Source organism: Carassius auratus, unplaced genomic scaffold (genome assembly GCF_003368295.1).
Source record: "Carassius auratus strain Wakin unplaced genomic scaffold, ASM336829v1 scaf_tig00027474, whole genome shotgun sequence".
Lineage (NCBI taxonomy): Eukaryota > Metazoa > Chordata > Actinopteri > Cypriniformes > Cyprinidae > Carassius > Carassius auratus.
This window is the reverse complement of record NW_020525598.1, coordinates 35,350-107,438: the sequence shown is the minus strand read 5'-3', so window position 1 is coordinate 107,438 and position 72,089 is coordinate 35,350. Positions and strand designations below refer to the sequence as shown.

Below are 72,089 nucleotides of genomic sequence, written 5' to 3'. Positions count from 1 at the left end.
AAGGGGTCAGCATCATCTCTTCTCAGGTGTTCTGGATCCAGACTGGAGATTGTGTAAATCCTAGTTACCACAGAATGTAAATATGCCGTGTTTCCACCGCAGGAACTTTACCCAGGAACTAGGGACTTTGGGCTGGTACTCGGTGTGTTTCCACCGCAGGAACCAGGAACTAAATAAAGTTCTGGGTAAAAAAAATGCTCCTCAGAAAGTCCCTGCTGGCGAGGTAGTAATCTTTCAAAGTTCATGAACTTTCGGGGGCGGGACTTTGGCGCTAAACATCCTGATTGGTTGAGTTCACGCAGCATTGGTTGAGTTCAACCACCATTTATTCGAATCATTTTAAAAATATTACTGTTATTGTGTCATGAAATGTAATTTTAAAAGTATTTCAGGCAAGAATGTAGTTTGTTTAAAACTCAAATCTGTTGTTTATTTATAAAGACAGCGCCTATTTAAAAATGTGTTTTGCGATCTCAGATACGGTGAGCTCCACGCGATCAGTGGGAGTTCCGAGCTCATGTACCCACCGAGAGCAGCCTCACCTCGGCTAGACCTTCTGATGTGTGCCGCTGGCTCTGATGTCTCTTAAGTGGTTAAACATAAAATATAATTAGTTTTGGGTAAATGTAACAGGTTATCTTTGATCTGTATTCGATTTATCTATATGTTAAAATGAAAAAAAAGGCAAATTTATATAATATTTCATTTCATAGAAATGACTGTTAGGGATGGGTACCGAGACCCGGTATTAAACTGGCCCCTGGGCTTAATTATGAAAGACCGTAGTATCAGTAAGATCTGACGGTATCGGTTCTGCTTTCGGTACTGGAGGGGAAAAAATTTATGTACTTTGTTTCTTTGCTTAATAATGTTATCGTGCACATTTTATCTCCCCAAATATTTCTAATGTGCGATCATATTGAGACGTTTGTTTGTGAGATCTGCGAGATCTCTCATGCACACCGCGGAGGCTGTCTGTCACACACACACCACAACAAGCGCGGCACACGCACACGACGCGTATAACAGTACGAAAACTTCTGCTTAATAATAAAAAGTGACGATGGCGAAGAGATTTGCTTAATAATGTTATCGTGCACATTTTATCTTACCAAACATTTCTAATTTGCAATATTATTAAGACGTCTGTCTGTGAGATCTGCGAGATCTCTCATGCCGCTGTGGAGGCTGTCTGTCAGTCACACACACACACAACAAGACCGAGTGCGGCGCACGCATAACAGTACGAAAACTCCCGCTTAATACAAAGAGTGACGATGGCGGAGAAAGCAAAACATTCCAAAGTGTGGTTATACTTCACTAGAGTTGATGCAGACAACGCTGGTTGTCATAAGTGCAACAAAATTTTTGCATGTAAGGGCGGAAACACATTCATTTGTTTTTTTTTTATAATAGCTATTTGTTCAAACATGGCTGTTTCTTGCGCTACAAATAATTGTTTTTTTAATTTTACATAAAAAAAAGAAATTTTAATTCTGTTCTCAACTTGTTCTTAAAAAAAAAACACACACACACAACACAAAGTACCGATAAGAATACCGTTAAAGTACTGGACCGTTAAGCAGTATCGATAAGAGTAGTAATACCGTTAAAACCTTAACTATACCCATCCCTAATGACTGTATATATACACATATCCCTGAACTAAATACATTTCTGCAGCTGTTATTATGTTTAAATGAAAATGAATGGAGGCAGTGGTATTTGATATCATATTTCGTTTTATTGCAAATATACAGAGAGGAAAATTGCAGTCGCCATGGTCAGCTGACTGAAGTTATCAAGTACGCTGCTGTTTGCAGATTTACCAGATTTGCGTCGTCGCAGACATCACACTCCCGAGTCAAATGCACAAAGTTGGAACTACCGAGGATGCAAGTCCAAAATCAGCGTACTTTGTATTGAGAAATGCGCGCAGACCTACGTCACCAGTCTATTTGCCTAATCTTCCCGGTACTTTACACCGTGGTGGAAACGCGGAAAGCAACAGGTCTGGGGGGGGGGGGAATTTTCCGGGGGAAAAAAGTTCCTGGTACAAATGTTCCGGGTAATTTCGGTGGAAACGCGGCAATAGAGACATAATTATTATAGCCGCTGTTCCAGCCAAGAAAAATTAATTAGTTCAACCCAATTATGCGCATTTACATTTGCATTTATCATCTTTGCGAGGGCATTCGTTCTCTCCAGCTCCCTTGAGGGGGAAACCCTTAGGATGCTGTTCCAGATCGGGATGATTTACCATTGCCCCACAGAGCTCCCACACACCACCAATCCAGAACCCTTTAGCTAGCAGTTCCCGAGTCATGTCAACTGCTGTCCATGGCTCACCCAAATTCACCGGCCGTTAATGGAACCTAGTGATGGGAAGTTCGATTCTTTTCTGTGAACCGGTTCTTTCGGACAGTTGGAGTCAATAAACCAGTTGAAAAAAACGGTTCAGCGGTCCTTTTACGCTCAACGTAATGACGTCATTGGCCTACATCACCAGTCTATTTGTGTAATCTTCCCAGTACTTTACACCGTGGTGGAAATGCAGAAAGCAACAGGTCTGGGGGGAAAAATGTTCCTGGGGATAAAAGTTCCTGATACAAATGTTCCGGATAATTTCGGTGGAAACGCGGCAATAGAGACATAATTAGCATAGCTGCTGTTCCAACCAAGAAAAATTAATTAGTTCAACCCAATAATGCGCATATACATTTGCATTTATCATCTTTGTGAGGGCTTTCGTGCCGCTCACTCTCGCCAGATCCCTAGAGGGGGAAACCCTTAGGATTCTGTTCCGGATCGGGATGATTTACCATCGCCCTACGGAGCATCCAGACACCACCAACCTCGGCTGGAAGGATGCAGTCATCCGGTGTCTGGAGAGTCCCTGATCCCGATCCAGAACCCCTTAGCTAGCAGTTCCTGAGTCATGTCAACTACTGTCCATGGCTCACCCAAGTTCACCGGCCGTTAATCTGGCAAGCCGAACGAACATTAATCTGGCAAGTCCACGGACATTAATGTGGCAAGCTTGCCAGTCCCAAAGCTCACTCCAGTGCCTGCTCCTTATCAGCGTCTTCCAGAGTTCACTCCACTGTCGGCCCAGGCCCCAGAGTTTGCTACAGTATTGGTCCAGACCACGCCTTTTCCCCCATCCAGAAGAGGAAACTAGGGCTGAGGAGAAGGGTGTTGGCCCAGTCCCCAGAGTTCGCTCCAATGTCAGCCCATGCCCTGAGCAAAGCCCAGGATGGGCTCCTGTTCCCAAGCAAAGCCTAAGAGGGAATCCTGTTCCCATATACCCGTGGCCGTGGTGACCAAGCCGGCTAAAGACACGGAGTATCCGCTATGGACTCCAGGGGCCCCAGATCTGCCATGGTATCCCGAACTGCTTGCTCCACCATGACTCCCTGATCCGCCCTCCCTGATGGTATTGTTACAGCACGGGACGCATTGTCCAGGAGGGTGCATTGAATCAGTGCGAAAAAAAGCGGAGCTGTTAGAGTGAGCCATTTTATCAGAGCAATATTGTCAACGTCAGCGAGTATTGGCATTAGATTATTATTATTATTATCATTATTATTATTATCTTATGGCATCAATAAAGCTTCAATAAAGCCGCAATGAGGTGTTGGGACTTCTATTCGTGGACACTGATTCTGAAGGGGAATATCTGCATTCAGAAGGTGACGGTGATACTGAAAGTGAAAGTATAGCCCTACACCAAGCACAAACGGTGAATCCTTTGCCCAATGGTCCTTTGCCAAATGTCAGAAGTGTGAACAATGTTTGCCGGGGTCTGAGTGTTCATCGCAAAATTAGCAGGCGTGTTATTGTTGCGGGGACGAGGTGGAGACTTTGTCTAATGCCACTGGGTATGTTAGACGAGGTCGAAGTATTCATAGGACAGTTAGGAGGCAAGGTGGAGAGTAGCAATGACACTGACAGTAGTCCGAGCTGTGCACACTCGGCGCGTGCGCGAGGCAGATCTGGCCGCGCTGCTCGTAGCAGAAGTAGAAGCGATGTGACACAGGGATATAGCTTTTGAACTAAACAGGTCTTGTCTACTTGTGTTTGTATGTCATATGAATAATATATATGGAATCAGAGTGCCTGCTGTATTAAAAATCCCAACTGCTACATGCATTCGTTTGTTTCTACCATTTATTAGTAATGATTTACACAGTTTGTTTACTACTTACTATTTACCTGAGCATTCAGTATTGTGCAATATAGCACACAGAAGGTGAGGGACATTTTTTGGGGGAAAGAAGTGCTGCATTTTATTATTTAAACATGTGACTTTTCATGAAAATTCTATAATTCAAGATGACCACCCCATATGACGTCATAATATGCAAATTAGATGGGAAAATAAAATCCCTACATAAACATTGGGTCATCCTTAATATTTTTATAATTGACAGAAAGTATCTATCTTTTATGAATTTTAAGATATAGCCTTTTGAAATTAAGATGTCAAAATCAAACGTTTTAGGAAAAAACCTCTGGCGCCTAAAGGGTTAAAGTGTTCCCAAGTGTGTTCCATAGTTCTTTATCTGCTGTTAAATGTCATCCTGTGTTTGTATGTGTATTCTCCAGCATTTTCTCATCTGTCCCTCAAGCAGCATGACATGCATGATAGATGGAAACATTGTGCAGTACACGTATATTTAATTGTTTGATCAAAATTATTGCTATAGGGACAATTTGTTAGTCACTGAATTTTGATTTATGGACATGTCCATAGCGTCCCTACTAAGTTTTACACCTACTAAATGTTCTTACACTCAAAGACACATCTATGAGAGTGCTTAGTTCAATTTACAGTTTTTTTATAGCATAAATAAACTTAAGTGATTTTTAAAGTGATTCTTAAGGATAATTTTTTTTTTAACAGAATAATTCAGAGCATTAACTTACAACTCTTTTTGCTATAGTTCAGTTCATCCGATGAGATCAGAGCCCAGCTGTGTGTCTATGAAGAGTAACTGGTCTATGGATCACCCGGCGCATTTTAATAGTGGTGATACACCGACTGATCTCAGGTGTAACATTTCTACATAAATGTTATTCATAATAGCCATTTTTATTGTTGTCTTAAATTGTAACATTTTTTCTCACACAGAGTGACACATCTATAAGAGCACTTAATTGAATTTATAGTTTTTATATCAGCATAGTGTAAAAAAATAAATAAAATAAAGTGCTCTTTAAAGCTAATTTATTTTACTTTATTAATATTTTTTAATACAGTAATTCACTCTTGTTAACTTAAATCCTTCTTTGTTATAGTTCACTTCAGCAGAAGAGATCAGAACTAGAGCCCAGCTTTGTTTTTAGAAAGAGTGACGGGTCTAAGGATCATCATTTTAAGAGTGGAGATATGCAGAGTGATCTCAGGTATAGCATTTCTGTAAAATATATGATTTGATGATGATACAGAATACAAATAAGGAATTGTGTTTATTAAGTAATTTTATAATGATGCATTTTAATTTAACAGTCATGAAGTCATCAACACATTTAGAATAAATCTGATGAAGAAGTTTGTGTGTCTGTATGAGGGAACAGCAACGCATGGAAACCCAACACTCCTGAATGAGATCTACACAGAGCTCTACATCACAGAGAGTGAGAGTGGAGAGATCAGTAATGAACACGAGGTGAGACAGATTGAGACACAATCCAGGAGAGCAGCGACAGAAGATACACAGATCAAATGTAGAGACATCTTTAGACCTTTACCTGGACAAGACAAACCCATCAGAACTGTGCTGACAAAGGGAGTCGCTGGCATTGGAAAAACAGTCTCTGTGCAGAAGTTCATCCTGGACTGGGCTGAAGGGAAAGAGAATCAGGACGTCCAGCTCATATTTCCTCTTCCTTTCAGAGAGCTCAATCTGATGAAGGACAAAACACTCAGTCTTTCAGATCTTCTTGAGGTCTTTTTCCCTGAAACAAAAGAAATGGAAATATCCAGTGAAAAATATAAAATGTTGTTCATTTTTGATGGACTAGACGAGTGTCGTCTTCCCTTACATTTTAAAAGGAATGAGACTCTACGGTATGCGAACAAAAAGAAACCGGTGGACGTGCTGTTGACGAACCTCATTGTGGGGAATCTGCTTCCCTCTGCTCTCATCTGGATCACCTCCAGACCAGCAGCAGCTGATCTCGTCCCCTCTAAGTGTGTCCATCGAGTGACAGAGGTACGAGGCTTCAATGATCCTCAGAAGGAGGAATACTTCAGGAAGAGAATCAGTGATCAGAGTCTGGCCAAAAGAATCATCTCACACCTGAAGTCATCAAGGAGCCTCTTCATCATGTGCCACATCCCAGTGTTCTGCTGGATCTCAGCCGCTGTTCTAGAGAAGATGTTGAGTCGAGCAGAGAGTGGAGAGATTCCCAAGACTCTCACTCAGATGTACACACACTTCCTGATCCTTCAGACCAACATCAAACATGAGAAGGACTATGAGAAGAAGGTGACAGATGAAGATATGATCCTCAAACTGGGGAAAGTGGCTTTTCAGCAGCTTGTGAAAGGCAACCTGATCTTCTATGAGGAAGACCTGAGAGAGTGTGGCATTGATGAGACAGAAGCATCAGTGTACTCAGGATTGTGCACTCAGATCTTCAGAGAGGAGTTTGGCTGGTATCAGGGGAAAGTCTTCTGTTTCGTTCATCTGAGCATTCAGGAACATCTAGCAGCTCTATCTGTGCACCTCTCCTGTATAAATCACAACAGAAATGCGTTTGAAGCAATCACCGAACAGAGTTTATGGTCAAAAATTAAGGACTGGTTTCAACTCAATTCATCAGAACATTTTTCTTTATCTGACCTGCACAAGAAAGCTGTGGATGAGGCTCTACAGAGTAAAAACGGACATCTGGATCTTTTCCTGCGGTTTCTTCTGGGTCTATCAGTGGAGTCTCATCAGGTTCTTCTACAAGGACTAATGAAACAGACAAAAATCAGCTCTGAAAGCAATGAGGAAACAATTGAGTACATCAAGATGAAGATCAGGACCATTAACTCTACAGAGAAATTCATCAATCTGTTCCACTGTCTGAATGAAGTGGGAGATCATTCACTAGTGGAGGAAATACAACAATATGTGAAATCTGGAACAATAAATAAAGCCAAACTGTCTTCATCTCAGTGGTCAGCTGTAGTGTTTGTGTTGTTGACATTAGAGAATAAACTGGATGAGTTTGATCTTAATAAATTTGTTGGAGGAAACAATAATGCTGAAAATATGAAAGTTTTTCAGAAGCTGCTGCCTGTGATTAAAGAAGCCAGATCAGTTCAGTAAGTATCACTGAGAACATTCACTTCACTGTTAAAACATTAAGAAATATTTCTTAAATGAGATTTGTATCTGGATTTGTAGTGGATTCTTTGTTAAATTGATCTGATCTGAACTAAGAGAGTGAAGAGTGTCATTGTTCTCTACAGGTTGAGAAATTGTGGTCTCACAGTTAAAGGTTGTGCTGCTCTGGCTTCAGCTCTGAGATCAAACCCCTCACACCTGAGAGAACTGGATATTTCTAGGAATAAAGTTGGACATTTTGGAGTCAGTTTGCTCTCTAAAGTACTGGGGGATCCTCAATGTTACCTGAAGAAACTAGAGTAAGATCATATTTGACTTCGACATGAACCTCAATGTAAAGTATATTTGAAGTGTTCAGACTCTTTCTGCTGCTGTGAGTTCAGCTGATTGAGCTGTAAATGATTGAACACATGAGCTGCTCCTCAGTAATATGATACTGCAGGACTGAGATTCACACTGAAACACACACTTTCACACATAATCATCATTTAAATCTCTTGATCTTAAACTCAGTAAAATCTGAGAAGTTTGTTCATGTTTCTTTGTGAAAATGTCACGCTGTCTAGTCTCTGTTTCCCTGGGTGTCCACTAGTGGGCTCATTTCCCCTTAGGCACTAGAATTCCTCTAGTCTTGTCCTGTCATCACAGTAATTGCACTCCTGTTAATTGCACCAGGTGCAGTTACTTTATTGTCATTAGCCTCCCTATAAATACCTGTCTTTTCCTGTTGTTTGTATGGAGTCCTTACCCTTTGTATATCCAGCCTATATCTTCCTGGTCTGCTTGTCCTCCGAGTCTCTCTCATTTTCCGAGTTCCCTTTCCTGTCCCTTTCCTTTGTTTGTTTTGTTTTGGACTGATTGTTGGTTTTGACCTTGGATTGTTTTTGACCACGATTTGGATTATTCCTAATAAAGACATCTGCGATTGGATCTCTCTCTCTCTCCCTGTGTCTCTCTGGGTCACAATCGTCACAGAAGGACTCCATCACTCAGATCCAGCGGTATGTCTGTTCATGTTTCCTCCCCAGCCACCGAGCGGGATAGGAATGGTTTCGAGGGTACCCGCCTGGTCGTGTTTCGTGGGACCAGGGGAGGTCGCTCGGGAATGAGTCAAGAGGAGGTCCGGCATCACTCTCCACTATGGTCCCACCTTCGACCCTGGGTTCAGGAAGAACAGATGGGAGACGCCGTATCACCATTGTGGACGGAGAGGGGAGAGGAGGCGCAAGTCTGCCGAGCCAGCGCCGCTGCACAAGGTGGCCGCCAGCCCAGAGCCACTGCGCAGAATGGCCGCCCGGCCCAGCACCACTGCCCATGAGGGCCGCTGAAACATTTTGGGATTATTTCTCCATGCTGTCAAAAATCCTAGAGATTCCCAGGAGTGTTCACGTCACGTCTTCTGATCCAGAGACTGTTCATGTCACGTCTGCTGAGCCAGCACCACAGTACAAGATGGCCACCAACCCAGCGCCACTGCACAAGGTGGCCGCCAGCTACAGTGGGCTTTCTAGAGTCCAGTCAGGTTCCAGTTGACCATCCAGAGTCGAGTCAGGTTCCAGTTGACCATCCAGAGTCGAGTCAGGTTCCCGTGGACCCTCCAGAGTCAAGTCAGATTCCTGTCGACCTTCCAGAGTCGAGTCAGATTCCTGTCGACCTTCCAGAGTTGAGTCAGTTTCCCGTTGACCCTCCAGAGTGGAGTCAGGTTCCAGTTGACCCTCCAGAGTCGAGTCAGGTTCCCGTGGACCCTCCAGAGTCAAGTCAGATTCCTGTTGACCCTCCAGAGTCGAGTCAGGTTCCGGTTAACCCTCCAGAGTCGAGTCAGGTGCTCGTGGACCCTCCAGAGTCGAGTCAGGTGCTCGTGGACCCTCCAGAGTCAGGGTTAGTCACCGTCGACCTTCCAGAGTCAGGGTTAGTCACCGTCAACCTTCCAGAGTCAGGGTTAGTCACCGTCAACTAGGGCTGCACGATGTGTTGTTTAAGCATCGATATCGAGATGTACAAATCCACGATAGTCACATCGCAGGATGTGCGATGTAGGCTGTCATAGTTGATCCGTTATTCATTAACTGTATGGGCCAAAGAGATGCGCACTAGATGCGTGGCGCAAGCGTCTCAGCTGCGTGGCGTGTCCGTTTTTAATTCGGCTCCCATGTTAACAGGTTAGAGCTTGCAGACTGCCTGCATAAGACGCGCGTCTAAAGCCGCGCGGAAAACACGTGCATGCTAGAAATAGACCCGACGCCTATTTATATTGCACCTGTCACCGGCCTGAGAGAGAGCGCGCGCGCAAAGCGAGCCCCGGCCGCATGCTCAATGTCTTCAAACAACACGAGCGCTGTCTTGCTCTCTTTCCTCGCGCATATTAATCAATTAACACGATGGTGTCGATGTTTAAATCATTTAAAATGAGAATGTAAGTTTGCTCACCCCATTTTTATTTTTAATAATATTTTTTATTTCATATCGCAATATATATCGCAGAAAAATAAAATATCGCAATGTAAATTGTTCCCAATATCGTGCAGCCCTACCGTCAACCTTCCTGAGTCAGGGCTAGTTCCTGTTGACCCTCCAGAGTCAATTCAGGTGCTCGTGGACCCTCCAGAGTCTAGTCAGGTGCTCGTGGACCTTCCAGAGTCAGGGTTGGTCACCGTCGACCTTCCAGAGTCAGGGTTAGTCACCGTTGACTTTCCAGAGTCAGGGTTAGTCACCGTCAAACTTCCAGAGTCAGGGCTAGTCACCGTGGATCGTCCAGAGTCAAGTCAACTCACTGGTGATCTTCAGGGACCGAGTTAAGTCACCAGTGATCTTCAGGGACAGAGTCAAGTCACCAGTGATCTTCAAGGACAGAGTCAAGTCAACGGGGTTCTTCATGGGAGTATTCAAGTCACCAGTGATCTTCATGAACAAAGGCAAGTCACCATTGATCTTCATGAACAAATGCAAGTCACCAATAATCTTCATGAGCAGAGTCAAGTCAGCATTGATCTTCTGGAACCCAGTAGAAACACCATGGGAGTACCAGAGTCTCATCATTTCCCTGTTGAACTATCGGAGCCTCTCCATGTCTCTGATGAACTACCAGAGCCTCTCCACGTCTCTGATGAACTACCAGAGCCTCGCCACGTCTCTGCTGAACAACCAGAGCCGTTCCCCGTCTCTGCTGAACTACTAGAGTCTCCCCTCGGCTCGACTGATCTACCAAAGTCTCTCCTCACCTCTGCGGAACTTCCAGAGTATCGTCACGTCTCAGTCAAACTCTCTGAGCACCCAACTGATCCTGTTGTGGCCACGTAGGCTACTCTTAACTTGGTCATGTTCTTTGTTTCAGACTTGCCCAACCAGACTTGTCCTCCTGTCCATTCAACCACACGGATGTGGTGGTCTTCTGCTCCACCCTGGGGGGTGTCTGTTTTGACCGCATGTATGTGGTGGTCTTCTGCTCCGCCCTGGGAGACGTCTGCTTTGACCACACGGATGTGGTGGTCTTCTGCTCCACCCTGGGGGACGTCTGCTTTGACCGCACGGATGTGGTGGTCTTCTGCTCCACCCTGGTGGGCATCACGCTCTGTCCTTCTTGGACTTGTGTTTTTGTGTTTGGTTTTTTTTGTTCTTCTGTCTGTTTTCCTCCAATGGACCTGGCCCTCCATCACTCCCCCTGATCCTCCGCCGGTCCACCTCCCTCCTGGGTTTCTTGTCTGTTTCTTTCTTTCTGTTTCCCTCTAAGGACCTGGCCCTCCGTCCCTCCCCCTGATCCTCCGCCGGTCCACCTTCCTCCTGGACTCCTTGTTTTGTGTTGTACTTCTCTTGTCTCTGTTTCCCCATTTTACCTGGCCCTCTGTCAATCCCCCTGGTCCTCAGCCGCTCCACCTCCCTCCTGGTCTCTTTGTGTCTTTGGTCTTCCCTTGGGTTCGGGTGGAGCATCTGGCAGCTGCTTCGTGGAGGAGGGGGTAATGTCACGCTGTCTAGTCTCTGTTTCCCTGGGTGTCCACTAGTGGGCTCACTTCCCCTTCGGCACTTCACCGTAGGCACTAGAATTCCTCTAGTCTTGTCCTGTCATCACAGTAATTGCACTCCTGTTAATTGCACCAGGTGCAGTAACTTTATTGTCATTAGCCTCCCTATAAATACTCTTTATTTTTCCGATTGTTTGTATGGAGTCCTTACCCTTTGTGTATCCAGCCTTCTCATCCCCCGAGATTCTTCCTGGTCTGCTCGTCCTCCGAATCCTCTCGTTTTCCGAGTTCCCTTTCCTGTCCCTTTCCTTTGTTTGTTCTGGACTGATTGTTGGTTTTGACCTTGGATTGTTTTTGACCATGATTTGGATTATTCCTTATAAAGACATCTGCGATTGGATCTCTCTCTCCCTGTGTCTCTCTGGGTCACAATCGTCACAGAAAATATTTATTAATTGTGGAAAATCACACACAAATCACTACTGCATACATATAAGTACAGATTTAAATAACAGTTAAAATCAGCTATAAAGTGAATAGTGTTAACAAATCTTGCATAAATAAATAAAAAATGCAGATTATTTGGACAATTAAGAAATATGTGTATTTTTGAATGAGAAGTTAGAAATGTTATTATCATGTTTTGTGCTCTGTGGCATTTTAGATCAGACTGTTATGATCTGATCATAGAGTGTGAATAGTATGTGATTGTTCTCTGCAGGTTGAGGTATTGTGGTGTCACGGATAAAGGGTGTGCTGCTCTGGCTTCAGCTCTGAAATCAAACCCCTCACACCTGAGACAACTGGATCTGTCTGGAAATAAACTAGGAGATTCAGTGATGCTGCTCTCTGATGCACTACAGAATCCCCACTGTAAACTGGAGAAACTTTGGTAAAATCATATATGCCACAATGTATAGAAAGTATAAACCTGCCTTTTCCTGATTTCATTCTTCTCCTTTTTCACATATTAGCTCAGAAAGGTGTTTGTTCATAAGGAAAAAATAAGAAAATATTCACAAAATGTTAATAAAATATCTAATAGACATTTAATAGGGCATTAATTGAAATTGATTGGATGTGATCTCCTTGCATTGATCAGAAGGGCTGGTACGTCGACCTGGTGCAGCTCATGTTGTTACCACTCAAAACTGTGACAATCTTCCTGCACTTTCACTCAGCTTTGCTGTTTAGCAGGTTCAGTGTGTTTAGGGTTGGAAGTAGGGTTGGGCTTTGGGGACAGTGACAAGTAAGGACACAATAAGGCAGAATCTGTTTATGATTTGATGAATGAATATGGTCATATGCATGTTATGTGTTTTGAACACATAAATATTAGTACATATCTTCTATGTAATGAATAGTGTTATTAATAAAAGAGATTTAGCATAAGACAGACATTTTGCATGCAGTAAAGAAATATTTATATTTTTTTGACAGACTATACATGTTTCACGATCATGTTTTGTGCTCTATGACATTTTAGATCTCAGTCTAATGGTCCATCAAACATATTTATTTATGCTTCAAGTTTGTACTTTCTTTTTAATAATGGATTCAGTGCTAAACTGGTCTGATCTGAACCGAGGGAATAAAAAGTGTGTCATTGTTTTCCAAAGGTTGTTAGATTGTGGTCTCACAAATGAAGGTTGTGCTGATCTGGCTTCAGCTCTGAGGTCAAACCCTGGACACCTGAGACAACTGGATCTGTCTCAGAATAAACTACAAAATTTGGATGTGAAGCTCCTCTGTGCTGCACTTGAAGATCCCCAATGTAAACTGGAGATACTGGAGTAAGGTCATTTCCTGATTCTCTCATGTCTTTGTTCTCTATAAGATGTTTCCTTTAATATAAATTCTAAAACTAAAATTATATTATATGAAAAAAATGTACAGTGAACACACTAAATCTTAGCACAAATGAATCAGATGACTGTAGATGCAGAGCAGGAGGGGCGTGAGGACTGCAATTGAGAACCGCTACTCTGCACTGCTCAAAACTCACATTTAAATCATCACTGGAAAATCTTTTACATATGTAAACGTACTTACAGACTATGAGTCAGAATAGCCGGCATTGTATTCTTCTCTCCCAGAATCAGGAAACATCTTCCATAAAATGTGTTGAACAAATCTAAAAATGTGGGTTGAACTGTTCTGGAACAGTGTTGTACATACAACTTAACCACTGATTGTAGTTGTGTCCTCTTTTTGGAAGGCCAAACAAACTTTTTGCTTTCACAAGAAAACAGTGTCTCCACGTCATGGCACCGGCAGCAAAAGTAGGAATCAAAGGATAGACCTTCTTTCTTTGCTTGAACATTTGGGCGGCGTTATGCAAATCTTCCCACACAGTGACGTAGCTATGTGGGGGCATGTTTAGGCATTTTAGGAGGGCGGGACAAGTCTTAACTTTTATAAAGAATATCTCTTTGGGTTTGACACTTTAGTCTTTGCAACTTTACAGATCTTATCTATTATCTAACACTCATTAACATACAATATAATATTCACAACTAACTAGGGAATAAGTACAGCATAACACGTTACATTGAGGATACTAAAAGAAGTGTCCGTAACCAGTTAAATAGTCTTGATAACGGGTTGGGACCTCTTCCTGAATTAGTCATTATTCTGTAGGCTAGGCAATTGCTGCACCACAGGTGACCGGTGCTTCACTCGAAGGTGGCAACACTGCAGATGAGAGAGGGGCTGTAGAATGTAGAGCTGGTGAAAGGGCCTATAATCTTCCTCTTCACCTTCATGTCGGTGGTATTAGAAGTCCATCCTCAACCAAAAATTATTATCTCGTGACAAAGAATGGGTCAGAGATCATGTGAAAGCTCTTTGAAAGAGCTTGGCCAGCCATGCATTATCATGTTAACAAGACTTTGGCATGTGGAATCAGATTCTGTCCATTGCGACAAAAGACCTCGAAGTGTCATTACCTCTATAAAGTCATCCAAAAGAAGAGGCTCAGTGGAAGGGAGATGGGCATTTGATAGGGCATCAGTGACAAAGATTTCCTTGCCCCATTTGTAGATTACATCGTGATTGTAATGTTGGAGCTTGAGCATTATGCTTTGAAGATGTGTTGAGGCAGTGTGTAATGGCTTTTTAATATTGTGACGGGAGGTTGGTGATCTATTTCCTCAGTCATAAAACTTCTGTGTTGCAAATACTAAGGCTAGCATTTCCTTTTCAATTTGGGCGTACCAAGCACATTAAGCAAAAGCAACAGGAGCACCCTGCTGAATACATATGGGGCTCAGGTTTAGTACTATCAAAGTTTTGCAGAACTGGGGGACTTTTGGAAAGCAGCATCCTGCAGGTCATGCCATTACCATTCCGCATCTTGCTTTAATATTTTTTTTTTTTGTATATTATGTGTATTTGTAGTGTGTAGCTTTACACATTACACAAAATAATGCCCAATTTGGCCTAAATATCTGCCATTCTTTTTTCTTTTTTATATTTTGTAAGGCTTTGTTTCTTAAATGGGGAAATTAGTTGCCTGTACTGCTCAGACAACTTGCAAAATAATAAAACCAACATGACAAAGAATTGTGATATAATCATGAATAGTGATTTTCCTTAAAAAAAAAAAAAAAAAAATTATTATGATATTTTTGCCATGTTGTCCACCCCTACTTAAAGAGGGTCATATGGGTTTTTGAAAAACATCTATTTTCCAGTTTATAACGTAGCTGTCCTTAAATGAAAACAATCTGCAAAGTTGTTAATCAGAAAAGTAAATGTATATTCTCTCAAAAGAGAGAGTCGACTAAGAATTGCCTTTACGAGTCGTCATATTTTCAAGTCTTTTGCCTGTTACCAGTATACGTCACTGAGTAACACAATTGCATAATCCCTACCTACCTGTGAAATATGAACAGAGTCTTATCTTCCCACAAACACTTCTGCTATTAGTGTGTTTAAATCATATTGAGAAGACGCTGTGAACCCACTATTTCCTAATAATGTGTTGATTATTGTAGACTGATGTTGTTCTAATTACTTTGTTTAATAATAAAGAATGTAGTGCAGCACACAGAATTTATAATTATTGTGAAATTGCTGTTTATTGTGCTGCACCTGCAGTTATGGGGTTAATGCATTAATTCATATTGTGTGATTGTTCTCTACAGGTTGAGTTATTGTGGTCTTACAGATAAAGGTTGTGCTGATCTGGCTTCAGCTCTGAGATCAAACCCCTCACACCTGAGACATCTGAATCTGATTGGGAATAAACAACAGAAATTAGGAGAGCTGTTTCTTTCTGATTGGAAGGAAGATGAATCCTGTTATAAACTGAAGACATTATACTACTATTAGTATATTTTAAATATGTTTTAGTTAAAGTAAAGCATTTTAAATTTGTCAGTAAATTAAAGTTCAGTAACATGACTCATATGTGTGTAACTATAGAATATAAGATAATTTACCTACATTTGAGCTTCTGTATATAAAACCGTTTAATAAAAGTTTAATTCTGTCATGTTTCTGGTCTATCCATATATATTTTCATCTCTTACAGTGTCGCTGTAAGTGATTAAGAGAGAGTTATTGATCATTCACTGTTATGAATCTATGACTAGTTTTCCATTCATGTCTCTGCTGTAATATGAATATCCTAATATCTGGTTGTGTGTTTTTTTCTTAAATGGATCTGCTGATGTGATATCAGTTTCCTCAGGATCAGCTGATGGTGAATAAAGACAGAGACACACAGTCAAACAATCAACAGAGACTGAAGACAAAGAGACATTCAGAGATTTTTATTTACATGCATATTAATTAAAACATTGTACAATCATTTGCATATTTCCAGACCAACAGCAGCTCATCTTTAAATCGGTTGAAACAAGCCCCCCAAAAATATAACAAATGAAAATTAAGCCTTACACTAGCTCAAACAATAAATAGGATACAAATAGCTAAACATTTTCACACAGAAATGCTGCTTTAAGCTCCACTACACAAAACCTTACACGTGCCTCAATTGGTGAAAAAAAAACAAATTAACAAAATATTAACAATTTTAAAAAATCAGCTGTGATGTGGCAAATTTAGACCCTCATCATATATCAACACCTCATGCAGTTAAGAGGCTGTGTTTTTCTCAAAAATAGTTTTTATTTATTTATTTGAAGACACAAGATTAGGTATATTTGTTTATTTTCCTACAAACAATAATAGCCTTCTTCTATAAAGTATTACACATTTGAATAAAGACATGAGTTTGGACCCAATAGCCAATAGTATGTTCCTGCACAACCGGGGATAAAATCATTTGAATGGATGCTGGACGAAAATCCAACGAACTGGATCAAACCTAAGTGTGCCGCATTTTATACTTGATCTGATATATATAGGAATGCCTTAATCATTTGTCCATTGAAAAAAAATGTCCAAAATGTACCGCCATGCGTGGCTTCAGAAATCAAAAGTAAAAGTAAATGTAGCTCTTAAGAGTTGATGTTTCGTCATTTAAACGGTCAGAATCGGTTATTCGGATGATAGTGTTTCATAGAAACAGTGAATTAACCTGTCGATACTTCTAGAAAAAAAAAATAAAATGCGGAGCTGTTCATATGCAACGTCAGCTAATTAAAACTGGTTCAAGGTGAGAAAACAAGACTCGAGACACTGAACACGTGACTTCTAGAAAACAAGAAAAACCGGATTTAAGAATCTTGAGACATGATCATTCTGTTTCTTCGACTCTCAAGATCTGTTCAGCCGAATTATTGTGTTTGTTTGCCATTTCTATCCAGAGTCAGTGGTGAAGCTCAGATTCTGTTTCATCATGGATGAGACACAAACACCCAGAGATGAAGATCTTTCTCCTGAATCCAGGTACTTTCAATAACATTATATTTATTTTCTTTTTAAATAACTGAAGATGGTATATTTAATGATAAATGCTTTAAGGACCTAAAATTGCCCTAATAAAGGATTACCTTTTCTGTTATACTGTAGTTCAGTTCATCAGAAGAGATCCGAACCAGAGCCCAGCTGTGTGTCTGTGAGAAGTGACTGGTCTATTGATAATATCATAGATTTTAAGAGAGGAGGAACACAGACTAAACTTAGGTAAACATTTTTATATAAAAATATGATTATAGTATTGTATTTTATTTTCTCAGAATAGTATCAACATTCAATAATATTTTTTACAAGATGAGAAATTCTCGTTGTACAATGTTTATAGTTTATTCTTATCTGATATTTTGACAAATATAGTGTTAAACATATATATACATCTGTGAAAACACTCAGTTCATTTTTTTTGTATGAACATTGTGTAAAAAAATTTAATTGGCTTGAAAAAGCCCCTAACAAGATGCTAGTAACATGCTAATCATGTTACAAACATGCAAGTAACTTCTTAATCATGTTAAAAAAGGCTAACACCTTGCTAGTAATGTGTTAATCATGCTATAATCATGCTAGTCACATGCTAATAATGAGAGAATCATACTAGCTACAGGCTAATAACTTGCTTGTCATGCTAGTAACTTGCAAATCATGTTAACATGCTAATCATGCTTGGAAATTCTAGTAACCTTTTAAACATGTCAGAAACATGTTATTCATGCTAGAATCATGCTAGCAACATGTCTTAGCAACATGATAGCAACAATCTTTAAAATCTTTTTTTGTTTATCTTTAAAACTATTTTAACTTTCAAACTACTTCAAATTGAAAACTTTCAGACTGCAAGCTTTTAAAACTATTTCAAACTTTATAGCTACTCTTTTTCAAGCCAACTTCAATCAACTTAATTCAAATTCAAATAACTTAATCTAGTCTTTTTCTGTTATAGTTCAGTTTATCAGAAGAGATCAGAACCAGAGCCCAGCTGTGTGTCTATGAAGAGTGACTGGTCTATAGATAATATAATAGATTTTAAGACTGAAAATACAGAGACTGATCTCAGGTATGAAATTTCTATAAATATATGAATATATATGGCATTTTCTTTTTGTATAATATTTATAGTTATTTTTTAATCTTTATATTGTATGTTAATGTATAAAGTGTTGCTCACATCTGTGAAAGCACACAGTTCAATTTACTTTTTTGTGTAAACATGCTAAACATGCTAGAAACATGCTAGCATCATGCCAGTAACATGCTAATCATGTTATAATCATGCTACTAACATGCTAATTATGCTAGAAGCATGCTAGCAACATGCTATTAACTTGCTAATCTTGTCAACATGTTAATAATTTGTTAATCATTCTAACGAAATGCTAGTAACTTGTTAAAATGCTAGAATCATGCTAACAAAATGCTAGTAACGTGCAAATCATGCTAGAATCATGTTAACAACATGCTAGTAGTAGCTAACTTGCCAATCATGTTAGAAACATGCTAGCAGACATGCTAGTAACTTGCTAATCATGTTAGCAAAATGTGAGTAACTTGCTATGATAACCACAACGCTATTAACTTGTTAATCATGCTAACAAAATGTTAGCACCATGCTAGTAACATGTTAATCATGTTAAAATAATGCTAGCTACATGTTAATAACTTGTTAATTATGATAATACCATGTTATTAACATGCTAATCATGCTAGAAACATGCTAGTAACATGCTAATCATGCTAGCAGCATGCAAGTAGCATGCTTAATCTTGCTAACACATGCTAGCAACATGCTAGTCATATTTGAAATATACTAAGACACCCCTCCGGGTACCCCAGAAATATTTTTATACTTAACTGTTTTTTGTTTTGTTTTTCTGATAGACTGTTTTACCTTGAAAACATTCAAACTATAATCTTAAAAATCTTTACAACTATTTTAATTTTCAAACTACTTCAAACCGAAAACTTTCAGACTGCAATCTTTTCAAACTTTATCAAACTTTCTAGCTAGGCTTTTTCAAGCCAACTTAAAGTTTGTCTAATGCCTTAATCTAGTCTTTTTCTGTTATAGTTCAGTTCATCAGAAGAAATCAGAACCAGAGCCCAGCTGTGTGTCTATGAAGAGTGACTGGTCTATTGATAATATAATAGATTTTAAGACTGAAAATACACAGACTGATCTCAGGTATAACGTTTCTATAAATATATGAATATATAATGCATTTTTAGTTACAGAATATCAGTAAGATGTGGTTCTTGTTGTTTAATATTTATAGTTACTTTTAATCTTTATATTGTATATTAATGTATAAACTGTTGCTCACATCTGTGAAAGCACCCAGTTTAAATGACTTTTTTTGTAGTAGTATAGTGCAAATGAAATTATCATGAATGGTCTTTAAAGTTTTTTTATTTATAAATGAATATATAAATTGTGAATACAGTAATTCAAAGGATTTACTTTAGTCTCTCTCTGTTATAGTTTAGTCCATCAGAAAAGAGCAGATCGTGAGCCCAGCTGTGTATCTATGAGGAGTGACGTGTCTATGAATCATCCAGTACATTTTAAGAGTAGGGATAAACAAACTGATCTCAGGTATAACAGTTCTGTAAAATATAAGATTTAATTATAATACAGAATACAAGAAAAGACATTGTGCTTCGTAACTCATGTAATAATGTGTTATTTTAATTTTACAGCCATGAAGTCCTCAACACGTTTAGATCAAATCTGATGAAGAAGTTTGAGTGTCTGTATGAGGAAACAGCGATGCAGGGAAACCCAACACTCCTAAATGAGATCTACACAGAGCTGTACATCACAGAGAGTGAGAGTGGAGAGATCAGTAATGAACACGAGGTGAGACAGATTGAGACACAATCCAGGAGAGCAGCGACAGAGGACACACCGATCAAATGTAGTGACATCTTTAGAGCTTTACCTGGACAAGACAAACCCATCAGAACTGTGCTGACAAAGGGAGTCGCTGGCATTGGAAAAACAGTCTCTGTGCAGAAGTTCATCCTGGACTGGGCTGAAGGGAAAGAGAATCAGGACGTCCAGCTCATATTTCCTCTTCCTTTCAGAGAGCTCAATCTGATGAAGGAAAAAACACTCAGTCTTTCAGATCTTCTTGAGGTCTTTTTCCCTGAAACAAAAGAAATGGAAATATCCGGTGGCAAATATAAAGTGTTGTTCATCTTTGATGGTCTTGATGAGTGTCGTTTGTCTCTAGATTTTCAGAGCGATGTGAGGTTGTGTGATGTAAGTGAATCAGTCTCAGTGGACGTGCTGCTGACGAACCTCATTGTGGGGAATCTGCTTCCCTCTGCTCTCATCTGGATCACCTCCAGACCAGCAGCAGCTGATCTCGTCCCCTCTGAGTGTGTCCATCGAGTGTCAGAGGTACGAGGCTTCAATGACCCACAGAAGGAGGAATACTTCAGGAAGAGAGTCAGTGATCAGAGTCTGGCCGAGAGGATCATCTCACACCTGAAGTCATCAAGGAGCCTCTTCATCATGTGCCACATCCCAGTCTTCTGCTGGATCTCAGCCGCTGTTCTGGAGAAGATGTTGAGTCGAGCAGAGAGTGGAGAGATTCCAAAGACTCTCACGCAGATGTACACACACTTCCTGATCCTTCAGACCAACATCAAACATGAGAAGGACTATGAGAAGAAGGTGACAGATGAAGATATGATCCTCAAACTGGGGAAAGTGGCTTTTCAGCAGCTTGTGAAAGGCAACCTGATCTTCTATGAGGAAGATCTGAGAGAGTGTGGCATTGATGAGACAGAAGCATCAGTGTACTCAGGATTGTGCTCTCAGATCTTCAGAGAGGAGTTTGGCTTGTATCAGGGGAAAGTCTTCAGCTTTGTTCATCTGAGCATTCAGGAACATCTAGCGGCTCTATATGTGCACCTCTCTTGTGTAAACAACAATATAAATGTGTTTGACCAAATCAACAAACAGAGTTTGTGGTCTAAAGTTAAGGCCAGGTTTCTGCTAAATTCATCCGATTATGTTTCTTTATCTGACCTGCACAAGAGAGCTGTGGATGAGGCTCTACAGAGTACAAATGGACATCTGGATATTTTCCTGCGGTTTATTCTAGGTCTGTCACTGAAGACTAATCAGAGTCTTTTGCAAAGATTAATGAAACAGCCAAGAAGCAGCTCTGACAGCAATGAGAAAACAGTTGAGTACATCAAGATGAAGATCAGGACCATTGACTCCACAGAGAAATCCATCAGTATGTTCCACTGTCTGAATGAACTGGGTGATCATTCACTAGTGGAGGAAATACAACAGTATCTGAGATCTGGAACAATAAATGAAGCCAATCTCTCTTCATCTCAGTGGTCAGCTGTAGTTTTTGTGTTGCTGACATCAGAGAAGAAGCTGGATGAGTTTGATATTAATAAATTTGCTAGTGGAAACAATAAACTGAAAGTTTTTCAGAAGCTGCTGCCTGTGATTAAAGAATCCATATCAGTTCAGTAAGTATCACTGAGAACTATCACTTCACTGTTAAAACATTAAGAAAAAAGTCAGATGTTGTCCAGAGTTTAGTGATCAGTATTTTTATGTTTTTTTTCTTCTTCTAATTGGTAACACTAAAAGATAAAAAATTCAGGGAAGTTGACTATGAATAAATAATTCAAATTTGTAAGTTATTAAAATGTTTTTGTAAATATTGGACAGATTTGTAATTTTGGTTGTTATGAGGCTGTCCAGAACAAAGCAGTGACTTATTAAAACAAAACAACAAAATGAAATCCATGTCAGAAACAGGATATTCCAAACATGAGATACATAGAACTGAACAGAATGCACATAACATTCAAGTAGGAAAACACAAAAACAAAAAACAAGAGAAACACTGGGTTATTTATACACAAGATCACAAGGGGCTGATAAGGGACAGCTGCGGGTGAATAGTTGCTAATGAAAACAAACAGGTTTAGCCATGGGAGCAAACAAGTGAGCTACAGTAATGCAACAAGGGAAACAGGATCTAAACACTGGAAGGGAACACGGAAATGTTGGGCCAGCCCAAATACTCACACTTGTGGTCTTTGCACTTGACCACTTATCTACTTAGATTACATATTTCCTGTATTTGGCCATTTGGCATTACCTGATGGGACACACTTTTTGTGTTTAATAGTGTTTACAGAACACTTTTTTTTTATATATACTTTGCATTTTAAAATAAACTTCTAAATATCTTTTCAACCGTCCCTATAACAGATGACACAGTTTAATAATCGTGGTGCTTCTAATTAAGTGATAAAAAGCGGTTGCAAATGTTTTACAAAATACACATATTCATCTTGGTACCAATAAAATGTGTAACCATTTATGTTTTACAACAAAATTACATGTAACAACTAATTATTAATATTATAGTAGATTTCCACGATATGTCTTGAGATCCCTGAACAAAGTTTCACAATTTATTTCCAGGATTTAGTGTGCATTAAGGACACTGTACTTTGGTGTTTTTATGACTAGGGACAGTATTGCATGCTTATTTCCTGATGCGTGCATGCACTCTCAAGTGGTCAAGAATGCAAGTGTTGGGATTTGGACTGGCCCAATAGAAACAGAAAGATACTTCAAAATATGAGTCCAACACAAGATATGGGAACACAGGCCAGGAACATGACACTACATTGTCCAACAAAGAAATATTAATAAGCTTCTTAGGTTTTATGCTTGTGACATTTTAGACATCAATCCAATGATACATCAAACATGCTGATTTTGCTTTGAGTTTGTACTTTCTATTTAATAATTGATTCACTGCTAAACTGGTCTGATCTGAGAGAGTGAAGATTGTGTCATTGTTCTCTACAGGTTGAGTGATTGCGGTCTCACAGATGAAGGTTTTGCTGCTCTGGCTTCAGCTCTGAGATCAAACCCTGAACACCTGAGAGTGCTGGATCTGTCTGGGAATAAACTAAGAGATTCAAGCATGAAGCATGAAGGAGATTTGGGAGTCATGCTGTCTGGTGTATTACAGAATCCTCTCTGTAAACTGGAGAAACTAGTGTAAGATAAAATATGACTCTCACTCCTGAAGCACAATTTACAGTTTTTTTCAATTGCTAACAAGCGCTTAACCACACTTCACATACTTTTTCTAAACTCTTAACACAGACTAACACCTACAAAACACAATTGGCCAAATGGATCATTTTCTTCTCAAAAACACATTTTGTTAAATGTATAGTAAATCTTATTTTCAAAATAGAACACATCTTTCTCTGCACACACCAACTTTACCAAAACACTGGAAATCTGACTCAAAATTAAATTATTCTGTCAAAGAATAACACTTGTTTTCACCTCAAAAGGTACATGCAGTCAATCAAAGTACACAAGGTTTCAAAATACTGGCTATTGTTGACATTACACAAACTGCATAGACTTGGATGTTTCAGTTTTACAGGTATTTGCATGCAAAACATGCAATTCACTGTTTTACACTAAATTTCTTGGTTAGGAACTGTATGTCCAAATGTACAGTAATGTTCACATTCAAAAGCATTCCAGTAAAAAACATTTTTTTTCCTTTACTGTTTACTGCAGGAGGTACAACAATCTCTCACTGCTCCTCTCACTGCTCCTGCTCCCCTCACTGCATCTCTCACTGCTCCTGCACCTCTCACTGCTCCTGCTCCCCTCACTGCTCCTGCTCCCCTCACTGCTCCTCTCATTGCTCCTCTCACTGCATCTCTCACTGCTCCTGCACCCCTCACTGCATTTCTCACTGCTCCTCTCACTGCTCCTGCACCCCTCACTGCTCCTGCTCCTCTCACTGCTCCTGCATCTCTCACTACTCCTGCTTCTCTCACTGCTCCTGCACCCCTCACTGCTCCTGCTCCTCTCACTGCTCCTGCATCTCTCACTACTCCTGCTTCTCTCACTGCTCCTGCTCCCCTCACTGCTCCTGCTCCCCTCACTGCTCCTCTCATTGCTCCTCTCACTGCATCTCTCACTGCTCCTGCACCCCTCACTGCATTTCTCACTGCTCCTCTCACTGCTCCTGCACCCCTCACTGCTCCTGCTCCTCTCACTGCTCCTGCATCTCTCACTACTCCTGCTTCTCTCACTGCTCCTGCACCCCTCACTGCTCCTGCTCCTCTCACTGCTCCTGCATCTCTCACTACTCCTGCTTCTCTCACTGCTCCTGCACCTCTCACTGCTCCCCTCACTGCATCTCTCACTGCACCCCTCACTGCTCCTGCACCTCTCACTGCTCCTCTCACTGCTCCTGCACCCCTCACTGCTCCTGCTCCCCTCACTGCTCCCCTCACTGCATCTCTCACTGCTCTCACTGCTCCCCTCACTGCTCCTGCTCCCCTCACTGCATCTCTCACTGCTCCTGCACCTCTCACTGCTCCTGCTCCCCTCACTGCTCCTGCTCCCCTCACTGCTCCTCTCATTGCTCCTCTCACTGCATCTCTCACTGCTCCTCTCACTGCTCCTGCACCCCTCACTGCTCCTGCTCCTCTCACTGCTCCTGCTCCTCTCACTGGGCCTGCTCTTCTCCCTGGGCCCCTTGCTCATACTCTTCCTCGTCCATACATTACAGTGTTTGTCTTTTTCTGTTTCTGTTTCCAAAAAATATCACTCTTCAAAGTCCTCCTTTTATTGTATAAGTGTCAATGTAATAGAAACAAATAACCCCTGCCATTGAGTCTAACCCAGATTGGAATCAGCTGTAGTTGGCTCAATTTACACAACATAAATCAGCTAAGATATATTGTTTTTGAACTGATATAATCGCAGAAGCAGAGGTTTTTATACTGTATCTAAGGTTTGGAACATTGTTTTTGCTATTGTGGGATGTTGTGTGTTAACATTTGTAAATACTGCAAAAACGATCTATAATTTTGTTGGGAGGTATAGCTTGTCTGTTCAGAAAATGTAAGCATTGTGGAAATGTGTTCAATGACTCCATATTGTGTGAAAACGACATGAAATGTGTGAATGGTATGGCCACAATAGATAGATGCTGTGCTAATTGTGTTTAGAGTTTTTGAAAATGTGACAACTGCTTGGACAAATGCTTGTTAGCGACTGAAAAAAACTGTAAAGTATATGTGAAGTGTTCAGCCTCTTTCTGCTGCTGTGAGTTCAGCTGATTGAGCTGACTTTCACACACACTTTCACACACAATCAAAAATTTCACTCTCTTGAATTTAAACAGACTTGAGCTCAACTCAGTCAGAACTGAGATGAAGAACATGCTGAGTTCATTCTTACATTTCATCTCATTTATGTTTCAGTAGTGACTCTTTTTAAAATATTGTTTTAACTGTGTAAAATCACACACATCACTACTCCATATACTATATTCTAAATAACCCTAAAAATCAGCTATGTAGTGAATTGTGTCACTTATTTAAAATAGTTTTTGCATTAGATACATTTTGTAAATAGAAAATACAGGTATGGTGCAATATTATTTATCGTGCTTGACTATACTGAGGCCTAAATGTTTTATGGTCATGTTTTGTTCTCTACAGTTTGAGTAAGTGTGGTCTCACAGATGAAGGTTGTGCTGCTCTGACTTCAGCTCTGAGATCAAACCCTGAACACCTGAGAGTGCTGGATCTGTCTGGAAATAAACTAGGAGATTCAAGCATGAAGCTTCTTTCTGTTGTACTGGCGAATCCTCAATGTAAACTGGAGAAGCTGGGGTAAGATAATCTATATAACACAGTGTGAAGTATATGTGAAGTGCAAGTCCAAATACAAAAACAAAATTATTATTTTATTTTATTTTAAATCCAAAAACAAAAAGCAGCAAATAAGCACAATGGTAAATCTAAAACCAAAATTAAACCTACCTGAAATTGTGGGTATCGTTGGCAAATGGAATAACTGCCCATTAATGGACAAGACATCAGTCAATCAAGATGTAAAGAAAGTCTAATAATTTTGACCAGCTTTGTTTCTTTTGTTAACATTAAAACAGTTTATCAATAGCAAAACCATCAAGCACATTATCTGTGTACAGTACAAATAGCCTGCCTTTTTGGAAGAGGTTTGACTTTTACCGGATAGAATTTCAAAAGAAATCAAAGTGACAAACTTGATTAAGAATCTTTTTCTAAGCAATATGACATCATATTGACAAGGTAAAAAGGGTGTTTTCATGAATATTGAGGAATTTTATCCAATGTTTGTTGGAGACATTCCATGGAGACCCTAAAGGATAATATCAACTTTTGGAAATGGGCATTCGATGTCCCCTTTTAAGACTTGAAAAAAAGCTTGAGATAAACACTTTCCATATTAGGATATTTTGGCTTATTAAAGAGCCTACAAGACTTAATGTCAGAGATGTAGCTTTGTGTGTGTGTGTGTGTGTGTGTGCGTGCGTGCATGTGTGAGTGATTGAATGAGTGTGTGTGTGTGTGTGTGTGTGTGTGTGTGTGTGTGAGTGTTTGTGTGAGTGAGAGTGCATGTGTGAGTGAAGAGCTCCATGTCCTCAGACACAGAGAGCAATAATGTAATATAACCAGTAAAACTCTGTAACTCTGTAAAAAAGCTGTAATTAATAGTGTCATTAAAGGGGGGGTGAAATGCTATTTCATGCATACTGAGTTTTTTACACTGTTAAAGAGTTGGATTCCCATGCTAAACATGGACAAAGTTTCAAAAATTAAGTTGTACGTTTGAAGGAGTATTTCTGTTCCAAAAATACTCCTTCCGGTTTGTCACAAGTTTCGGAAAGTTTTTTTCGAGTATGGCTCTGTGTGACGTTAGATGGAGCGGAATTTCCTTATATGGGTCCTAAGGGCACTTCTGCTGGAAGAGCGCACGCTCCCTTATTTTTGCACAGCCCTAGATGTATTGAAACAGTATATATTTGCTTAGCGGTTTTGGAAAATGACTAAGTTCCACTTTATGTCGTCTTTTTTTAATTTTTTTTTTAAGCTGTACATGTGGAAAGTGCAGTTTGATGACAACATCGCATGTTGTTTACTTGATGTGCTTATGCGCCGATAGTTAAGTTAACAACACAGAGATATTTGAAGCAGTTTTACTCACCGCCTGCGGTTCCAACACACGATCGTGACCCTTTTTCGTTGGGATTGCATCATCCTTAAGAAATAAACGATGTGCAAATCCGGCGTCAAACTGGGCCTTGTTTGTAAAAAAAAAAGCATCTTCGAAATGCAGGGAACAAACACAAACACTTGCACAACTCCGTTGATGCTCTGTAAAAATAAACTCCATCCACTGGTCCCTTAATGCTGTTTTTTTTTGGTCATCTGTGCAGGGTTGTCTTGCCCTGGCAACCAAAAACACACTCCTTTTGTGACAATTCGCTCTCGCTCTGATCAGTGAATGTCTCTGCTCTGCTATACGGGAGCGCGCGCTCTTCCGGCAGAAGTGCCCTCAGGACACATATAAGGAAATTCCGCTCCATCTAACGTCACACAGAGCCATACTCGAAAAAAACTTTCCGAAACTTGTGACAAACCGGAAGAGGTATTTTTGGAGCAAAAATACTCCTTCAAACGTACAACTTAATTTTTGAAACTTTGTCCATGTTTAGCATGGGAATCCAACTCTTTAACAGTGTAAAAAACTCAGTATGCATGAAATAACATTTCACCCCCACCTTTAAGATCTATGTAATGATCCATCAAACATTGATTTGTGCTTTAAGTTTGTACTTTCTCTTTAGTAATGGATTCAGAGCTAAACTGATCTGATGTGATCTGAGAGAGTGAAGATTGTGTCATTGTTCTCTACAGGTTGAGTAAGTGTGGTCTAGCAGATGGAGGTTGTGCTGCTCTGACTTCAGCTCTGAGATCAAACCCTGAACACCTGAGAGAACTGGATCTGTCTGGGAATAAACTAAGAGATTCAGGAGTAATGCTGTCTGATGTAATACAGAATCCTCTCTGTAAACTGGAGATACTGCAGTAAGATCATATGTCTCTCACACATGAAGCACAATGTAAAGTATATCTGAAGTGTTCAGCCTCTTTCTGCTGCTGTGAGTTCAGCTGATTGAGCTGGAAATGACTGAACACATGAGCTGCTCCTCAGTAACATTAAACTATAGGACTGAGGGTCACACTGAAATACACACTTCCCTTTCGAACATTCACTTCACGTTGTGTATGGGGACAACTCATGTTTACCCTGGTACTGAAGCCTGATTTGTTAACATTTTTGTTGCTGCACAAATCAATGGCTCTATAATGGGTGGAGCTGACCCTGCAATCAAGAAGTCAGAGAAGAGGAAGGGAAGAAGCTCAGCTCTGTTCACCACCGTCGAAAAGCCCCAACAGAGGAGGACGACTTGCATGCGGCCATCCGGCCTTCAAAATAGCAAATTTCTGAGCAAAATTCCTAGCGACGCTGTTGCAAATGTCACTCTGTGAGTGTGGCCCAAGCAGGGGACCCATGCACGATGCAGAAGGGCAAACCCATGCAAGGACTGCTAGCTCACTGAGATGAATCCTTTCACAGAGAACATGAGTCTTGCTCTTCTCCACTCATGAATTGTCTTCTTCAATGAAGGCAGCCTCGCTCTCGTTTCTCCTCTCTCAGCAAGCTCAGAGAAAGAAACCGTGGAATGGCTTGAATGATCTCACACAGCACTTTGATCTACTGTGTGTTTTACATGAGATGATTAGTGGCCCTCAACTGCAATGAGCAGTTTTATCTTTTTAGGAGGATTTAAAGAGAATGCTGTCACTGACAGTATCAGATTTAGACGCGTCTGGGCCATGCCCACGATGAGGCTGCGCTCCTGGGGGCTGGCTGCTCTCACTGAAAGAGTATTGAGTCTAGCAAAGCATTTTGAGAGGAACATGAAAGGATCAGTTTTCGCTGAGGCTGAAACTCCCTCTAAAAACATCTTGTGCTCGCTCACCATCTCTCAGTTCAACACCAAGTAGTGGAAGTTCCTTTAAAGTTGGACATGTCCTTCTCATTCAGCGTGCACCCAAGAAAACTACCACTGTGATAGTGGCCCAACAAGAGCAATTCTCCTCTCCTCTCCTCCTCAGTGTCCCACCCCATGTTGGTGAACTACCATTCATAAAATTGAACCATTTGCCACCCAGGTCCATTTTAGACCTCAGTCCAATGATTCATCAAACATACTGATTTGTCCTAAAAGTTTGCACTTTATCTTTAATAATGAATTCAGTGCTAAACTTATCTGATCTGAGAGAGTGAGGAGTTTGTCATTGTTCTCTACAGGTTGAGTGATTGCGGTCTCACAGGTGAAGGTTGTGCTGCTCTGACTTCAGCTCTGAGATCAAACCCTGAACACCTGAGAGAACTGGATCTGTCTGAGAATAAACCAGGAGATTCAAGCATGAAGTTTCTTTCTGCTGTACTGGCGAATCCTCACTGTAAACTGGAGAAGCTGGGGTAAGATAATCTTTATAACACAGTGTGAAGTATATGTGAAGTGCAGAACAAATCAAATCACAAAAACAAAATAAATCCAAAAACAAAAATCATAAATTATCAGCAAACCATAAGAAAAATGGCAAATCTAAAACAAAATTAAACCTATCTGAAAATGTATTGTTAGCAAATGAAATACTTGCAATTGATCAGATAAGAAGACATCTGCCTTTTAAAATGTACGGAAAATCAAAGAATTGTGACCAGCCTGGTTTCTTGTTCATGGTGGACTTCACTGTTCACTTTAAACCAGTTTTCAATAGTAAAACCTTTTGACTCAAAAGAAACCAGTCAGACACTGTACATGGGAGAGAATGAACAGTGGGCTTATTCTTTTGATGCAACAGAGTTGAGTAAGAATCTGCCTGTTCCTGAACCCATTTTTCTCCCTTTTATCCATTGCATGTTAGCTCAGACTGGCATTTATTTTAAAGAAAAATCAAGAAAATATTGCAGTTTTTTTTTGCTAAACGACAGTGAGCACAACTGAAGCTACATGTGCAAAACTCTAACTACAGTGTGCACTAGCAACAGTCACCTGAGCTAAACAGTTCACATCACCTGCAAAACTCATTCAAAGCAACACAACTCTTAACACACGGCTCAAAACAGGCTCATTGCAGCCAAACACTACACACAACCCTCACTGAGATAACACATACTGTCACTCAGAACACACTGAAAGGAGAAACACTAGCATTAAACACCAATACAGAAATTCTCACTTATCATCTTTACAGTTTGAACAATTTCAGTGACTTCATACAAAGTAATATTTTCTTCAAAGAAAGGAGTGACATTCTTTCACATGATTTATTTAATTTTTTAGAACATAACAGTTATTTTAGCAGTTTGTTTCAATAGTCTGTAGTAATTTACGGAATTACAGTAATGAGAAAAAAAGCTAGAAACTAAAAGTACATACTGTAATTCAAACAAATAATTTTCAGGGCTAATCCTGAAATTGCAGTCAGCAGTGTTTGAAATCTCTTCTGTTCTGAATGTGTGGTTCACAGTTTTGACAACAGTGTGTTAGCATTTGAACAAAGTGCTGTAAATCCACAGTGTTGTGCAGGTTGTGGTTTAAGTCATGGGATAAGTGTGTAGAGTTTTGAAAACTGTGTTCAAGCAATGAAAAACGAACTAGAGTTTGGTCCACATGAACTCCTGCTGTGCAGACTGTAGTTAGAGTTTTGCACATGTGACTCCAGTTGTGCCCACCATCATTTAGCAATCGAAAAAAACTGTAATAAAATGGAAATACGGTGTTTAATGGGAATATAATTGTGGGAATAAAATGTCAAAAGAGTCTATTAAATAAGCACAACAAATATTACATTTTATAGTTAACATTTTAATAGGCTTTTTTAAAGTGGACATTGGATGTAATGTTTGCATATAAATGTGTCTTAGCAGTGTGTGGACACAATGACCACAATGATAAATTATCCTTTTTTAATCCCCGAAAAACCTAAACAATCTCAAATGTCAAGCCATTTTGATTTTATAAACAATATCACATCATATTGTCATGTTTATAAGGTAAAAAGTGTGTTGAGGATTTTTATCCAATGTTTGTTGGAGACATTCCATGTAGACCCTAAAGGATAATACCAACTTTTGGAAAATGGGCATTCGATGTCCCCTTTAAAGACTTGAAAAAAGCTTGAGAAAAACACTTTCCATATTAGGATATTTTGGCTTATTACAGTTTTTTTACAGACGCTAGGACACATTTCTCAATACTTAAGTCACTTTTTCAAAACTCTTCCCACAGTTCTCCAAACCAACTTTCAGCTTGGCAAAGCAGTTCATTTCACATTCAAAATGCATTACAACTACCAAAACACTTTATTCAGGTCTCAAATCAACTCTTTCTTTCAGAACACTAGCAAAGGTTGACACCCACAAAACAATGAGCTAAAAAACACTAACAACATGTAGCATTATACAATGTTTTCTTTTGTAAAACAAGGACATATCTCTGTTTATAATTCACTGCAATATATGTTACTGGAATGAATCAGACATGATGCAGAATTCATCAATATTTTATGTAGTTTATTTATTTTTATTTTTATGCACCGAGTAATTCCAAAATACAAGAATTTGTATACACACCATCCACTGATAGTGATACAATAGTAATGCTAATCTAATAATTGTCCAATCGTTTTTATAGCATTTCATTCAAATATTACTGTAGAAATGTAGCAAATTGCGGTCTTATCCAGTTTTGTATTATGTTATTGTTTTGAACATAAGTTTAACAGTTTTGAAAACAGTATGTAAGCTTGTGCAAATTGACCTGTTTATACAAAGAGTTTTGGCAGTTGTTGTGTCTGAGTGAGAAAAGAATTCATGAAATTTGAGAGATGTAGTCATTGAATGTATTTTGTGCCAAAGCAATGATAATTGATCCTCAGTTTAGCCCACATAGACTTCTGTTGTGCTCACTGTGTGAAGAGTTTTGCAAAAGTGACCTAAGTATTGAGAAATGTGTCTTATCGTCTGTAAAAAACTGTAAAGAGCCTACAAGACTTAATGTCAAAGATGTAGCTGTGTGTGTGTGTGTGTGTGCGTGCGTGCACGTGTGAGTGATTGAATGAGTGTTTGTGTGTGTGAGTGTGTGTGTGTGTGTGAGTGTGTGTGCACGTGCGAGTGAGTGTTTGTGTGTGTGAGAGTGCGTGTGTGAGTGCAGAGCTCCATGTCCTCCTCAGACACAGAGAGCAATAATATAATATAACCAGTTAAACTCAGCTGTAATGAATAATGTCATTCAGTGTCAATAGTGTCAGTCAAAAACTGATTTTGCTTTAGAGACCAAAAATTGTTGCAGATGTTTCATGAAGAACCAAGAGGATCATACCAACTTGAGGAAAATGGGCATGTCCCTCTTAAGGACAGAGCTTGAGAAAAACACTATCCATATTATTTAGGATACTTTAGCTTATTAAAGAGCCTACAAGACTTAATGTCAAACTGAACATAATTGCCAGCCATAAGTTGACAGGCTGTCAGTCAGTGCAGTTACAAGGGACTGTTTTTTATGAGTTCTGTCAACGAATATGCTTAAAAACACTGATTCATTCATGAATGAAACAAGTTGTTGAAATTAATTTAACTTTGAGCACCACTTCAGTCGAGGGTAACACGCCACCTGGTTTACAATGAAGATGTTTCCCTTCATAGAGATAAATGGCATTGATTCAGTGCTGACGCCAATCGTGGGAAATCATCTTAAACTTTTAACTACTTCAAAAAATATTGCTCTCATCTTCTGACAACTGATGGCAAACTGATATTTTTTTCCACAAATATTTACCTTGACTTGAAGAGGGACAGATACAGATAACTGCACATGATTCAGTTTCCCTGTAGTTGTGTGTGTGTGTCACGTACGGTGATACAGGAAACGAGAAGAGATCAGATTCAGAATTAGATTTATTCAGACATTTAAACATTTAACAAATAATTACAAAAAATCAACAAAAAGTCTGAAATGGAATAGGCAGAAGCAAAAGCTTATTGCGCCTATCCCAATGCATTTACAAAACGTAATCAGTAAAGCTGCCAATGTCTTATACATGGAGAAAAACTAAAGAAAAAAAACATCATCAACATCCCCAGCATCCATTTACATCTTTAGCATCCATTCTCAATGTATTTTTTTATAATTGATTTCTTCAAAAGAATTTTAAATTGAATTAAGGTTTTACAGTCTTTTAGCTCTTGGTCCAACTTACTCCATACATTAATCCCAACAAAAGAAACACAATGCTGCTTTGCACTCGTTCTCACATATGTTTTTGAAACATTTCTTCCTTTCGGAAATTATAAACACAATCTCGTTTTTGGAACAATCCCTGGATATGCACTGGTGACCTATTATGGCTTATATTATACATAAATTGTGCTGTTTTAAACTTGACCAAATCCTTCAATTTTAGTGCTTTTAGTTTAATGAAGAGCTCATTTGTATGGGCCCTGTAATCCACTTTATTCACAATGCAGATAGCTCTTTTTTGAATGATACTTATTGGATTAAGATTGGTTTTATAAGTGTTTCCCCAAACTTCTAGGCCATAGGTCATGTACGGGAGAACCAGGGAACAGTATAAAATATATAATTTTTTTTCATTTAAAAGTTCTTTAACTTTGGATATTATTGCAAGAGATTTACATAACTTTGCCTTGATGTAGTTTATATGGGGCTTCCAGCTAAGCTTATTTTGTAAAAGTACTCCAATAAATTTTTTTTCATTCACTCGTTCTATCTCAGTATTACTTATTCTTAAATTTATACCCACATCAATAGCACGATTTCCAAAAAACTATAAATTTGGTTTTATATAAATAAAGGGTTAACTTATTAGAATCAAACCACTTCTTTAACAACGATAATTGTTTTTCTACTATATCTATCAATGCTTCTAAATTTTTACCAAAACTAAGCATGCTGGTGTCATCAGCAAATAAAATAAGGTTTGATGTTTTTGAAACTAAACAAAGATCATTTATATACATAAGTGCATTTATATACATTTAGATCCAAGTGCAGGTATGAGTCTTTATTAAAGGGCAAATCCAAAAGGGTAAACAGTCCAGGCAGGGTCAAAACCAGAATATACAATAACATAACGAACACACGGCAAGAGCAGACTCAGGAAAGTATCACACATAAGACAAGGACTCCGTGACACAGACTCAGACAGACCGGGTATAAATACACAGAAGGATAATGGGGGAATTGGAGACAGGTGAGGAACAATCAATTAACTAAAACAAGGAGGAAAGTGACCAAATAAGGGAACAGGAAGTGATAAGGTGACAGACACCGAGGGAACAGAGGACACCTAGTGGAAACCCAGGGAACACAAACCAGACACTGTGACAGTGTGTGTATGTGTGTGTGTGTGTGTGTGTGCCAAGAAAGACAAGCCACCCTCCTTTTCCATCATGGGCAATGAAATTAAAGTGTATGCGCGCCATGAAACTTACTGCTATCTCGGACACCGGTTTAACATCGCGGGTGAATGGGAAGAGCAAATACACGAACTTAGCAGTGAATACTGCACAAGACTGGACATGGTGGACTCATCCCCCCTCCCTGTTGCAATGAAGCTACAGGCCATAAGAGAGATTGCCCTTTCCAAAATACAGCATCTCTTCGCAAACATACATATTCCTAAATGCATCTTAAACGAGCTGAATAATAAGACTGTAAGCTTGGTAAGACGCTGGATAGGACTAAATACACACTCGACAAGAGACGTGCTGTTCCACAGGTCCAGAGAGGGAGGGCTGGGCGTCCCTCACATAGAGTGGGTGTATACTGCCGCCAGAATAAGCAACCTGTTAAGGATGCTAAATAATGATGACGCAGCCGTGCGTGAGCTTGCCCGAGCCTCACTTTTACTACATCTAGGGAAACGCAAGGTCCCTCTTTGTATATTAGATGACGCCAGCTTCCTTGGGTTCAGAAGAAAACCCAGTGGAAAATTGGACACCAATACACCAGGCTTCGGTGTGCGCTCGGACTGGCTGGACCTGAATGACCTCTGTAACCATGCAAACATCCAACTGCGCTGGAGGAACACAGCAGGACAGTGGAAGCCAATGAGAACATCTGCACGGATCCAACCATCACGGCAGAGGCAACCATTACAACTGATGACAACATTCAACTTCTTGATACTCAAAACATCAGAAGGACAATAATCGACCACTTTCACTTGCGTATGATACAACACTGGACAGGCCTACGCCTACAAGGACAACTGGCCTGCCTGCCCTGTGCTGACCAGAACCTATCACACACAGTTTTGAAAAACACAGCTCTACAAGATGACATCTACAGATTCACAATTAAAGCTCGTCTTCAGGTACTACCAACAAAGTCCAACTTAGCAACCTGGTTTCCATCTGCACATGAGCCGTTCTGCCTGCAACATCACAGCCGGCAAAGAGAGACGATCGCGCACATCCTTAACGGCTGCTCTGCCTATAAAGGACTGTACATCGCGCGCCACGACCGTATCGTTGCACTCTCAGCGAAGGAGCTCAGAGACAATGTCAGCCATACCACAATCCACTGTAACGAAAAGATCAAGACAGACTGGTTCCCCCTCCCACATGAACAGTGCGTTACATTGGAAACCGCCATAAATCACTTACCAAATACACCTGATATAGTTGTAATTAATGAACACACCAAAGCTGTTACAATAATAGAAATCGGTTGCTCTTTTGATGCCTACATGGACACCTGCTATGCTTCAAAACTGCTGAAATACCAACCATGGTACAATGTTTTTAATAACTCTGGCTACTCTTGTAAAGTTATTGCCCTCATTTTTGGTAGTTTAGGCAATGTGCACAAGTTGTGTGTAAGAGGCCTGCAGATCTGTGGACTACATAAGAACAAGGCCAAAAAACTGACGAGATATTGCTCTGTATCAGCAGTAATCGGTAGCCTCTACATATGGAGGCGCAGGTGCCACCTTTACCCTTAATGTGCAAAATGGACTGAGATATTGGTTGCTGTTGTACATCTTTCTGTCAAATTTGGATTAAGCCATGATATATGCTTATCTTTTAATCCAAATAAAGAATTTAAATGTGTGTGTGTGTGTGTGTGTGCGCGTGAGTGTGTGTGTGTGTGTGTGTGTGTGCTTGTGTGCGTGTGCGTGTGCGTGTGTGTGTGTGTGTGTGTGTGTGTGTGTGTGTGTGTGTGTGTGTGTGTGTGTGTGTGTGTGTGTGCGTGAGTGTGCAAGTAAGTGTCTTAGTGGAGAGATCTGTGTCCACCTCAGAAACAGAGAGCAATAATATAAAACCAGTAAAACTCAGCTACAGTGAATAGTGGCATTAATAAAAACAGATTTTGCTTTAGAGAAATTTAAAATAAAATAGAAGGATGATGCAGTGAAGAAATAATATTTTTTCTACAGACTTGAGCTCAACACAGTCAGAACTGAGAGATGAAGAACACATCACTACTCCATACATATTAGCTCAGATCTAAATAACAATAGTGAATGGTGTCACTTATTTAAAACAGATTATGCATTAGAGACATTTTTAAATAAAAAGTACTGGGATGATGCAATATTATTTATCCTGCTTGACTGAGATTTAGACCTAAATGTTTTATGATCATGTTTTGTGCTCTGTGACGTTTTAGACCTCAGTCTAATGATTCATCAAACAGTGGTTTGTGCTATTAGTTTGCACTTTCTCTTAAATAAAGGATTCGGTGCTAAACTGATCTGATCTGATCTGAGAGAGTGAAGAGTGTCATTGTTCTCTACAGGTTGAGAGATTGTGGTCTCACAGGTGAAGGTTGTGCTGCTCTGACCTCAGCTCTGAGTTCAAACCCTGAACACCTGAGAGAACTGGATCTGTCTTGGAACCAACTACAAAATTTCAGTCTGAAGCATCTTTCTGCCATACTAGCGAATCATTGCTGTAAACTGGAAAAACTGTGGTAAGATCATACAGTATTTATAACACACAATGTGAAGTTTAAATCCATAAAAAATAAGCAGTAAATCATAAGTACAATGGCAAATCTAAACAAACAAACAAAAAAATTTAACCTACCTGAAAAGGTAGGTATTGTTGGTAAATGGAATAATTACCACTGACTGGATGACTAGATTCAAATGACTTTCTTTTGCTTTTGTTTCGTTCCCAATCCAGTAGAACAGGCCCTGCATACAGTTCATTTCAAAGAACTGAGTATTTCGATTTCCATACGTGTTTTTTCTTTAGGCGTGATGGTTATACAAATATTTAAGTAAAAAGTTTTCACAAAAGCAGGTTCTTGGTAGCGCAAGAGTGCGCTTTAACGTCTACAAGAGACACTAAAAAAGCTAGACATTAAATTAAGCATTAGGCCTATATACATTTAAAAAAACAAGCGTTATATAATTTTTATATAACTTTGTTTAATTTTTTAATGAAATACGAATTTTGATTCATGAACATTGGTTTGTGTCTCATACTCATTGGTGACCGTGTCGGACTCATGTCTGCTCACTCATTAGTGTCTGAACTATTAAAGAAGAAACCACATTTCCATATTTAATTTCTGGGTTAAAAAATGACAAATGTCTCGAGCCATGTATTTAACTTAATTAATTGAATTTGAAACCATTTGGACTTGAGATACTTTCAAATGTTGTATTTCTTTCTTTTTATTGCTGCATAAAATAAAATAATTAAGTGGACAAATGTTTTTTTTTTCTGGTTTTGTTTGAAATATAAAGTTTTTCAAGGACTTGGCTCTCACAAGCAAATCACATGCACTTATTAGATAAAAATAACAGTCTAGTTCACCCTTGTTTTAAACAGTGTCCTTAATTAAAACTGAGTTCGCATTAGACAGACATTTGAAAAAAAAACAGACATATTTCAATAAATAGATATTATTTATCCTGCCTGAATGAGAATTTAGTTGCTTTATGATCATGTTTTGGGTCCTGAGGCATCTTGGTCCAGTGATCTGTCAATACTGATTTGTTTTTTAAATTTGAACCTTCTCTATAATAATGGATTCAGGGCTAAACTGATCTGATCTGAGAGAGTGAAGAGTGTGTCATTGTTCTCTCTAGGTTGAGTGACTGTGGCATCACAAAAGAAGGTTGTGCTGCTCTTGCTTCAGCTCTGAGATCAAACCCTGGACACCTGAGAGAACTGGATCTGTCTGGAAATAAACTGGGAAGTTCTGTTGAGAAGCATCTCTCTGCTGTACTGGCGAATCCTCACTGTAAACTGGAGATACTCGGGTAAGATCATCCCTCTGATAATCATGCATTTTTCCAGGTTTTTTTTTTTTTTCTATCAAAATCCATGCAATGGATGTGAAAATGCAAAAAATCGTACCTGACCCAAATTTTTTACAACAGACGAAAGTTTTGGTGTGTAAACATGACTGACACAATGTGAATTCGTACTGTATTTGTTTTTCAACGTGGAAAACTTCATACTCAGTGTGCAAAGACCTTAAGACTGATTATCTCTATTGAGTTCGTCACATTTTTAGCTTATAAACTGCCAAATGAAAAATCATGACACAATTATGTATTTTATCACGAGAGTTGATTAATATTATTTAATAGGGAGCATGTGGATCCTGTGAAGCAAATGTCCTTCAGTTGGTGTTTATTGGAGCTGCACGTTATATCACTATGAAATAATATCTCACAATCAGCTTTGTGTGTCTGTTCAGTCCTGAAGCACATGACAGTTTCAAACAGCACTGAACATCAACATTCATAAATCCCATTCTATCAGCAGCAGTCTATGGCAGTGATTGTCATTATATCTCCTCTCCTGCTCTGAGACTACAGTCAATAACAAACTAAAGACACTTCAACTACAATTCACAGTGTGTCTTTCTTTACAGGTTAAGAGATTGTGGTGTCACATCTACAGGTTGTGCTGTTCTGGCTTCAGCTCTGAGATCAAACCCTGAACACTTGAGATATCTGGATTTGTCTGGGAATAAACTATCACAACTCGTTTTGAAGCCTCTCTCTGGTCTGAAGGATGATTCACATAATAAACTGGTGAAACTAAAGTATTGTGAGTTTTTTATTTATTATTTAACGTTCAGTAACAGGCTTCATATGTGTTTGATTGGAGAATACAAGATAATAATTCAGCTCCACTTTAGTCTCTGTACTTTAAACTGTTTAATAAGAAAGATAGAGTTGTTGTGTTGTTGTGCAGACTGGGGAAAACTAGGTTAAAGAGGAAACACAGAGATAGAAACAAAGCTTACTCGTTACATGTTGATCATTTATCGTTATAATCTATGATCAGTTCTTCATCCATATCTCTGTTTTTTTTCTGACATGGATCTGCTGATATGATGTGACAGCAGTGATGTTTCAAACACATATGTGACTGTCTGTGTGTTTTATTGTAGGACTCTCAGTATTTAGACTTCAGTCCAGTTTCCTCAGGATCAGCTCCTACAGAGACACAGTCACACAATCAACAGAGACTCAAGACAGAGACACACAGCGATCACACTCAATTCACATCACTGTATTGTTTTTATATTTTGTGGGTCTGTTTTTTTTTAAGTACTGTTGTCATTAAATTTTCCACAATTATCTCTTTAGAGGACCTGGACTTGCTGTATAATTTAAGACTAAGTTTTGTACATGATGGTCTGTGCATGAATGTTGAAAACCACTGTGTACAATTTGGGATGGTTTTGAATTTGCTAGATATTGATTACAGTACAGATGCTGTAACACTTGTTCCAAATTTTCTTGTTTCTTTGATGGCAGAGTTTTCATTCTTTTAAGTGACAAAAGTTGAACACATCTTAATTAACAAACCATAACAAGATATGTACAGTGCTGTGCACTAGACAACTTTTTATGGGAGAAAGAGATGAATTTTACAATTACAGTATTTGTGTATTTATTTATTTTTACTTTATTATTTTACTTCAGTGTAAATTGAGTTAAAGGTGACATTTTACATTAGAGAGCATCACGAGCCTGACTAGTGAACAGAAATATGTATTTAAAATGTTGCATTTTGTATATAATGTTTCCTTCCCTTTGCTGGCAAGACAATAACGTTTTTGGGTTTGTATTTTCAGATAATCTTATTATTATTATTATTTTGTTTTTTTTTTGTACAAAGATATCCACTAGAATTATCTGGGTTTTTTTTTAATCATTTCAAGTTACTGTATGAGCTTCACTGAACATACTGTACAATAAATCAATCTTATTTAGAATTAAATAACTTTTTTTTGGAGATTGGATGGAGAATAGAAGACACAACATTTCACAGAACTCACTCTGTTTTTTTTATTTTTATTCTGGATCTTGGAAAACATTCCAGCTTCAGATCACGAGGTGTTGAATCACCGAAAAAGCTGATTTGTGTGAAGATAAAACCGTGTAAAAGTATGTAACGCATAAACCAAAAATTAACAAAGCTTAATTTGTTTGTAGTCATAAATAGATAATATTTATGAATACAAATATTATCATAAAAAGTCTTACGCGTGCAGGTCTCAAGGGGGAAATTTCAAAATTTTCAATAAATAGGGAGTTTTAATGTTTTCTGAGTGTAAATCTAGTCTAATTAACATTATACAGCTGGACTTATAATGTATATATAAGTCCTTATAATGTATATATATATATATATATATATATATATATATATATATATATATATATAGCCTTTGACAGTGGCAAAAAAGACACGTGTCCTGTTCAATATGAATTTAAATACGCTTCAGTCAGACTCTTATTTTGAAATAAAGTATCGCGCTTCAACCGGAAACACTCTCCGAGCAGTCGATGCTCATGCTTTACACTGATGTTATAATGCAGCTTGTGTCGCTACAAACTATTTAATTTCGGGAATTTGGATGGATGAAATTCCCTTTACAGAGTTTTAAATGACTTTCGTGGCTTCGTAAGTATACTTGAACGGTTCTCGTCATGTTTCTCTTCTGAAAATAACAGCTGCTGCAGTTCTTTTGCATTTTCGGTGGATTTAACGTCCAATATTAATTCTATACTAATTAAGCTGACTCAACTTTATTGTATCGGAGAACGGTATTTGCATATACAGTCATAAACGATCTATTGTCAATCATTGGCGTTTATTTGTTATAATAAATGTATTATGTTGTATTTTTATGTGCTGTTAATATACATGCCATGCTTTTGACCCCATTCAGGTGCTCCTCTATAAACCAGAATGGGTAAAAAGAAGGGGAAAGACAGAAGTCCTCGAGCAGACAGAAGTCCTGAGACAGCAGGTACATGTATGACAGCTGCCCTTGAACAGTGATTTTAATCATGAAACCTCACACGATTCTCCTGATGCTTTGTTAGGAGTGTCCTGCGCTCACATCCGTAAAGGAATAGAGCACAACTTACTGAAGAAAGCCGGTCTGGATGAGCACTGGAGCTCGTGTCAGGACTGTGAGCCAGACAAACCTGTTGAAAAGCAGATTTTAGAGGATGAACCTGACAGAGAAAGTCCAGCTGTGTGGGTGTGCCTGAAATGTGGCCACAGAGTAAGTGCTCAGGTGACTTATAACACATTACTGTTGACCAGCTGCACATAAAAACCCATGTTATGATCCTCGTCAGGGCTGCGGGAGATCAGAGAATCAGCATGCGATCAAGCACTACGAGACGCCTCGATCCGAGCCACACTGTTTAGTGCTCAGTCTGGACGTCTGGAGCGTCTGGTGAGTGACACACATCCTCCTCCTCACTGAAATGTGGCAGGTTTGTGTATTCAGAGCTCTGTGTGCCGCAGGTGTTACATCTGTGATGATGAAGTTCAGTATTCCAGCACGGGGAAGCTGGCACAGCTGATCACAAACATAAGAAAAGAAGTGCTGACGGATCCTAGCAAGAGGAACTCCAACAGAAGTAGGTGTTTTAGAGCTCTTAGGTCAATTTACGCTTCTAAAATATCTGTAGTTTACGCATTTTAGGAGCGGATTATCATTAGGACGTTTATATATACGCTATGCAATATACACGTAAAAAAAAAAAAAGTCATTTTAGAGATGTTGTCTATCTATCTTATATATAGGTATTTGATATTCTAAAACAGTTTTTTTTGAATATGCAAATTGTATGTTATCTACTTAAATAAGCACTAATTTGCATTTCCAGATTCTAAAATGGGAAAATTTAAGCCATGTTCAAAATTCCAGTTTGATTGACGTATTAGAGTTAGAAGTTTTTACTAGGGTATATTAATCACTCCATTAATCAGAAAATAGTGTAAACGGGCAAAAAAAGTAAAAGTAAATTCACCATGTTAGGAATAAAATGTGATATAAATCATGCGAATGATATAAACAAACATTTCTATAAAAAACGTCAATTTATAAACTGGGAAGTTGTATGTACTGTAAGTCCTGCTGAAGGGGAGATTTCCGACTCCATTTGAGGAAATTATTTGTAAAGATATGTTTCATAATTTAAATGGGTGAACTGTAATAAATAAACACTTAATTGTGTATTTTGGAGGTTTTCTTACTATTAGTCTGAAATGTTTTGGAAGCAGAAGGGCCTTAAAATTGACCAGTGCATGAAATAAGAATGATTTTGCCTGTAGTGTTTTGCCTTAAAAAGCATCAATTTGCATGCATACTCTGCAGAAAGAAAGAAGGAGGAGAGCTTAGTGACGAATCCTGCAGAGCAAGCACTGGACGAAGAGAAAGAGATCAAGGAGAAGCAAAAGAGCAGCTCAAATCATGATGAGAGTCCCAGAAGACAGAAAGCAGCATCCGAAGGAAGCTCTGGTGTCGTGAGCATCAGGGGTCTCAGTAATCTGGGCAACACGTGCTTCTTCAATGCAGTCGTGCAGGTGCAGAGGATAAAACACTTCACATAACAAACAGAAACACGCTTGCATGCTCCGCTAACCATGATGTTCTCGTCTCCCGCTCAGAATTTATCACAGACGCAGTTTTTGCGTAAACTGCTGAACCAGATCACAGATGAGAAGAGCTGCTTCACCATAACTCCTGGCCTGTCATCTGAGCTGGTACTGATGCTGAGCCACAGTGTGTTCTCTTCTGGATCATTTTATGAGTAAAGCTTCATCTAACAGGATGTTTTCACATTATGTTTTCAGGATCCTCTTCAGATCCAGCTGGAAAGGCCCGGGGCGCTCACGCTGGCGATGTGTCAGCTACTGAATGAAATCCAGGAGACCAAGAAAGGTGTGGTGACCCCGAAAGAACTCTTCACACAAGTGTGTAAAAAGTAAGTAGCCAAACAAGAGTGTTCCCAGTGCAGATGCCTCGTGTTATATTTGTAGCAAAAGTCAAAAATACATTGTATGGGTTGAAATTATAGATTTTTCTTTTATGCCAAAAAACCTTAGGATATTAAGTAAATATCTCGTTTCATGATGATATTTTGTAAATTTCCTACCGTAAATACATTCAAACATAATTTCTGATTAGTAATATGCATTGCTAAGAGCTTCATTTGAACGACTTTAAAGGTGATTTTCTCAATATTTAGATTTTTTTTTTGCACTCTCAGATTCCAGATTTTCAAATAGTTGTATCTCACAAAATATTGTCCAATCATAATACATACATGAATGGAAAGTTTACCTATTCAGCTTTCAGGTGATGCATAAATCTCAGTTTCAAACAACTGACCCTTATGACTGGTTTTGTGGTCCAGAGTCACAAATATCAGCCTCCAAATCAAAAAACAAAAAAAAAACATTTTACCCTACATTTCAAAAGTTTGGGGTCATTAAAATTAGGTCAGTTTTATTTTTTTAACCACTGACTACTTTTAGTCAGAAAAAATATAATAACATAATCAAAAGTGAATTTAAAGTCATAAATATTACAAACGAAGGATCATGTGACTGGTATAATGATGCTGAAAATTCCGAATTGATCACATGAATAAATTATATTTTAGAATATATTAAAATGAAAAACAATTCTATTAAATTGCATTAATATTTTACTATATATATATATATATATATATATATATATATATATATATATATATATATATATATATATATATTAGTAAAATATTATTGCAATTTATTTCCGGACTATAAATCGCACTTTTTTTCATAGTTTGGCTGGTCCTGCGACTTGTAGTCAGGTGCGACTTATTTATCAAAATTAATTTGACATGAACTAAGAGAAAGCACCAAGAGAAAACATTACCGTCTCCAGCCACGAGAGGGCGCTCTATGCTGCTCAGTGCTCCTGTAGTCTACACTGAAAACATAGAGCGCCCTCTCACGGCTGTAGACGGTAATGTTTTCTCTTGGTTCTAAATAAATGCGACTTATATGTTTTTATTCCTCGTCGTATTTTTGGACTGATGCGACTTATACTCAGGTGCGACTTATATATATATATATATAACGTTTTTTTTCAGTGTTCTATTAAATAAATGCATTCTTTCTTGTTATCTGTTGTTGACAGAGCTCCACGATTTAAAGGCTTCCAGCAGCAGGACAGTCAGGAGCTTCTGCGGTACCTTCTGGACGGCATGAGAGCAGAAGAAGTCAAAGTATGGACCTCTAACAGCACATGAACACAGACCAGAAGAAATGTGCATCAGTTTAGCAGTGGACTCGTGTCATTTGACTATAAAGAATGTTAGAGACGTTTTACTGTAACGGAGTCCTCGTGCTGTGTTTTCCAGAGAGTTCATTCTGGAATTCTGGAGGCTTTGAAAAACTCTGGCAAAAGTTTAGAAGCTGAGCAGATGAAGAAGGTTATTAAAGGTACAAGACATTATCAGATTACCAGAATGGCAAAGGAAATATTTTAATGAAATGTTAAAGCATGATTGAACACAAAACCTGTAAAATGATATCTATGTCTTTGACTTCCTCTTGCATCGTTTTCACCAGAGTATGAGAAAAACGGTGCACCCAAGAACTTTGTGGACCGAGTGTTTGGTGGACAGATGAGCAGCACATTGATGTGTAAAGAGTGCAGAACTGTGTCTCTGGTGACAGAGATGTTTCTGGATCTTTCTCTTCCTGTAGCTGATGAGGTGAGCGTCATATAGACTCTTTATCCCTCGTGTGAATATTCTGGAAAAATAAACTGATATGAGTGTTTCCTCCAGGCTTACAGGAAGAAGAACCAGAAGAAGGTCACTCAGTATCACAGCAGTGTCAGTGATGATAGAGACGGAGAAAACACAGCATCTCTGGCCAATGGGAATGAAGACCTGCCTACAGGAACAGGAAGCAAGTACCAGCAGAAGAAAGCCAAGAAACAGGCCAAGAAACAAGCCAAGGTGAAGACACACACACACACAAGTTCAAATCAATAAAGTGGGAATAATAATGTCTTTATTACATATGTTATAAATAGTGATGCTCATATATATTGACCAGGCTGTTTAATATTTAGTGTTAACTGCATTGAATGATTAACAGACATTTTGTGTGTGTGAATTGATTATATATTGTTTAAAATAAATCTTAATTCAATTTAAAATCTAGTGTATATATATCACCGTTATATGAGCCAGAATTAAATTGCAAAAATGTTTAGCTGAAACATTTTCAAACATTTTAGCTGCAAATATATATATACATATATACATATATACATATATATACACATATATATATATATATATATATATATATATATATATATATATATATATATATATATATATATATATATATATATATACACACACATATATATATATATATATATATATATATATATACACATATATATATACACACATATATGTACACACATATATATATATATATATATATATATATATATATATATATATATATATATACATATATATATACATATACATATACATTTTTTTTTGTGTGTGTGAATTGAGTAAATATCGCAGTAGGTAAAATAAATGTTCTTTAAATCTCATAGAAATTCTATTGTTTATATTTTGCCTTTATATTGACATTTATTAATAATCGCTTTGGTGGATTAATGCACATTTTAGCCTCGACTCTTCTTATTTTTTTAGTGAATTTTGAGAAAAATTTTAAATAAATGCTCATTTAATTAAATTCTTTTATGTATATATCGCCATTATATAAGACAGAATTAAATTGCATAATATTGCTATTTATTATTAACTGCAGTTCCAAACTCTAATGACACCATGCCTGAATTATCTGAATTAAGTTTTACGTTTTTTTTTTTTGTTTTTTTTTTGTCACATGTTTGTTCCACATATGTTCCAGTAACATAATTTCCAAAATATTAAGTAGAATTCAGATGACATGAGATACAGCTATATGCTTATTATTGACTTTTGTGTCCATAGGGTCAGAGACGTCAGCAGAAACTGGACAGTAAGGTCAGTCTTGACTCTCTGACCAATCAGAGCACAGCTAGCAGCACTGATCCAGCAGACTCCTCCAATCAGAGTCTATCAGTAAATGGCAGCGCTGATGCAGAGTCAGGCGAAAACATCCAGGAGTGTTCGAACCTTGAGAAACCTCCTGCATGCTCACAAAATGAGGTTGAAGATGACGAGGAACCCGAGCAAGAACCTGCTACTTCTGTCAACAACCGCTTCACTGCCTTATCTGAAGACCGGACCCCTGAAGACCAGACCACTGAGGACCAGACCACTGAAGACGTGTCTTTGGAGGGAGAAGAAACAGAAGATGTGAATGCAACTGAGAAAGAGAACGGTACTGACCAGCTTTGTGATGAAGAGGATCAGTTAGTAGAAGAACTGAATGCTATGTCACTAAAAACAACTGGAGACGAGGCCTTGTGTGACGCTAAAGAATACACAGTAGTGAATCAGGACCCGGAGCTGGCCTTTCAGTCCCTGGCCAGCAGGACGGCGCCAGAGAAGCAGGAGTGTTCGGTGGAGTCCTGTCTGTATCAGTTCACTGCGGTGGAACAGCTGATGGAGAACAACAGACTGATGTGTGTCACCTGCACTAAACGCCAGTCTGGACATAAAGCCGAAGACGGTACGGTGCTCAACTATTAGCATAGCTCTCTCTTGTCTCGGTTTTAACCTCAGTTTACAGCCCAGAAACATTTCGTCAGCCGAACCACTTAAAACATATTTAAGTTACTTAGTATTTCTAGAATTTAACAATACTGGTGTTGTTAATGATATTGGTTAATGGTTGTATGACATTCAGGTGAACATAAAATAACACTTTTATTCTGTATTATGATTTCTACATGTATCCACCGCTGAGACGGAAATAACTTAAACTCTATTACTAATGTCAACTGTATCTTTGGAAGTTTTTTTGGTTCGATCTCTAGATAGAAGAACCAACTAACACTACAAGTTACAATACAGATGTTTATTCTTCCCTTTCAAATGTTGATGACCGTGTTTTGCATGCTAATTGTTTTAGCTTTTTTCTAACATCTCATTTTGCGATCGTTAAATACATTAAAATATATTCCATGTTATAACTTTATTCATCCCTGACCACTTTCATATTTTAAATGATCACAATAAGCTTCCAGAAATCATTGCACACCGTCCAGTTTTTTCATAAACCTCAATTGTGATTTTGTCGTTGTGTTCAGGTTGTAAGAAAGCTGTTTACAGAGATGCCCTGAAGCAGATGCTGATCTCTGATCCTCCAGCGGTTCTCACGCTCCACCTGAAGAGATTCCAGCAGGTAAAACCGCTTGTTCCTCCTCCGTCACATCTCTACACAACAGTCAGCTCAAAGAAATCTGCATTAAGCCCTTCATTGTGTCATTCACCTGTAGGTTGGATACAGTGTTTGTAAGGTGAACAGACATGTGCAGTTTCCTCAGATCCTGGATCTCGCTCCATTCTGCTCTTTAAGCTGCAAGGTGAGGAAATGATCACTGGTCTTCACAACATTTATCCATCACTCCTTGAGTTCTGGGTTCAGTGAACTCACTCAAAACTGTCTGCATTAAACAATGTTTGTGTTTTAGGGAGTGAAGGAGGACGAGAGGCGAGTGCTGTATAGTCTTTATGGTATAGTGGAGCACAGCGGCACCATGCGCTCTGGACATTACACCGCTTACATCAAATCAAGACCTTCAACACACAATCATGTAGAAAACGGGCTCGATGCTGGTTGTGAGTATCTACGCTGCTGAGTTTTTTCTTTAACTAACATGCATTAATATTATAGGATATAAAATCTGTCAAACTTGATGCAAGCTTATTGCATTTAGTTGGAAACAAAAAGACGTTTTGTTTATTATTATCTATTTCCAATCATCCTCTCGTAGCAGGTCACGCCGAGGCCAGTAAAGGATCGTGGTTTCACGTTAGTGACAGCAGTGTTCATCCGGTTCCAGAGGCTAAAGTGCAGAGTTCCCAAGCCTACCTCCTGTTCTACGAGAAGATCTCATAACTCACATGAGGAACGGTCTTCAAAACAAAGGGCTGCTGCTTCATTCAGACTCGGCTGCTGCTGCTGCTGCTGGGAAATCCTCCAAATCAATTGAAAACTTGAATCAAAGTCCTTTGTATGAGCATCGTCTTTTTTTTTTCTTTTTCTTTCTGTTATCAGCTGCTGTTCATGGGAAAGTTTTCATTCATCCAAACAAGATTCAGAACTTACTTGGGATTTATTTTTTTAACTGAAGTTAATAATTTTCAGTGGTGATGATTCCAAAGCGATGAAATATTTATCTTACCTCTAGATCATGATGGGATGGTTTGATGAAGCTGTGGTGCGGTTGTTTTCCTTATACAGTGTTTCTAAAAGAGTATGTTTAAGAGCATCCTTCAATCTTCCTGGACTGATTCATTTTGCATGAATCTCATTAGGAATAGTCATATTCCACCCCAAAATTAATGCTATATATATTTTATTCTCATTGTTATAAAAATTTATTTATCTATGTTTAGTAAATTATCATAGACACATTTTTTAATGTTATCGGTTCTTCAAAATCTAAATAAATAAGGGTCTTAAGAATGGGCTTAATTTTTTATATGTAAAATAAAATAAAAGATTTTCCTTTTATTTTGGGGTGAAATATGACCAATATTACTTTACAGAGACTTGTCCTTTTTAGTTCTGAAATATAAAACTAGACTGTAATATATATTGGTACAATTTTATATTGCAATACATACTGTGCTGTCCTCAATATAATGGCACAGGTTTGTTTTCTAACATTTTAAAAATGCTTAAAATAAATAATAAATAAAACTGACAATTTTCACTTCTCAAAACAAGTGTCTCTTGTCAAAACAATACTTTGTGTTGTGCATTGAGTTCAAGAAAACAGAATGTTATTGGGCGGCACTATTTACTGCACAATAATAGAAATGTATTATAACAATAACTTCCTCAGGGGTGCAAACATTTTTTCCACTCTAGTTTCATTTCCACTGTGGCTCATCTGAAAGTGGAAAAACATTTGCCTACTCCCATAATCTGATTGTCTTAAAAATATATTATATATTATAATACTAAAGGGGAAAAAGAGTAGGGTGCAACATAAGGAGTTAAATTGTTCTTATTGAAGGATTTATGTGTATTTATGTTTTTGTGTTGGAAAAATTAACAAAGATTTTTAATTATTAAAAATGGGCTCTTACAATATTCCCAAATAAATGAATAGATAAAAACCAATAATGCAATATTAAAAGAACAAAAATCCTTTCATTTGCTGAAAACCCATGTGACATCATCTGTGAAAGTCAAGGAGGGACGAATGGAAGGTAATCATAAAGGTCAAGCTTCAAAAGCTTATAAAAGTACCATATAGTAATGCATATCATTTATTTGCTGTGTTCTATAAACTTCTGAAGTTGTTCAAATAATTTGTGTGAAAAAGAGACTGAAATATAGGCCGTTCTTCATCTGGCCCATATGTATCCATCTTTTGTAAAGCCAACAACGTGGTAAAGTTTCCTTTTCTAATGTGAAAATGTTATGAATAAAGCTTATTATTAAAAGTTCCTCTCCTTTCTCTTTATCTCAGGTGATAGTGATAGTTGAACAGTAAAATATGATTAGTTTAATGTACTGTATACTTTCAAATGAAATAGCAAAGTAAAATAGCTAATAAGATAAATTGAGCAAATTAACACCAATTAAACAAATGATTAAGAAGAATAAAAGTTGGAAGATAAGACGAAATATACCAGTGATAGTAAAAGTGAACAAGTTCTGCTGCTAGTTTCTCACACACACTGCTGTGCTTGTGCTGTTTTTTCAGACCGAGCGAGATTGTGTGTGTAAACCCCTTCAGAAGCAGGATCTGCTTTTAGACACAGCAATGAGGATCGTCCAGACTGAACTCCACATCAGAGAAACTCACCCTATGAGATACACACACCGATTCAGCACTGTAGATCATTCACAGCAGGAAAAAGACCAACGCTTCCTGTGTCTTTCGCTGCAGTGTTAGATTTAGGCTGATGGCAAAATGTTGCATGATCCTTGAAAACCATTACCAAAACTACACAAGATGAAAGAAAAAATGATATGTAAATCACAGTTCTGACATAATGCACTGTAAATGACATCAAGATTGGAATGTTTGGAATCATCAGCTCTTTTAGTTTCACTGAAGGCAGATCCTGGAAGACTGCAGCAGAGTTCCACTGTTGCCGAGGAGACAGCTGTCAATCATCAGCAGCTGCTGGAATGCTCCATTGAGACGCTTCAGGGGGAGCTCAGCTGTGCTGTGAAAGATGGAGAGACCCTGAGAGAAGAGAGACATCAGATGAAGAGGAAGGTCAGTTAAAAGTACTTTTAGAAGTTAAAACAAAAGAACATAGGCACTGCTGTTTGAATGTATATGACTGAAACCAATAGTTCTGGCACTGAACCACACTTTTTAAATATTTATTATTCTTTTTTATTATTATTGGTAGGGGTAGTATGTATGTATTATATTATATATATGCAATATGTATTATATTATAATTTAGTAATTTAATAAAAAATTATTAAAATGAATAATAATTATATTTAATAAATTATACATAATATACATATAAACATTTTATTATGTATTCATTATTAAAATGATTATTTTGATAATAAAAATAAATAAACTTTGATTAATAATAATTCTTATGACAATAACAAAATTATTTAACATTAATAAAAAAAATACAATGTTTTATTATGTTATGCATAATTATATAATTAATATACATATACACATCATACAACGTATCATATTAACATGATTACATGTATTTTATTATTAAAAAGGATAATAATAATAAATATAGTATTTATTATACATGTATAGTTATGTATTTCAATTATAATATTAAAAATGTATAATGTTAATAAATTATTATTTTTATTAATACTATTAAAAAGTGGCTGTTTTATCAAAGCAATACACTGAAATTCACTGAAATCTCTTCTCATGTGTCTGCTGGATATAAAACGTAACTCATTTTACCTGCTACACTGACTCCAGTACAGCAATTACCATAAACATCTTCTTCGTCCCCCTGTGACGGACAGGTGGAGATGACCACGGTGAACTCAGCACTGCAGAAACAGAAGGAGGACAACAAGGAGCTGATGGAGAGCCTGGCAGCCTTCAGCATCAGCAGGTTTAACATCAAAAGATCACAGAGTCAGATGCACGTCAAACGAAGAGTGTGCTAGTAAGTCTCTCTCTCTCTCTCTCTCTCTCAGGTAACTCATCATCAGATTGAACAGATGCTTGGGGACTTGACAAACAGCATGAACAAACCGGCCTATGAGAAGGGCAATCTGCAGGTCTGTTTAACACATGTTGCATGTATATGATTTATTGCACACATTTTGCACGGTGTGACATACAGTGATGCTTGAACAGTCATATAATGAACAAACATCATATGTCAGAAACACACACCAGGCTTCAAATGAACAGTGTGTGTGTGTGTGTGTGTGTGTGTGTGTTTACACAGGCACAAGTGCAACAGATGGTCATTGAATTTACTCAACACTCAGCAACACTGCACTGCAGAACACTTACACACAGGTAAACACACACACACACACACTCTAACAAGCACATTCAACAGTTCTGTGCTGCTCAGGTGTGTGAAACTGAACTGCATAAACACAGAAAAGCAACTGACACTGGTCAAATTTGAACACTGTTTATTGATTAAAGAGTTCATATCATGAGTCAGAGTCAGATTTAATAACAACGTTTGATGTCACACAGTTTGCTGTGCTTCCTCTCCAGTCCATTCTATTAGAAATAAACTCAATAATAAATGTACTAAGCAACAAACTGCTTCTTTTAAAAAACCACAAGGTTTCTGTAATGCTGAGCTTGTATTCAGTTCTGGCTGATACCTGACCAGCCAAAAATTATTTTCTAGATATGACAAAAAAGAAAGCACTGCAAACACAAACAAGTCGTTTTAAATGCTACAAGTACATGCTAAACATCACAGCATTATAATTTACAATATGAAAATAGATATTCATTTTGAGATTAGATTTAAATTTAACAGTATTATTAATATATTTGTATTATCTATAATATCGGTCATTAACTGACATGGTACTGTACTATAGCTCGCATCCCTTGATTCTAGACATTTGAAAGAAAGCATTAACTCATGACTATTTAACAATGTCCATTCTGTGTTTATAATGTTAACTTGCCGAGCCAGAGCAATATAATATTAGCATCTCTTTTCACTGCCCATTGTTTAATGTGGTTGTTATGAAATGATGGATCATTTAAAAACTGTGTGAGAGCAGCAAAGTGTTTTTGGACGTAGTGTGCAAAATGGTGATTTAATACAAAATAATGGTTGTTTTTCAGAAGCCAAAACTTTGTAAGAGAACTTTAAGGCTAAATATTAAATAATGCATGATATGACCCCTTCAACTAGTGAACTACTGAATATTTAACACTCTTTCTGTCTCATTCTCAGATGCAGAGAGGAAATCAGACACTAAAAGAGCAACTCTGTGCACTACAGCAACACCACAGAGACACGGTGAGGTTTTCGGCAGCCAAAATGTTACATTTTTGAAAATTGCTGCAGTCCAATTTATTATTATTTATTTGAATAACTGCAAAATCTGCACTTCTTCCGTGGCTTATTTTAATTTCATAATGAACTTTACTCTTTGAAGTCGAGCAGCAAACGTTGAGTGACAATATGCAAATACTTCTGGCCCATTTTGGGGTGAACTAAATATACAAGACTAGATTTACATGTCACTGTTTATAACACATTCTGTTCATCCTTTGCTGGGTCGCTTTAAAAAAAATTGGGGCATAAATTGAGAGAATGCCCACTTCTCCAGGCACCACTTCACCACTGTATGTGCCCTGGAGCACAAGTCACTGGGGTATATTTGTAGCAATAGCAAAAAATACATTGTATGGGTCAAAATTATAGATTTTTCTCTCATGCCAAAAATCTATGGGATATTAAGATCATGTTCCATGAAGATATTTTGTAAATTTCCTACCATAAATATTATCAAAACCAAATTTTTGATTAGTAATATGCATTGCTAAAAGCTTCATTTGGACAACTTTAAAGGTGATTTTCTGCACCCTCAGATTCCAGATTTTCAAATAGTTGTATCTCGGCCAAATATTGTCCTATACATCAATGGAAAGAATGTTTATTCAGCTTTCAGATAATGTATAACTCGCAGTTTTGAGAAATTGACCCTTATGATAGGTTCTGTGGTCCAGGGTCACATATGGAACACTTAATAAAGAGCTTTAATATTTGTTAATTTCTTGCTATATAGACTTCAATTACACTGTAAGTGCATCACTGTAAACATGATTTATGTGTGTTTTCACTCAGTGATTGTTTGTAGTAAACGGCAGTATGTTGTGTGTTTGTCAGACTGCAGGCTATGGAAGAGATTCAGAGGCTTGAAGCTGAAGAAGGGAATCACAACGCACCAAAGATATGATATGAATATGATGAATGAGTTTAACTGTATACATACATTCTGTAAACAACCTTGCCCAGAGTTTAGAGCAGGTCTTACGGGAAAACCACAATGCACAGGAGAAACTAAACACGCTCAGCGAGAGGTAAGGGAAGGTGAGTTTATGGTATATTATGAACATTATGATTTATCAGTCACTAATATATGGTGCATGCCTAAACTTTTGCATAGATTATCTGTTTGTGTTGGATTGTCCATATATCTTCTGTATACACGTGTCCAAGGTCCATTATATATTTAACTAACAGAGCTTTCTGCATCATCTTTGCCTTCCCAACAGGATTTGGAAGCAGAAATTGAAAGTCTTGAAAAAGCAAGGGATGAATATAAGAGGAGGCGTTATGAACAGGTATGCATTCAAACCTGTTAATATACAGACAAGTGAAAATCGCCTCTCTGAAGTTTAAGCTAAACCAAGTATATTTAAAATCCCAGTTGATGGTTTATTAAACAAATGCTTGGTCGTAACCCACTAAAGATGCATGTATCATATTTTATACATGACTTTCTAAGGCCTCTACATCTTTTACATAATTAATGCTGTCACAAAAAAACTTTTCATCTGCATGTCTTCTGTCCCCTTGCAGATCAATAAGTAGAAGAACTTTCAATGTAATTTCTAAATGTTATTTGCTCGATAAAGTAAGGGCAAGGATAACTATATTTTACTCGCCTTAATATTTCATTAATATTAATATAGAATTTAATTGTTTATAAAAAAAGTGTTGAAGTGCTATATTTGAGGCATATTTTAATCGTCCTTTTTATAATGCATTTAATAGTGTTTTTTGTTGAGCACAATAGTATCAAATTGATTTTGCTGAGATGTATTTTGAGTGATTTCCAATCTAATACTATTATTTGTTATTATTAAGAATTATTATTTTACATATTCCTCGCAAAAATAAATAAATAAATACATTTAATTATTGTTAATAATTATAGGAGCACTGTTCATCAAACTTGATTTGAAGTTTGACCATATTTGTCTTGAAATGTATAGCTGAAGGCAGAGAAGTTATTATACAAGCGCTGCTTTACTAGATTGAAAACAGTCTAATAATTTTAATTTCTAAATTCACCCTTTAAAGCACGTCTGCTACAAATATTAGAGCTAAAATTTGGATAATCGCTTTATAACCAGCTTGCTGGACTATAGTGAATGTCCCAATCCATCCGTATTAAAGATGATATCTCACAGTGTGTTGTGTGTGTTTCAGTCTGATCTGCAGTGTCTGTATTGCACTCAGCAGGTGGAGCTACAGGCCGAAAGAGATCTCAATCACACGCTACAGGAGACATGTCGGGTCTTAGATCTCTGACACTGTCCCAGATGGACCCTCAGCTCTTGTGGTCCATGCAAAATTACAGGAGCCATTAGTACCCATCCTCCTTTTCTTCTTTCATCTCTTTCTCAGTTTCTGTTTGCTTTGTGATTCTCTCTCCTCATTTTCCTTCCCTTGTGCAGTATCAGCAAGCTACAGTTCCCTTCATCTTCCTGTCTGTTACTCCCTTCAGGTCATCATTACTGCAAGACCAACGAAGTGCTGGAGAATTGCCATTATGTAAAGGAATAATCAGGGGTTTTGTGTTGAATGCTGCTGTTATGTGTGTGCAGCACCTGGAAGAGAGTTTGAAACGGCTCCCGGATGAGGCAGAAGTGAGACTCGGGGAAGTTTATCTGGAGTCACAGCAGGTAAACAAACCCCACCAACATCAGTTTATACACAAGCAATATTAATAGAGACATTTAATGAGAGAATTGTTATTGTTGAGTAAACTATCCCTTTCAACTGAATCCGAATGCTGTTGTGTTTCCGATGTGATCGTCTCCTGTGTTCTAAAATCCTGAAATTGATGCTCAAAAGCATGTCAGATTTTAGGATGCTCCTTCTCTGATCACAGCCAGTGTTGAAATCATGCAAGCTCTCCAGAGAATGGAAATTTATTTTGCCTTGCAATTTTGCCTTTGATATGGTTCCTTCGTTTGCATCCGGCTTCTCTGTTCCTCGGAATCACAGAGAACATGGACGAGGACCACAGAGGGGGCTCTGCTCTAAATCTGAGAGCTTTAATGGCCACAGAAACTCACAGAGAGCTTTTGCAAGATGGGAAAAGACAGCACATGGTCCACTTCAGCTTAAGTAGCAAATGAAACATGATTTCTGAAATTATTTTATACTGTTTGTATTTTTTTGAATCATTAAAAAGGCTCCTTAAAATTCATTTTAACTGGTTCGACAAATTTTTTCAAATGATTTTTTAAAGTAATTTTAAAGGATCTATCCATTTATTATTCAGCAAGGATGCATTAAATTCATCAAAATGTATGTTACAAAATGTTTCTGTTTTTAAATAAATGCCGTTCTATTGAAAATTCCATTAATCAATAATAATAAAAAAAAAAAGTTTCCACAAAAATATTAGTAGAAATGTTTTCAACATTCCTAATAATAATAAATGTTTCTTGAGAAAATCAGCAGATTAGAATGATTTCTGAAAGATCATGTGACTCTGAAGACTTAATAATGTATAGAATAGAGTAATGATTCTTAAAATTCAGCTGTGCATCTACGGAAGTTCTAAGCGGCCATGCATTATAATTTTTTTTTCCTTTTTGTTTTCTCGTTAAAACGACTTAATTTTCTCGTTATCTCGACATAACGAAAGTCGTTTTCTCGTTATAACGACTTATTTTTCTCGTTATCTCGACATAACGAAGTTCGTTTTCTCGTTATAACGACTTATTTTTCTCGTTATCTCGACATAACGAAAGTTTGTTTTCTCTTATAATGACATGACAGTTTTACTGTTGCTATAGTAACGAACTCAACTTTGACAGGCATCTGATGGACAACCATGCAGGTGCTCTTACTGTAGCCTATATTTCAGCAAATTTAGCTTCGCCTAGGTAATAACGTCTACAATACTGTATATAAATAAAGGCTGATCAATCACTGTTGATTTTTCCAGAGACAGTACAACGAACGTTTTGTTTTTGTAATTAACATGTTTAAATGGCAACACCGCGAAATTAGAGATGCTTGGATTAAACTCACTTTTCATTTTCCCTTTATTTGAAATAAAATTATATATAATTTGTAATTTGTAGTACTCATTATATGATGTGGCAGATATCATGTGTGTTACAAGCTTCTGTTTGAAAAGAGCGTCCATGTGTAGGACTACGTGTAGTGTGTGTGTGTGTGTGTGTGTGTGTGTGTGTAGAAAAAAACGATTACAACATTATAGAACAAAACTGAATTAAATTAGCCTATGGATTTTACATATACATCACATTTCTCATCAATATGGTTAACAATAAAGATTAGTAATAAGGAAAAGAAGCACATCGGTCTACATCGTTAAATCCCGCCCTACTTTAGATAAACAGAATACAGTGACGTCAACCTTGGTTTTGATAAGCAGTTATTTTATGACACAGAACGCGTTGGTGAAACTCATGCATCTAGCAGGAACTTAATACACAAAATATTCATATTGATTCAAGCATTTAACATTTATGAATTAATTAAATGTCAGTAATGAAGACTGCACAAATTATAGCGATCATGAGGAAGGTCCGCGTACAGTAAAGTGGATAGTGTACAACGCCCCATCAGTTATATTCAGGTCTATAGTGCCACCTGCTGGCGCAGTTTTGTAACTTCTTAGAGAAAATTAAGTCGTTATAACGAGAAAACGAACTTCGTTATGTCGAGAAAACGAACTTCGTTATGTCGAGAAAACGAGAAAATTAAGTCGTTATAACGAGAAAACAAGAAGAAAAAATATTATAATGCATGGCCGCTTAGAACTTCCGTAGTGCATCACAGAAATATATATATATTTCCAAGGGAATTCATTGCTCTATAAATGTTATAAACTGAACAGCCCACGTCTCCAAACCCCGCCCATCACTGATGTGTCAGCCAACCAGAACACGTAAAAAGCCAGCGCTTGTACTATTATTGGCTAAAATTCTGTAGGCAGCTCCTCGGTTTTTTATTTATTTTTATTTTTTACAAAGTTAGTATGTTACGGAAATAAATTTTATTTCTCGAAACACACTTTTCAGTGTTAAAAGTCACATAATGCGGGCCTTTTGATATTTGTTATAAAAAATAAAATAATGATAATTTGAAGGTTTTTGTGTAACAGAACACTCAGCTCTGGTTATCGTCTCCGCCTGTCGGTGGTAAGGACTCACTGTCACTACTGAAGGTTTTATTTTTGTACCTCGTTTCCTTGTCTCGTGCCCCCGCAGACAGGGAGAGAGAGAGAGCGCGCGCCGGGCTCCGGTTCTGCCACGTAATCTCAGTCGAGCCCCCGCTCGCTCACTCACTCAAAACTCAAAACCTCCGGGAACAGTGACAACGACTACGGGAAATTAAAAACACACTGTACGAAACCCCTCCGGGCGGTGCACGGACTGCAGCGGTAAGCGAAAAGCGCGTGGAAGTGTCCCCGCAGTGCACGAGACGCTGTCCACGTTTAACACATTCTCACGAGCAACAGGGCGATCCGCGCGTGTGAAGCGGAGCCGAGTAGTTTTCAAGTCGTGTCGCATGCAACAGGTCTTTGATTTGCTGTCGATAGCACATCATAAACAACACCGACGCGGAAGAGAAAGCGTGCGGCTCGTGCTGTCATGCGCTACATTTCTAGTATGTTCTGTGCTTTATCAGCCTGATTTGAACTCTGCTTTTCTCAAACGCTGATTTAGTGTTTCGAGCAGAGATGCTGAGAACTTTAACTTTTGTTTTCACGTGCAGAGAAGTTCAACGGATCCACCTGCATATAACAATTTATGAGAGTTTAAATATTTTTAATATACACTCCTGTGTATTCACTCCCCTCTTATCAAAATATAACAACTTGCTGTGCTTCCTGAAACAACTTTTTCACTGTCTTCACATCCAGTCAAATCCTTGTGGATGAAATCCAAATCTTTTAATAATTCAAGTTATTTTAATAATCATTATGCATTTATAATTCATAAGACATACTTAAAAATTAATTTGTCACACTGGAGGATTGTTTAACAGATAAAAAAGCAAAGGGATTAAAATCCTAAAGTCAAATAAAAATCATATTTGATATTAATAATATATAAATATTGTAATTTATTATTTAATATGCATCCCTGGTACTATTGTATAGAATTGATCATTGTTAATTTATATATATATATTATTTTTTTTTTCTATGGAATTATCAATTATGATCCAATCAAATCCTAAAGTATGATTTCAAACTTCACCCTGCATTTTTCTCATTGAATATTATACGTCACTTTAAAATACGTTCAACTGAAAGACCACTGAAAGCATCTAAATATACATTTAAGATTTATATAAACTTGAAATTATAATCCTTAGTTGTTTATCAGTTTATAAATAAAAGCCATTAACAAATGTATGGTCATGTGCTTCAATAGAAAATAATTTAGCATCACAAAATTGTTAATGCTGTTTACAGGACATTGTCTTTTGGGTTTTCTCTCGGGATCGCCGGTGACCCGCTGTGTGGAAACACAGAGCCATGCGCCAGTTGAAGGGCAAGCCGAAGAAGGAGTCGTGGAAAGACAAAAAGGAGCGCAAACAGGCCATGCAGGAGGCACGGGAGCAGGTGACAACCATCGTTCTTCCGACACTCGTCTTCCTCGTGCTGCTCATCGTACTCTTAGTCTACGTGGCGACAAGACCCGGAGCCATCGAGTAGACAGACTCCAAATAGCCAAATGTCCTCTGCCCTTGTCTTTCTCTTACAATTCCCCTTGTTCCTTCCCAATGCCAACTTCCCAATGGACTCAATCATAAGGATGAATGGATTGATAAAGGAGTGGTTTTCTGTGCCATGTTTGGAGTATGTTGAAGGAGTCTTCCATTTGGGCTTCTGACAGAGCACCTCTCCCAGCCACCAGCATTCGCATCTGTGGCGGCCATGTTGGCTCCAAATGCATTTACAGGGTTCTAGTTTCATGCCAAAGCACCTGAGATGCAGCAGACTCAGACTGACCCAGGAACCGGGCCAGATCTGATGCCTCTGTGCTCAAAGTCAGTACAAACAAGAAGTGATTGTAGTATTGCACATGTCTGTAGCATGCAAACTTATGCATACACACACACACAGATACACAAATGAACATTTATGGGTTCACATGAAACCATTAATGACAGAATTGTATGTTACCTAAAATGTATACTTCTTATTGCTCACTACCAAATGCCTCTTAACAAGCAGTTGCTGATGTTTTTTGTTAATGTGTGTGTGTGTGTGTGTGTGTGTGTGTGTGTGTGAGCATATGCACATTGAAGTGAATGTTCCTATGACACATCTGTGATATACAATCTCAGCTGCAAATGTACTCTTATTTTAAAATGTATTCCAGCCGGACTTGGATCTAAAAATGTGCCTTAACTTTTAATAACATAACAGGATTTAAAGTATTAATAAAGAAGTAGAAAGCCATGCCGACTGGTTTTAATAAGACTCTGTGTTTGGACCTTTCAAGTTTTTCCTCCCATCTGTCTCTTACAAAAGTATTTAATTATTTTGGGAACTTTGCTTTTGCTGACAAAACGTTTTTGCTAAAATAATTGAATTTTCTTGAGAAACTTTACATGCACAAGCACTGAAATGTAGTTTATCCGCAAAAGCTTTGTGAGCGCATTCATTGAAATACAATTTCTCCGTGCGTGTCCTCTCAAAAAAAGTATTTGTATTCCCCTGAAGAACTTTGCATTCGCTTACACAAGCATTCAAATATAGTTTTTCAACTCAAATGTTTTATGAGAGAATGCACTGACTGAAATATAACTTTCCTCCAATCTTTCATGCAAAAAGTATTTAGTTCCCCTGAGAAATATTGCATTGGCTTGCAAAACTTTTTGTGCTCTCTCACAAAAGTAAGGCATTTTCTCGTAAAGCTTTGCATTAGCTCACAAAAAAATTTAAATATAGTGTTTTTCTCCTACTTCATATTAGCCAAAGGACTTAAAGTTACTTTTTACACTAGACAAACTACACACTTTCCCTGCCTGCCAGAAGATAACTTTCCAAATTTATTAACGATAAAGAAAAAGGAAAAAAAAGGATAAATTAAGCAGCTGGCCCAGTAATCAAGAGTAAGTTTCAGAGAAAGCATCAAACACTGTAGTGCATATATTTTTTTTTTCCTAACATACAATATATGATTGATATTCGTGACTTTTTGTTATTGGAATTCTAAAACTTTACATTCATTATAGAACTTTATTAAAACTCCATAAGGAGACAGGTAAAATAAAAGAAAAATCAGCTACTAGTGAAACTAAATATAATATAGGATATAAATATTCCCATTCTGTTGGTTGGGTAAAAATGTCATAATTAAAAAAGTAGCCTGCATTATGGTGTAGTTAGTAACTGCTAAAACTAACCAGTCAAACGCGACTCTTATCCGGCGGCTGTATTAGTGTCGCGGCTCCTTTAAGGATTTGCTCCGTCATGACCGCGGTGACGTTGCGCGCATAGTTTGTGTGTGACTGTGGGATCCTGTGATGATTTCCATCGTGCGAGTCTGTTTCATTCGCTGTCATCCACTACAAATCTCACACCCAGGACTCATATTCATGGATGGCATGTCATCACTTTACGCCTGAGTAATCTGATCGCGCGGGTTGTTCGGTGCGGATAGCGGATCCGGATCCAGCACAGGGCCGGTGATGGTCGCGCGTCAAGCCGGAGAGAGCAACAGAGGAGCGGCTGTGATTTCTGCGCTCCGTCGGTAACATCCTCCACTTCCATCACGCTATACAGCATTAACATTTAGCTCCTTATACTGTTTTATTTTTAAAATGTAAAGTTGTTGTTTAGCTATTTTGATTGAGAGTTTATATTCAATGATAGGGTTCAAATATATATAAATATTTACTAAAAAATATATATATAAGTATAGGGATTTTAGTAAACCCTTTTTTCTAATTACTATATTCCGTGAATAAAAAAAGAAATAAGTAGGTTTTTAGTATTTTATGTAAAAATCTGTAAAATATATGTAAATTGTGTACTATTGTGTGTTAAAAAATTATAATATTATTATATGCATTAGACATAATGCAACACACACAAACATGTATATATTTCATGTTTTGTTAACACACTTTTTTAGTAAATAGTATTTGCTAAATACAGTAATTCACATATTTCCGTGAATCAATATTTTAAATAATTTTCTAATGTCCAGCATATTGTGTTGTGTGTTGCTTGTATAATAATTATACTTGAATTGTAGATTTTATTGTTATTATAATCATTATTGTTATTTATTAAGCAATACTGTATATGTATTATATAATATAATAATATTATGTGTTACGTATATAATATAAATAATATTATGTGAGAGTATATATATATATATATATATATATATATATATATATATATATATAATGGAGCAGAGTGCATTTCCATACTTTTACTTTTTGGTTTAATAGTTTTGATGACTTTACTTTTACTCTAAAATGTGGAAAAATAGTGTCTAGTAGCTTTGATAGTGTTTGCAACACGATATGTATAATATTTATGTGTTTAAGCTGCTTAACAGTTATGATTAGGAACTACTTTAACATTTCACCTTAATGTAATTACAAGTTAGTTTTAAAATGTCACAGTAGTGTGCAACAAGTCAAATGGCGTAGTTTGAGTTTTCTGTCTGTCATGTGTTTGGAGTGTAATGAACGTGTGTCATTGTGTGTATGCCGTCTACAGCTGATTCCCCGTGTGCCAACTCATCAGAGCACACAACACCCGCAGCAGGTTTGAACAAACACCCTCCAGATGAGCAGCACAAGATGCCAGCAGCTGAACAACTAGGTAAAGATGTGTGTTTTACCTCACAGATGACACTGAACCAATACGTGATGTCTGACAATGGCTCTGTTGATTCATTAACTTCATGCATTAAATTCAACACATCAAAAAAAAAAAAAAAAACACTGTACTGCTAGATCGTTTTAAAATCAAATATTTTAATATTCAATAAAACAGTCTGTAAATAAATATAAAAATATTTTTTTAAATCATGCTGTGCAGTATTGTTTTGAATAACCCTATATAATAAATAATATGCACTATAAATGTACATTTAAAATGTTTTTTAAATATTTATTTAAAGAAAAATAATTCAAAAATAAACACACAAATATGTATATATTAAAATGAAAAAATATATAGTTAAACATTTTTTAATTATTACTTTTTAAAGTACTACACCAGTGCTTTCTCAGCAGGGACACCAGTGTCCTTTAAACCTGAGGGCAGTTTTATCTCTGACCTGTTATGATCACCAGATGCTTGGTCTGAGAAACACATCGTCCGCATGAGGCTGAGCGAACAGACTATTCTGGGCTGCTTCTTTATGAACTGAATAAAGCAGCAGTGTGCTGTTTTTAAACAGACCTACTTTTTATTTTATTTTTATTATGAACTAGATCTGTTTAATTAGGCCATTCATTTAATACTCCGTAAGATCCGATGCCTTTAAGTCTGTGGTTTTATTTCACGGAGCAGACATGGAGCTGATGACCCCTCTGATGGAGGAAGCAGGAGGTGAAGAGGAGGAGGAGGATGTAGACATAGATGAAGATCCAGAACATCTGCCGCAAGGCATCACGTGAGTCTCACATCAGGGTTTCTTTTGTAGATTTGGGTTAAAACAGCTGTTTGTTTGCAAACAGTCATTTTGTCTGTAACAGATGTGTGTGTGTGTGTATATAAACAGCAAATTACATAATACACCTGTGTTGTAACCTCTCTCATGTCTGACATCTCCCTACTTTAAATAACAACATATAACGTCTGTTTCGTTTTCTCTGCTCCTCAGGTTTACTCAAACCCTGCTGCATCTCTTAAAGGGGAACATCGGCACAGGATTGCTTGGGCTTCCTCTAGCAGTGAAGAACGCTGGGATTGTGGTATGTAGCATCGCAGCTCCTTCATGAGCGATAAACCCAGTATAAATCAATTTCAGCCGCATGCAGAACCTTACTTTCCTTCTTTTTAAAGTTTTAAGACTGACCCGGAATCCAAACACTCTTGTAGTTTTTGTGGCCTGGTTTTCAGGGTCAGACCACACCATGTACACCACCGACTGTAAAAACCTTAAAAAAAAAAAGAGAGGAGTTTTAAATGAATGTGTTGGTCCCAGCTTTATTGCTCCTGTGATTAGATCCGTTTGTTTTCACCATCATGTCCTGATCGCCCGATACTGAGTGTTTAATGGGTGGAATGTGAGTTTAAAACAGGTCTGACTGGTTTACAGACTGAACCCGTGTAGGCTGTATTGTATGCAGACAGCTCAACTGCTGTTTGTTTGTAAGCGTGTCAGTCCACTAACTTTATTGCTGCCATAAAGGCCTTGTGCAGTATGTAAGCAAAGTTCACACTGAGAGAGAGAATGATAAGGCTTTATTGCTTACACTTACAGTTTTAAAAGAGTCTAAAACACATGATTCTCCTTTTTTTTCCTTCAGCTCGGTCCAGTTAGTCTGGTTCTGATGGGTGTTGTGTGTGTCCACTGCATGCACATCCTGGTCAGCTGCAGTCATCAGCTCAGTGAGCGGTAAGAACGCACCAATCACAGCCCACTGCTTCAGATGCCACAACCAATCACATTTCAGCTTCTGTTTTGTTTTTTCTATTTAGTTGAAAAAAAAAATGTGAGCGCGAGACAGTTCGTTAATGGAGAAGTGGTTTGATTTTGTAAAAAGTGGGTTTTGAAAGCAGAACTAGGACTAGGCATAACTAAGCATGGTTTGTGTGGTGAACAGTGTTGGGCTAGTTACTCAAAGAATGTAATATATTATTCATTACTAGTTGCTCCTTTCAAAAGTAATGTAATATTACTACTTTACTTATTACTTTCTGGCAACAGTAATTAGTTGCATTACTTTTTCTTCGCCCCACAGAGTATGTGATTGTGTATCTTCCTCATAAAATTCTTCTAGAATGTTACTAACAACATATTTCTGCCTCATCATTTGACCAAAATCCACATTGTATCACAATCAGATGTTATTACAAACACTCAATGGTGATTTATAGCAACATTCAAGTAGTTGTGTTGTATTAATCTCATTAATTGTCATGTGGAGCTTGAAGCTTTCATTATGTATTTTATCAAATCACAAGTTTGTGAGAATAGGGTATGGTTAGATAGTTAGGTTATTATTAAAATATTTTTAATTATATATTGTACCACATGCTGATCATTGGGGTGTGGGTGGGATGTAATGCAAGAGTTAAGTAAAGGCACAACTTACTCAACAGTTTCAGATCATCTTTTTTACTGACAGAATCAATATAAAGCAATATTTCTATCTGCTGAATGTAAGCTTTTCCATATTCCAAGCTTCCCTGCTGCATTGGGGACATCACATCATATGCAAGTCAGGAAAATTATGAAAATAAATCTAGGAATTATTTGATTGTTGGATTTTAAATCATCGAGATTGAGGCATCAAAAGTAACTACCGTATTTTTCAGACTATAAGTCGCACCTGAGCATAAGTCGCATCAGTCCAAAAATACGTCATGATAAAGAAAAAAACATATATGTTATGATCAGTGATTATTTTCTTAATAAAATACAAATTTGACATTGGAACTGGGGTGTGATGGCTGATGCGCAATGAGCGTTATGTCACATCGAGCCATGATGCAAACATGAGCGAACTAGCTTTGAGTTATCTTAGTCAGGGTTGTAGTTAACTAAAACTAAAATATTCAATTGAATTGAAACTAAAATGTATATGTTAATTATTGAATAATTAACAGTAAACAATGTCAATATGGAACGAAAAAATGTAAAAAAAAAAAATTCATACAAAGATAACTAAAACTAAAATAAAATTGTATAAAAACCACACATACTATATATATCAGATGAGCTGAACGAGACGCAGATTCCCCTTCTGCCAGCAGGTGGCGCTTAAAGCTTTTCCTGGGTTTCTGCTGTAAACAAAGCAGTGCTGCATTTATTAACTTTAAGATGTGATATATAGAGGAAAGATGAAAAGAAAAGAAGACAGCAGGTTTCCCTCAGACACACATTCATATAAACTCCTAACCTTAGTTGAATCACGATTTGTTTTTCATCTCAACCGATTTAAACAACTTTTCAACGGCTGGCGGTTAATTATTACACCCCTAATATCTACATCACGTGTTGAGTGGGGAAAAGAGCTCGAAGGAGGCAGATAATAAACAAACAGAGTCTTTAAAAAGTCCACAAGGCAGAAATGGAAAAAATGATCTCTTTACGTGACAGAGACTGGACAAAGTATAAATACTAAACCAAACGAGGGACTAATAAGATAATTAATCAACACAGGTGGAAACTAATGAACTAATCAATCAACAAAGGAAAACCAGGTCAGGCAAGGAGAAAAGAACATGCACATGACAATATATAAGGTGTAAGTTTTATTTAACTGTTACAACCCTTGTTCTAGTCCGACTTATAATGCTGTATGATAAAAAAAAGTGTCAGCTGAACCCCATTGACCCTAAAATATTGCCTTGAAGACCCCTTATAAATGAATATTTCAGTAATTGAACAATGTATTTGCATGATCACAGTTCTGTGATGTTGGTTAATGGTCACATGGCATGCAAGTTTTTTTGGTTTATACATCTTATATATACACATTTAATTGTTAGCTCTTCATCCACTCTGTGATCCACTCATATCTCAGTCCCATTTTCCTCTCTCTCGACCAATTTCCGGTCATTCTTCACTTTACCTGGATAGTATACAAAAATAACCCCAAAAAATAGTAATTTCACACATAAAGCAGTTTCTCATCTCAGTTTTCAGATAAAGCATCACACAATGCAGGTGACTTTCAGATTGTTGTGGCCTCCTGGTGGAGTTTTTCCCCCTCTTTTCTTGCAAGATTTTCTGGAATTCTAACCAAACATTTGATCCTGTGGGTGACAAAAAAACTACAGCTCACTTCCCATGCAACAGCGCAAACACACATGCAGTGACAGCTGAATAAAGAGGCTCCCATGTCGCATTTGAAGGGCTGTTCCTGATGGGTAACCTGGAAAACAGATCTCATTAACTGTCTAAATAAACATCAGCGTCTCAGATTGTTTGTGAAATTATAGTCATAGTGTTTTTGCAGTCAGCTCAAGCATTTGAAGCATGCGTATTGTGTATTCCGAACACAGCGGTTTTCTAGCGAGTGGACTTTCCTGCAGTCTGAATTTCTGTCTGTGCGTTCACACTTAAAAAACGGTGCTTCGTGCATGCACTCCCTCTTCAAACGCGATCAAAGGCCTCTCCCTCGGGTCTGACTCCTGAAGCGCAGGCTGCTGCATCAGTCAGATGTGGGACGGGGTTCTGCAGCGTGTGTCAGCGTTAGCGTGAAGAGATGTCAACCTCATCTCATCAGTGCGCCGTCACATTTCTCAAGTTATCACAGTGAGGATATGATTTCAGATTAGCAGTTAATCAGATGAGATTTGGCTGTTTTGATTATTGCATCAGGGTTATTATAGTTAGTGAAAACCTTAGACATGCACCCCTGCTTTGTGTGAAATTAGTATTTTTGTCGATTATCCTATAAAAGTCACCAAAGAGCGGTCTTGTCAGATTTTGCTTTAGGGGTCAGTTTTGTCCCCAACCACATGAAGAGAAAGTGTCATGTGTGTTGAACTTTTTTTGTCCTTCCTCTTTTATTTGAGTGTTTTGACTGCATTTTTCCCTCTGGAATTACACAAAACACAGTTTTTTTTCCTGCAATGCTTTGTTCTTGAAGAATATTTATCTTTGTTTTCCTCTCTCTGTCTTCTTCCTCACAGGTTGAAACGTTCCCCCCTCGGTTACAGCGACACGGTTGCAGTTGCCATGGAGATGAGTTCCTCCCAGTGCCTGAGGAAAGGTGCTCATTTTGGGAGGTGAGCTATCCCATCATGCAGTTCACTGGCATGACAGCCCCCCCACCGACACCCCTCACATGTGCATATGTGATAGAGAGAAAGAGGGATGGCACGAGGGCAAATGTCTGTGCTTGACTGAATATATTCAGGACGCTGCCTGCAGGGGTGTGTTTTCACATCTGATGTCCCACACACACACACACACCTCTCCCCTGAATCTTAAAAAGATCTGTCTTACCGGGAAATACTGCCTCATTTTTATCTGTGTCGGAAGATAATATCATGCACTTTAAAAAATAAAACCCTGATGATGCTACTACTACATCAACAAAAATATTATTAATAATAGTAATTATTATTATTAAAAAATATTAACATTTTATATAGCAGAAAATTCTGTCATCATTTACTGTTTAATAATATACTCCATACTGAAAAAATATAGTATATATTATACAAATATTATTATACTGTACTTATAATACTAATATATAATAAAAATAATTTAAATAAATATTGTAATAATATGTAATATAGCATGTGCATTTGTTTTTGGAAAAGCCTGAAATCATCTTTTGACACTTTTATGGTGCTTCTAAAAAAAAAGTCTTTATTCATAAAAAAAAGAGCATGATCTTTAAATGAAAAGTCATAGAAAGTCAATTGGGTTCAACAGAAATTCAAATAGGTTTAAAAAAAACATTGAGGTTGATTGAAATATGACAATTTCTATTCAGTGTTATTTTAGTATTAATTATATACAATTATAATTTTATTCATCTTTTTAATTAGCTTTTATTTTTATATTTTCATTAAATGCATTAAATTATTTGTATATTTTCTTAAATTTCATTCAAATGTTTTATTGAATTTTACTGTTGTGGACTTTTGTCATTTTTTTGTTTCAAATTTTTTTTTTCAGAGTTTAGTATTCATGTCAGCTTATTTCCGTCAGTTGCAAAGACAAACCTTCTCATTTAAATGTAATATTTACAATATAACCTTATTTCAGCTTTATTTCAATAAATAAAAATGTTTTTTTAATAGTTTTAGTTAATAACATTATTTCAATTTTTATTTGAACAATCCCTTTAAAAACGTCTCACATGGCTTCAATACTTGATTCTGATTCAGTTGCTTCAGTCAAATATTTTTATATTGTTACTCTTTTCTTACTTCCTGTTTCTTCTGTGTCACTTTATTCCTCCTCACCATCTTTGTGGTAATTGTTCTATTTTTTCTTTTATTTATAATTTTTCTCTTATCTTCTGGAGTTATTTGTTCTCATTTTTCACCTGAGATATAGTTATTCTTAACAGGTGTCCCTGTCTTCTTTACTACTCTAGACATGCCTTTTCCCCAGTTTTTTGGGGCTCTGATTAGTCCACTTCCCAGAACTAGGGGCACTTTAGTTAGTCTGTTAGTATTATATCTTTTCTCCTCCCCAGTTCTAGGTTTAAATGCTTTAATGCTCCGAGTGGTTGTTCTCTTTTCTTTTTTAAAAGGCTAAGTACTAAGATTACACTCTGCTAATATGTTTTCAATTTCTTTTTTGCGGGCATTGTTTTATAACGTGTATCCTTCAGGTCTACTTCCACCTACTTCATGCAACAGCCTAATCTTATCCTCATGAGGGCTCTAATCTTCTATTGACAGCCATATACTTAATATCAGTACACCACCTTTTTGAGCTTCAACTAAGTATTTTTTCCACTGCTTAACTTCTCTTTCCCAGTCATTTCTTGTGCCTTCTCCAAGGCTTCAGCAGAGACAGCGTGGCCTGTGCAAGTGTGCATTAACCTGTTAATCGATTCTTTGCCAAGTCTTGCAGTCTTTCATAACGCAGGTTGCATAAACACTGAGGTCCTCGCCCTGTTCTGCTGCCTTACAGCCTCAGTTAAGTTTAACTCTAATAATTCAGTCTAAATCAACCTGTTCTTCTCCTGACTCTTTTGAGGCATTAAATGTGAGGTATCTAGGAGTTGGAATCTTCCCCCTTGCTATATTCAGGTTCGGTCTCTTCTAATGTCATTTGCAGTTCTTTCTTTTCTTTTTTTTAGGCCCTTTAGCATTCTGTCCATCTCCCTAACTGTTTCCTTCCTGAAATAACGCCTGCTTACCAGACTCTGTCCAAACTTCTGCCCCAGCAATACTTTTGACAGCCGGAGATCTACTTGCTGTCCTCATTTGACCATACATTAAACTTCTTCTTTTTTTATAGCACTTTTTCTCTAATTGTCAGCCTCTTTCTCTCTCTGCTGCTAGGTTTCTTGTATTTTATCCCTTTAATATTAACTTCAAGTTAAGTAAGGAGGAACTCGTGTGCATTTTGGAAGTCTGTCATTGCCTCTTTATATATCCTAACGTTTTCCATATTAGGAGTCTCACCCGAGACTTCTTCAGGTTTTTCTCCACTCATAGTGTACGGTTTTATTTTGCCTTGGTTCTTTTTACAGACCGTGCTCATAGTTCCCTCTGCCTCTGAGCTTTTGCATTAAATAGTCACTTCCTGTTTACAGTGGCTTCCTATTTCTAGGGCTCGTTGTATGACTGCTAGACCATCTTTGGACTCTTGAAAGTCTCCTTTCTGCAGTCCATCCGTACTTGGCAACCATAAAAGTATCTGACCTGGCTCTGTTTCCTGGACTGAAGGCTCTTTTCTCCCTGTGGTCTCCATGGTATATGCCTGTATTGAGATACTGCTGGATTTTCTCTGGGCTTTTTTACATATCATAGTAAAGCATCCAAGTTTTTCAACTCCATAGCCCCTCTAGGTCTCATGGGTAGTGACCGCGTTTCTTTGGCCCTTCAGTTCTTTCTCTGGACTGGAATATACTAACACCCTCAGGATTAGTATCACCGAATCCTTTCTGGATTGGTCTATGTGGGTCTTACTGGTAGCTCTTCAATGTGGGATCTAGACTTTCAATTTAAAACTCAAGCCCCGGAAGCTGGGCGCCATGTTACTCGTCGCATGCTTTTATCTTACACCTTTAACTCTGATTATTCAGGTAGGGGAAGGATAGGAAAATCTAGCCTAAACCATCAAGCACAGGTTGAAGTCATTCAGGAGTGATGTAGAAGACTGCCTAGTGGTTGTTCTTGTTTGAGGCTCAGTTTGTAGATAAAAGTCTCACCGGAGGCAGTAGTAACAATAAAATCTCTTATTTTATTGGTTGCAATGCAAAGCAGTTAATGCAAAAATAAAACAAAAATCAGCTAAGTTAAAAAAAGCAGCATACATAACATCATAAGTCTTTCACGACTGTTGCTTGCTCATCCTAACAAAGCAAATATTGCAAATGCAAGCATCTTTGTATTAAATGGCATTAACCTTAAAACAAGCAAATAACATAACACTGAAACAGGTAAAAAGCAATGCAATTATCAATATACAAACCAGTATAAACGCTGCTGTTAATACAGCTGATTTCCTACACTATGCTAGTTTCATGTCTCTCACATCACACAATCTCGGTCTTCTAATATGATCCTGTGATATGTTCTCATATCAATATCTTTTACAGGCACTTGGTGAATTTCTTCCTGGTTTTGACCCAGCTGGGCTTCTGTAGTGTTTATTTTGTGTTCCTGGCTGAGAACATTAAACAGGTATGTGTGACTAGAGCTCCAGAAATATAAATTTTCTCCATAGATAAACTGATTTTTATTATGTGACGGCACCAGAGCTAATGGAAATACACTTTTCCAGAATAAAACCCAGCAGCTGCCAGTCAGATTTCTTTTTCTGAATGTAAAAGGCAATTGATGCACAGCGTGTGTTTGTTAGGTGATGGAGGGAGCTCATCTGAACAGCTCGGTGGAGACTGTGCTGATACACTCCAACATCTCACAGGGGGAGACTCCTTCAGTCTCTGCAGCTGCGGGGCTGGACCTGCGGCTCTACATGGTCTTCCTCCTCCCCTTCATCATCGTTCTGACCTTCATCAGAGACCTGAGGAACATGGCCGCACTCTCAGCCATCGCCAACCTCTGTATGGCTGTCAGCATCATCCTCATCTTCACATATATACTCAACGTGAGTAT

At 37.8% G+C, this 72,089-nt stretch overlaps 4 protein-coding genes across 4 annotated transcripts in view; all 4 read left to right on the top strand.

Moving 5' to 3' along the window:
• Positions 1-5,392: 5,392 nt before the first annotated feature.
• Positions 5,393-7,325, top strand: LOC113079227 (NLR family CARD domain-containing protein 3-like). Its single transcript, XM_026251446.1, has 2 exons — positions 5,393-5,409; positions 5,513-7,325. The coding sequence occupies exons 1-2, from the start codon at positions 5,393-5,395 to the stop codon at positions 7,323-7,325; spliced, it is 1,830 nt and encodes a 609-aa protein (XP_026107231.1).
• Positions 7,326-16,984: 9,659 nt separating this feature from the next.
• Positions 16,985-39,970, top strand: LOC113079230 (NACHT, LRR and PYD domains-containing protein 3-like). The gene is made up of 13 exons (XM_026251448.1): positions 16,985-17,158; positions 17,282-17,395; positions 18,129-18,242; positions 19,254-19,367; positions 19,665-19,778; positions 19,883-21,682; positions 23,046-23,240; positions 25,724-25,897; positions 27,968-28,138; positions 29,430-29,603; positions 38,258-38,431; positions 39,052-39,230; positions 39,577-39,970. Coding segments are annotated over exons 1-13 (3,375 nt in total). The 5' UTR covers positions 16,985-17,108; the 3' UTR covers positions 39,579-39,970.
• A 987-nt stretch (positions 39,971-40,957) lies between these two features.
• On the top strand, positions 40,958-48,735 carry LOC113079233 (ubiquitin carboxyl-terminal hydrolase 16-like). Its single transcript, XM_026251451.1, has 17 exons — positions 40,958-41,099; positions 41,368-41,448; positions 41,525-41,709; positions 41,786-41,886; positions 41,958-42,073; positions 42,814-43,022; positions 43,107-43,202; positions 43,293-43,423; positions 44,632-44,719; positions 44,855-44,936; positions 45,066-45,211; positions 45,287-45,460; positions 46,490-47,153; positions 47,734-47,828; positions 47,923-48,009; positions 48,118-48,265; positions 48,421-48,735. Exons 2-17 carry the CDS (start codon positions 41,388-41,390, stop codon positions 48,543-48,545), a joined length of 2,508 nt encoding a protein of 835 aa, XP_026107236.1. The 5' UTR covers positions 40,958-41,099; positions 41,368-41,387; the 3' UTR covers positions 48,546-48,735.
• Positions 48,736-61,639: 12,904 nt separating this feature from the next.
• LOC113079232 (proton-coupled amino acid transporter 4-like) overlaps positions 61,640-72,089 on the top strand; it is a 21,399-nt gene continuing 10,949 nt past the window's right edge. Inside the window, exons 1-8 of the mRNA XM_026251450.1 lie at positions 61,640-61,878; positions 62,865-62,969; positions 63,666-63,768; positions 63,979-64,069; positions 64,628-64,716; positions 67,965-68,060; positions 71,570-71,654; positions 71,833-72,081. Of these exons, the coding sequence (XP_026107235.1) occupies positions 62,948-62,969; positions 63,666-63,768; positions 63,979-64,069; positions 64,628-64,716; positions 67,965-68,060; positions 71,570-71,654; positions 71,833-72,081 (735 nt within the window). The 5' untranslated portion in view covers positions 61,640-61,878; positions 62,865-62,947. The remainder of the gene's footprint in view (positions 61,879-62,864; positions 62,970-63,665; positions 63,769-63,978; positions 64,070-64,627; positions 64,717-67,964; positions 68,061-71,569; positions 71,655-71,832; positions 72,082-72,089) is intronic.

Coding starts and splice junctions, on each gene's coding strand:
- LOC113079230 (XM_026251448.1), top strand. CDS start 17,109: ATGGATGAGACACAAACACCCAGAGATGAAGATCTTTCTCCTGAATCC. Junction 23,241..25,723: donor TGTAAACTGGAGAAACTAGT/GTAAGATAAAAT, acceptor TGTTCTCTACAG/TTTGAGTAAGTGTGGTCTCA. Junction 28,139..29,429: donor TGTAAACTGGAGATACTGCA/GTAAGATCATAT, acceptor TGTTCTCTACAG/GTTGAGTGATTGCGGTCTCA.
- LOC113079233 (XM_026251451.1), top strand. CDS start 41,388: ATGGGTAAAAAGAAGGGGAAAGACAGAAGTCCTCGAGCAGACAGAAGT. Junction 43,424..44,631: donor TTCACACAAGTGTGTAAAAA/GTAAGTAGCCAA, acceptor TGTTGTTGACAG/AGCTCCACGATTTAAAGGCT. Junction 48,010..48,117: donor TCTGCTCTTTAAGCTGCAAG/GTGAGGAAATGA, acceptor TTTGTGTTTTAG/GGAGTGAAGGAGGACGAGAG.